The sequence below is a fragment of the Phocoena sinus genome, chromosome 3 (genome assembly GCF_008692025.1).
Source record: "Phocoena sinus isolate mPhoSin1 chromosome 3, mPhoSin1.pri, whole genome shotgun sequence".
In the NCBI taxonomy this organism is placed as follows: domain Eukaryota; kingdom Metazoa; phylum Chordata; class Mammalia; order Artiodactyla; family Phocoenidae; genus Phocoena; species Phocoena sinus.
Window position 1 is genome coordinate 110,474,131 of NC_045765.1, and position 72,089 is coordinate 110,546,219.

At 42.6% G+C, this 72,089-nt stretch overlaps 1 protein-coding gene across 2 annotated transcripts; it reads right to left on the reverse strand.

Moving 5' to 3' along the window:
- Positions 1 to 34,989: 34,989 nt before the first annotated feature.
- BHMT (betaine--homocysteine S-methyltransferase) lies at positions 34,990 to 56,270 on the reverse strand. Of its 2 annotated transcripts, XM_032625004.1 has the most exons (9): positions 56,167 to 56,255; positions 53,088 to 53,201; positions 52,445 to 52,577; positions 45,654 to 45,772; positions 44,134 to 44,325; positions 43,614 to 43,761; positions 39,906 to 40,088; positions 38,023 to 38,251; positions 34,990 to 36,328 (listed from the first exon to the last, which is right to left on the reverse strand). In XM_032625004.1, the coding sequence occupies exons 3-9, from the start codon at positions 52,542 to 52,544 to the stop codon at positions 36,145 to 36,147; spliced, it is 1,155 nt and encodes a 384-aa protein (XP_032480895.1). In that variant the 5' UTR covers positions 52,545 to 52,577; positions 53,088 to 53,201; positions 56,167 to 56,255; the 3' UTR covers positions 34,990 to 36,144. The 2 variants fall into 2 exon arrangements, with proteins under 2 accessions (XP_032480895.1, XP_032480894.1); XM_032625003.1 differs by lacking the exon at positions 53,088 to 53,201 and having other exon boundaries at positions 56,167 to 56,270.
- Positions 56,271 to 72,089: the final 15,819 nt, after the last annotated feature.

Here is a 72,089-nt window from a genome sequence, read left to right on the forward strand (position 1 = left end):
TACCGGGGAACTCCCAGGATTGTACCATAGAAATACATTTCTTTAGTCATAGACTCATGAGCTAGAGGTTCTCTCAAAGACATAAGCCTAACGCAGTTTAGGTCAGATCCAACACAGGATGCTTGCCCTAATTTTCCATAATTCTGGATATTCTATTCTACCGAAGCACAAAGTTTTACAAGGTTTTCCTTTTTCAATACATTCTTCCTTAGGCCAAACCAAAGTTCTTTACCCGCAGCTAGAAAATCACTCCCTTGTGTTCTTTTGTTTCAAAAACATCCAGAAGCATTTCTCTTGAAAGTTCTAAAACAGTAGGTTTTAAATGTTCTCACCATAACAACAACAAAATGGTAATTATGTAAGATGAAAGATGTGTTAACTAACCCTATCGTGGTAAACATTTTGCAATATATACATGTATCAAATTATCACATTGGGCTTCCCTGGTGGCGCAGTGGTTGAGAGTCCGCCTGCTGATGCAGGGGACACGGGTTCGTGCCCCGGTCCGGGAAGATCCCACATGCCGCAGAGCGGCTGGGCCCGTGAGCCATGGCCGCTGAGCCTGCGCGTCCGGAGCCTGTGCTCTGCAACGGGAGAGGCCACAACAGTGAGAGGCCCGCGTACCGCCAAAAAAAAAAATTATCACATTGTACACCTTAAACTGACACAATCTTATACGTCAATAACATCTCAATAAAGCTGGGGAAAATGTAAGTCCTTTATGTACATGAAGATAGGTTCCCTTTTCCCCTTGACTTTTGTGTCATTATTCTTAAATAAGGTTTTCTTTTTATTTCTGGCTTTTTCTCTTATTCTTTTTTTTTTTTTTTTTTTTTTTTTGTGGTACGCGGTCCTCTCACTGTTGTGGCCTCTTGCGTTGCGGAGCACAGGCTCCAGATGCGTAGGCTCAGCGGCCATGGCTCACGGGCCCAGCCGCTCCGCGGCATGTGGGATCTTCCCGGACCGGGGCACGAACCCGTGTCCCCTGCATCAGCAGGCGGACTCTCAACCACTGCTCCACCAGGGAAGCCCTCTTATTCTTTTTTAAAAATTATTTTCCATTATGGTATATTATAGGACACAGAATATAGTTCCCTGTGATATATATTAGGGCCTTGTTGTTTATCCATTCTCTATATAATAGTTTGCAACTGCTAATCCCAAACTCCCAGTCCATCCCTCCACCACCTTCCTCCCCCTTGGCAACCACAAGTCTGTTCTCTATGTCTGTGAGTCTGTTTCTGTTTTGTAGATAGGTTCATTTGTGTCATATTTTAGATTCCACATATAAGTGATATATGGTATTTGTCTTTCTCTTTCTGACTTACTTCACTTAGTATGATCATCTCTAGGTCCATCCATGTTGCTGCACATGTCATTATTTCATTCTTTTTTATGGCTCAGCAGTATTCTCTTATCCTTGAGCTTACATATTTGTTATCTTTCTAGACAATTCGATTAACACTTACAGAGCACCTACTATGTGCCAAGTATTGGGTTAAGGTCTAGGAATCCCTTTAAGGAAACATCAAGGACAGGAGCTGGCAAACTTTTTCTGTAAAGGATCAGACAGTAAGTATCTTAGGTTTGGGGGGCTATCCAGTCTCTGTCACACTACTCAACTCCAGTGATGTAGTGCCAAGGCAGCCACAGACAATAAGTCAAAGTATGCCAAGTACAATAAAAATGTGGCTGTGTGCCAATACAACTTTTTTACAAAAAGAGGGGGTGGATCCCTGATCAAGGAGATCACTGATACTGCTAAAATAAATTAGAATGCAATGTGAAGCGTTTTCTTCATCAGCCGTATAAACATGATAAGTGAACTCTATAAGCAGTATGAACAACTTGCTATTGAAATACAACACAGGGAACTGATTCATTTTATCTAGCATTGCTGAACAAGTTTTCATTTAGGAGGTGACTTTTAGGATTTAAAGGATTCCAGGAGGAAGAAAGGATTTCAAAAAGAGAATTCGAACTAGTGTAAACAAGGAATATGAGATGAAAGAACATGTCATGTTTGGGAAGTCTCAAAAGTTCTCCTTTTGTAGGTAAAACACAGTGTGTTTGTAGGAAGACGTGGGGGGAAGGTATGCTGGACTCAGACTGTCAAAGGCTCTGAGGCTGCCTTCTGGGAACTGGATTTCAGCTGTGGGTCAAGACTGGGACATCAGCTCTGTTTACAAATGAGATCTGTAGATCTATACCACATGGAGGGCATTTTGGAGTGGTTGAGAGTGGACACAGGGAAACACGTTATAAAGCCATTTCTGTTGTCCAAGTGAGAGGCGGTAAGGCCTTGAACTGGGTCAGTGGCTTTGGGATACAGAAGAGAGGCTTTGGGAGATGAATTGACAGGTCATAATGACTGAATGACATTTCCAGAATTCCAGGACTGTCAGCTCCCTGGCTGTAGGCCAGCCATGTAGTGCTCAGACTTGTTCCTAGACCACTTCCCTGCCCTTCCTTGTTTGGCATCACAGGGAGCTGACCCCCATCAAGCTACAATTCCTGGCTCCCTTGCCTCCTGGCTTCTGGTTGGACACAGTCAAATGCGAGGTGGGAGAAGGAGAGAAGCCAAGCCATTTATCCCCTCTCTCCCTGTCCCCATGGCATCGGCAACAGTGGCTGAGTCTCCTCTGTATATTTAGCTCCTGCCACGGTCCAAGGTTCCAACTCCCATTTGGTGGCCTTGGCTTTCGGGCTCCCTAATATCTCCTCTTCTGTATTGTTTGAGCCCTAGGGATGATGGAGGTTTCCTGCAGCTGTAATCTCTCTCAAGTTTGCCTCACTTTCCTCTGTTTTCTCTTTCAGCTTTTTTGACCTCTTTGTAACCAGTTCCCCTCAGTTGAACTACCTAGTATAAGTTCTATTTTTCTGGCCAGATCCTGACTGATAGAGATGTAATAATTAAACTAGTTGGGCAGTGCAGGAGATTAAGGTAGGAAAGGAAGACAAGTCAGTTTTCAATCTGTTTCATAGAAGGTGCCTACTGTACCTATAATGGCCTTCACTGCTGCTCCCTCTAGACCATTCATCGCAAAGCTAGTTGGAATAATTTTTTTAAAACCTGGCTTCCCTGGTGGCGCCGTGGTTGAGAGTCCGCCTGCCGATGCAGGGGACACGGGTTCGTGCCCCGGTCCGGGCAGATCCCACATGCCGCAGAGCAGCTGGGCCTGTGAGCCATGGCCCCTGAGCCTGAGCGTCCGGAGCCTCTGCTCCGCAACGGGAGAGGCCACAGCAGTGAGAGGCCCGCGTACCACAAAAAAAACAAAAAAACAAAAAAACACTTAAGTGTATCATATCCTTCCCTGCTTAAAACCTTCCAGTGACTTTTCGTTGTACCTAGAATAAAAGCTAAGCTCCTTATAGCTGATTCACTTTGTTATAAAGCAGAAACTAACAGACCATTTGTAAAGCAATTATACTCCAACAAAGATATTGAAAAAAAAAAACAACTAAGCTCCTTATATAAGCTTCTACCTGCACCTACTTATCTTTCCCTCCTCATTTACCCTGTCCAGACACACTGGCCCCCTTGCTGGTCCTCAAACTCACCAAGTTAATTTCTGCCTCAGGGCCTTTGCACTTCTGTTCCTACTGCTGGAAATGATCTTTCCTCAGCTCTCCATGTGTTGTCTTCATGCAGGTCTCTGCACTTACCTTCTTATTCTGATTTGTGTTCTTCATCACATGTATCACTCTATGAAATTCTACCCTTTATATCTTTTTACTTCTTTAAAGCTTGAAGGCAAAAAGTTTGCCTTGTTTACCTTTCTATTCTCAGTGCCTAGTATACAGTCTGGCATATATTAAGGCCAGCATAAATATTTGCTAATGAATAAATGAATAATGATTTTACCTTTTTAAAGTGTTATACAGCAGAGGTGCTTTATGTATCCTTTGATTACTTTACTTACTTTTTTTTTTCGCTGTGCCACAGGGCATGTGGGATCTTAGCTCCCCACCAGGGATCAAAGCCATGTCCCCTGCAGTGGAACTGCGGAGTCTTAACCGCTGGACTGCCGGGGAAGTCCTGATTGTTATACTTATTTTTATTATTTTACTTCCATTCTATCTCTTCCTGAAATGCCCTCTCCCATTCCATCATCACTATTCTTCTTTCAAAACAGTTGGAATCCTTTCCTCTACAAAACTTTCTCTCTCTACTCCGCACAGGGAACTGACTTCTCCCTTCTTTGGGGTCCATTGTACCCCAGCAAGACTGACATTTTATTGCAGTTACTTAATATTTATCTCTGTTTCCTAGGTAGTAACCTCTTAAAGGGAAGTAGAGATCATGAATTTTTACCTCTATAGTTTCAGTCTGTAGAATAGTGCCTGACACGTTGCATTTGGTAAATATTTGTTAAATGAATGAATGAAGTGGGAGATACAGGAGATTTTCCAGCTCCACATTTCTACTTGTTTTCATACACTATGGATCGCTGGGAAGGAAAAATGATTCCATATCTGTAATATGGGGATGATAGTACCAACCACACACTGTTGCTAGAGAAGATTGAGGTAATGGAATGAAAGCTCTTAGGGAATTATAAGAATAATAGGAGTAAAACCTGTCATTCATATATTATGGGAAAAGGGCCTCTTCCATTGACAAGGATGCATCCTGATATGAGTATCAGTTTTACCCAAGACTTGTCTATAAGAAACAAACTTTCTAGAATTTTCGTGATTATTTGGGAAGAAGGTACTGATGGAGGTATGGTTAAGGTAGATTTCACAGGAAAAGAAGGTGTGCTTAGGAGTATATGCTTGGCTTTTTCAAAGGTTTGGTTAGCCCTGGGAGGAAGGCCTTATAGTATTGTACATTTTCTGGGGACGAGTGTACAAAGCCCATAGGTAAGAGAAGTACACGCTCAGGGAGGCCTTGACCTCACAGCTAGACTTAGGTGCAGGTCCAAGATGGGCAGAGTCAGGTACAGCATCCACCTGCACCTGCCCTTTCCCCTGTGAACCAAGTGCCCAGCCCAGCACTGGGAAGGACTGATTGTCCCCGAGCACTGCATTGTTTTGTCCCGACAGGTGCCCCCTTGCTCTGGCACCTTTAACTCCTCAGCGCCTGCTCTCTGTAACTTAGAGAAGCCAAGGGTGGGGCGAAAATGTATTGAGCACTCTTTCTGCCAGCATCTTTATCCTCTGCTGCTCTGCTGTGCCATTTGGAAGCTGAGAGAGAGCCGGTTTTGTCCCCAGCCCTATTTTGTCCTGAGTATCACTAAGTACCTAATTTACTACTAAGTAAAGACCAGAAGGAAGAAACAGATTTTAAAACATTTACAAGTATTTAAGCACCAAAGTACTTTTTCTAAGGATAAAACTAATGACAGAATATTGGTTTTCATCCAAAAGTTCCTTGAAGACAAAAGCGATCCGTTAGAACACATCTTTATTGAACCTGGGTGGGCGCATGGTGGGTGGGGACATTGGGTTGAACTGGGGGCCTCTGTGTAAAATTGATTGTGGGCTTGGAATTTAAAATGAAGTCATAGTGTGCTGAGACACCTTTCTCCCCCTTTGTGTCACTCACACTACATTTCCATGAAAGGGATCTTAATCATAATCTCAGACATATTTTTAGTTTAAACACTAAAAAAAAAATCCCAAATCTACAGAAACAATTATGGATATTTTTGCTAATGCACAGGGTCGAGTTTTAAGAGAAATCCAAGGCATTAAAAAAATGAAAAAGAATTAATTACCTGCTCCTCACCCCCAACTCTCTGCCTTTTAAAACTTAAGTATTCACGGGCTTCCCTGGTGGCGCAGTGGTTGAGAGTCCGCCTGCCGATGCAGGGGACACGGGTTCATGCCCTGGTCCGGGAAGATCCCACATGCCGTGGAGCGGCTGGGCCCGTGAGCCATGGCCATGGAACCTGCGCGTCCGCAGCCTGTGCTCTGCAATGGGAGAGGCCACAACAGTGAGAGGCCCGTGTACCGCAAAAAAAAAAACAAAACAAAAAACTTAAGTATTCTAAGAAAATATATATGAGTGGTTGGCATATAAGCATTAGCTGCTCTTCTGTGTGATCCCATGTTTTTGCGTTCCTTCCTTCTTTTTAAAAATAGCATATTATATTTAATTGTATGTTTCCACATCCCTCATTAGACTTGGGCTCATCTGTGTCAGGACCAAGTCTCACCCATCTTAGATTTATCAGTGACTATGGTATGAGTGTGCCTAGTGCAGAATTGTTTTTCAACAACTATTTGTTGAATGAATGAAACATCATTTTTAGTTCTAAGCCTTGTTTGGCTCTCTGCCTAATAAGAAAATTTTTAATTCATCACAAGCACTAGCTCTTAATCAGATCAAAAGATGCCCAAGCTCACTCCTAATAAAAGAAGTACAAATTAAAACTCTACGGAGATACCACTTTTTCACCTGTCCTATCCTTGTATATGTTGTGCACGTAGGATCAACACTTTGTTAGTTGTGTATACTAATATTGCTTCTTGGGAAGGCATTTCGGTGATACCTATCAAAATTCCAAATGAACATACTCTTTGATCTAGGAATTCTACTTCTAGGAATTTATCTGACAGATATTCTCCCACAGGTGGCAATGATACAGGTAGGAACATTCACTGTGGTCTTGTTTGCAGTAGCAAAAGCCTTGAAAGGACCTAAATGTCCACCAGTAGGAAACTAGTTAAATAAATAAGGGTACATGCATGCAACAGATAATCTAGTCCAGAGGAAAAAAAGAATGAGGCAGCTCTGTATCTACTGATAGAGGATGATTGCTAAGATATATTGTTAAGTTAGAAAAACAAGATTCAAGGCAGTGTATGCAGTATGCAACCATAAATTATTTAAGTGATGATAATATAAACAGACATATTTGCATGTATATGCATAGCTATTCCTGAATGGACTTATAAAACCCTAGGAATATTGGCTGCCTCTGGTTCAGGGAACTGGGTGGATAGGTAACAGGGAACTATGGTTTCTGTCCGTCACAACACAAAAAGTCCCCTTTGACTCACTTTTTTAACCCTTCACCACTTTCCCATTGCTGTTAGGATTAAGTCCAAATCCTTCTCATGGCCTGCAAGGTGCTTCGTCACAAGACCCCGATCTCCTTCCCCTGCGTCATCTGCAGCCCCTCTCCCTCGTAGCTTGGTCTTCTTTCAGTTCCTCAAACAAAATTCTCCTTCCCATCTCATGGCCTTTGCAGATGCTCTGCCTGGAACACTCGTCCCCTCCACCTTTACCTCCCTAATTCCTGGTGGTTCTTGAGCCATCAACTTCAATGTCACTTCATCAAGGTGACCTTTGCTACCTCCCCAGCCTAATGTAGTACCCTGGTAGAAGTTCTCACGGCATCAGAAACTTCTCTTTCAGTAGTAACACTGCAATTGCAATTAATACGTTATTTGTTTGACGTCTGTTTTCCTTTCTAAGCCTCAAGTTAACGTCTGTCTTGGTTACCTCTGTACACATGCATAGTATGAAGCAGGTGCTCATACACACTTGTGGAAGGAAGAAAAGAAATATGGAAGGAATGAAGGTGGGGGAGGCAGTGGGGAAGGTAACATGTAGAGATGAAGGAAGGAAGAAAGGAAGTAACAATCAAGACATTACATGAAATTTCAAAAAATCTTATATGTTCTGGTATAATGTTATAAGTCATAATTCTAGTTATTACTTTAATACGTATATCTCAGAAATAACTAAATTTCCTTGTCAACTGCATTATTATGAACTTTCATCAAATCTTTAACCGTGGTCATTTTTAAGTCTTTTGTCATTTACAGACAGTTCTGGGTGCATTCTGATGCTTTCGCAAAAATGTTCCTATAGAAGGGTTTCATCTTCAAGGAATTCATGGAAAAGACTCTGACAAGTAGAGGTTTCTGGTAACTGACTATACTGCTGAACTGAATGAATAAGCATTTTCAGAACTCTAATGGAAAACTGATGAACTCATAAAAGTGCTAACAAAAGATCAAGATGAAAAAGAATTAATTACATGGGACTGAGTGAACGGACGAGGATGATTATAATTTTTGTGACTTTCTGTTTGAATAATAATAATTAAAAAAAGACACTAAAGCCCATCGTAAAGAGCTCTCCCTATGTGTGTTCCTCATTAGTAATTAGTTTGTCACTAATGTGACAAAGCCTTGTCACTTAGTATTCTCAGGTTTACTCGAAAATTACATGTTAACTCTGTGGCCTTAGAATTCGTATTTTATAAAAATTGGGTATTTTGGTTTATTGTTTAGTGAAAAAAAAATGTATCACCACCGATGAATTTTTGTTTCACTTTTAGACTAGAAATCGTGTTATTCTGAATATTTCTTCTTTTACCACTAAGGGGCAGTAGCTTTTCACACAGAAGGTAATGATTTCTATCTTTTATGGATGGGAAGATGTCTTAACATATATATTGGGTTGGCCAAAAAGTTCGTTCGTGTTTTTCTGTAAGATTTGGAAAACCCAAATGAACTCTTTGGCCAGCCCAATATGTTAGGGCTTTAGACTATTTTAAATAGTCTACATATTTTTACATTGATGCTGCTGGGTTTAAATATGAATCAGATGGTCATTTGGTTGCATTTAGGATGAATCAATCTTCTTCCTGAGCCTCCAAGGCCCTGAAGGAGCTGGTTGCCGCCCACCTTTCTGCTCAGCCGCTCTGGGCTTCTCAAGAAGGCAAGATCGTCTCCCTCCAAAGCCTTGTCACTTGTTATTTCTTCCTAGAATGCCATCCTCATTCAGGTTTCTGCTCCACTGCCAGCAACTCAAACAGGACTTTCCAGATCCTTCCATCTAAAGTAGCTCCACCCAGGGACCGGACAGGTTTTGTTAGCCCTGAATTTGAGAAAAAGAATACAAAATTATGAATATAAAAAATTCATACAAAATAAACACTTACTTAGAAAAACAATCACAACAAAGTACAAAACAATAAAAGCCGACACATACCTCAATCATCAGAAAAGCCTGAAAAAGAGTACATATTTTTACTAATTAAATGCCTGACATAATATGTTTTAACCCTGCCATTTTGTGTATATACTCTTTGGTCACCTCTTTATAAGACAGCGATGGTGTGATATTTTCTAGACAGTGGATAAAAAGATAATTCAGTCTTCGGTAGAGTACATGGATTGAAATGTGTTTTTATGATTGATAGTACAGAAAAGTTGTTCTTTGCTTTCACTACTCATTATTGGTAGTGCCATGTAAAGTTTTAGGATTGCTGTCAAAATCAAGAAATCTCTATTAGTTTGTTTTTTCATATATGGGCCCTAAGACTTTAGGGCATTTCAAGCGTTTTTGTTTCAGGGTGTGTGGTATGTGTGTGTGTGTGGTGTGTGTGTGCGTGTCTCTTCACACTAGCCTAGCATCACAGTCCCTCTGGGGGGCTTGAACTGGGCCTGAGCAGATGAAGGGCTCTGAAACTTAAGCTGCATTAGATCAGAGTCAATGCCCCTCACTCCACTCCTCAATTACTTGTTATCACTTCCCTTGGTTCTCATTTTCCTCAGCACTAGCCACAACCCGAACTTACCTTAGTTCTGCGTCTGCCTGTGTCCAGATGGCCTTCCCCCACTGCCAGGTGAGCTGGCACTACCCCCTGACTGTTTTGCTGAAGCTGTGCTCCCAGAGCCTCCCACAGGTTTGGCCTAGGAGAGGGGCTCAACAATTTGTTGAATGAATGAATGTTACATTTAATATCAATTTAAATGTAACACGGGGTTTAATATCAATCTCTCGAATTTGTTCTTGGAATTTATGAATGTTGATTTTTCATAAGACCCACTTTAATTAAGCGTGATGGCATAGGAAGTGTTAGGAACACTAATTTTGCTAATAGGATAATTTTCTGAAATGGTAGTTTTTACCTGCTATCACAATGTGTACATTTCTTTGACTAGAAGTTTCAAAATAGTAGAGCCATTTCTTTAGAGTTCTTTAGCGTTTGTGTGGGACTCAGATCCACGATACAGCAGCTTTCAAACTTTCTTGCTGTATTAGCTCCCCAAATAATTTAAAAACAAAACAAGAGAGTTGACATCCTCACACATTTTCAAGTTATTATTTTTTTAATCATAAGTTTAAATATTTGCAAATGATGTCATTACTGACTTAGTGTAAACTGAGATTTTAAAAAGCCAACTGTATTAATTGGAAGCCCAAATCAATTTGATTCCTGTTTTTATCCCTTTTAGAAGTACATTAATGAACCCTTCTTTAATAGTATAAAATAGTTTAATGTTCATTTTTCTTCCTTAAATCTGTATTCTCATTCTACTCCTTCTCCCCCTCTCAATGTCCTATATTTTCATGTGTGAAAGTCTTCTGTGGATAGACCCATTAAACTTTTATATAACAAAAACATATATACATTTAAATGTAAATTTGTAAAGTTTTTTTGTGATAACAAACTCAAAATATTTAACATTTCTTCCAGATTGAGTTATTATTATTATACATATGATCAAAAAATAAATATATGACAAATTTTGATTACAAAAAGTAATTATGAAAAGTAAAATGTTATTAGAAACACATTTCTTAATTAGATGAGTTGAACTGCTCTTTCAATTAGTTTATGTATGCATGTTTGAATATTATTTATTGCTAGGATGAGGCAGAGTTTTGCATCAATTCTATGCCTACTTACTTTTTTATAAATGTTTTGAGAAACCTTATTCAAATAAATAAGCAGATGGGAAAGAAGAATATTTTGTTATAGCACTATTAATCTCCTGGACTCCTTCCAAGTTTTACATCAGAAATTATATAATGATATATTACCAGGAACTATTATTAATGCCCAATTGGTTAACATGTCCTACTTCGTTTACATGGATGGCAAAGAATTAGGAACCAGCTGACTTGCAAAAAGAGTAATCAACCATTAGGACTTCCCTGGCGGTCCAGTGGTTAAGAATCCATGCTTCCACTTCAGGGGGCACGGGTTTGATTCCTGGTCGGGGAACTAAGATCCTGCATGCCACACGGTGTGGCCAAAAAAAAAAACCTCAACCGTTAAAGTCATTTGCTTTCCCAACACCAGTATTTAGGAATCTCCTTGTGTCTGAGGCTTCAGATGTTTTGACTTCTCAGGACAATTTCGGGTTTTACAATGCAATGAAGGAAGATTTGGGATGAGTGACAGGTGTGTTTTTTAAAAATTTTTTGATGTGGGCGGTGATTATTAGAGGAAAGGTAGGAGGAGAACCCATAAACACCTGGACAACAGGTGTGTTTTCAGGCAGAGTAATTGTATAAAACAGTCCTTTCAGGGCTTCCCTGGTGGCGCAGTGGTTGAGAGTCCGCCTGCCGATGCAGGGGACGTGGGTTCGTACCCCGGTCCGGGGGGATCCCACGTGCCGCAGAGCGGCTGGGCCCGTGAGCCATAGCTGCTGAGCCTGCGCGTCCGGATCCTGTGCTCCGCAACGGGAGAGGCCACAGCAGTGAGAGGCCCGCGTACCGCAAAAAACAAAAAAACGATGAAACAGTCCTTTCAAACGCAAGGTGAGGATCTGAAACTGATTTCCTTGAAACGACCTCTGTCTGTGTACAGAAGAGAAAAGTCTTGGAGTCACATCACAGTCAGAAGACCATTCATTCCGAACCTATTTCAGAATTAGGTTCCGAGGTATACTTTACAATGGTCATACCACTAGCCCATAGCACCCCTGGGATGAGACCCAGGTGTCCTTATACCACACCTTCTACCTAGTCCTTCTGTCTTACAGCAAGTAGTGTTTTTTGTTCTTTAAAAAATGCTCAGGTCGGCGGGAAGATGGCGGAAGACTAAGACGTGGAGATCGCCTTCCTCCTCACGGATACACCAGAAATACATCTACACGTGGAACAACTCCTACAGAACACCTACTGAAGGCTGGCAGAAGACCTCAGAGCTCCCAAAAGGCAAGAAACTCCCCACGTACCTGGGTAGGGCAAAAGAAAAAAGAAAAAACAGAGACAAAAGAATAAGGACGGCACCTGCATCAGTGGGAGGGAGCTGTGAAGGAGGAAAAGTTTCCACACACTAGGAAGCCCCTCCGCGGGCGGAGACTGCGGGAGGCGGAGGGGGGAGCTTCGGGACCGCGGAGTGGTGCACAGCGACGGGTGCGGAGGGCAAAGCGGGGAGATTCCTGCACAGACGATCGGTGCCGACCGGCACTCACCAACCCGAGAGGCTTGTCTGCTCACCCGCCGGGGCGGGCGGGGCTGCGAGCTGAGGCTCGGGTTTCGGTTTTGGACGGAGTGCCGGGAGAGGACTGGAGTTGGCGGCTTGAGCATAGCCTGAAGGGGTTGGTGCGCCACGACTGGCCGGGAGGGAGTTCGGGGAAAAGCCTGCACTGGCCGAAGAGGCAAGAGACTTTTTCTTCCCTCTTTGTTTCCTGGTGCGCGAGGAGAGGGGTTTAAGAGCGCTGCTTAAAGGAACTCCAGAGACGGGCGCGAGCCGCGGCTAAAAGCGCGAACCCCAGAGACGGGCGCGAGCCGCGGCTGAGGGCGCGAGCCCCCGAGACGGGCGCGAGCCGCGGCGGGAAGCGCGAGCCCCAGAGACGGGCGCGAGCCGCGGCTGAAACCGCGGAGCCCAGAGACGGGCGGGAGACGCTGGGGCTGCTGCTGCCGCCACCACGGGGGCTGTGTGCGAGCACAGGTCACTCTCCGCGCCCCTCTTCCGCGGAGCCTGTGCGGGCCGCCACTGCCAGGTTCCCGGGATCCAGGGACAACTTCCCCGGGAGTGCGCACGGCGGGTCTCGGGCCGGTACAGCGTCACGCCGGCCTCTGACGCAGCGTCACGCCGCCTCTGCCGCCGCAGGCCCGCCCCGCACGCAGTGCCCCGCCTTCCCCCATCCCCCAACCCCCGGCCTGAGTGAGCCGGAGCTCCCGAATCAGCGGCTCCTTTAACCCCGTCCTGTCTGAGCAAAAAAACAGACGCCCTCCAGCGATCTGCGCGCAGGGGCAAGGCCGGGTACAAAGCTGAGCTCCTGTGAGCTGTGAGAGCAGGGAGGAGAGGGGGAGGTCTCTCCCGGCAGCCGCCGAGGCGGCGGATTGAAGCTCCACAATCAACTTGATGTGCCCTGCAGTGTGGAATACCTGAATAGACAGGGAGTGATCCCAAATTGAAGAGGGGGAATTTAGGAGCGAGATCTGTGATTTTTTTCCCCTTTTCCTCTTTTTGTGAATGTGTGCATGTATGCTTCTGTGTGAGATCTTGTCTGTATACTCTTGCTTCCACCATTTGTCCTAGGGCTCTATCCGTCCATGGTTTTTTTTTTTAAAAAAAAAAAAAAAATTTTTTTTTAATAATTAATTTTAATTGTAATAACTTTATTGAACTTTACCTTCGTTCTTTCTTTCTTTCTTTCCTTCCCTCCTCCCCTCCTTTAGACAGCGAATCACCCCAGGTTGAGGGGGTGGTCTCTGGGAGCAGGATTTATGATTTTTCCCCCTTTGACTCTCTTTGTGAACGTGTATGTGTATGCTTCTGTGTAAGATTTTCTCTGTATAGCTTTGCTTCCAACAGTTGTCCTAGGGCTCTATCCGTCCATGGTTTTTTTTAAAAAAATTTTTTTTTCTTAATAATTAATTTTAATTGTAATAACTTTATTGTACTTTACCTTCGTTCTTTCTTTCTTTCTTTCCTTCCTTCCTTCCCTCCTTTAGACAACAAATCACCCCAAATTGAGGAGGTGGTCTCTGGGAGCAGGATTTATGATTTTTCCCCCTTTGCCTCTCTTTGTGAACGTGTATGTGTATGCTTCTGTGTAAGATTTTCTCTGTATAGCTTTGCTTCCAACATTTGTCCTAGGGCTCTATCCGTCCATGGTTTTTTTTTTTAAAAAAAAATTATTTTTTCTTAATAATTAATTTTAATTGTAATAACTTTATTGTACTTTACCTTCGTTCTTTCTTTCTTTCTTTCCTTCCTTCCTTCCCTCCTTTAGACAGCGAATCACCCCAGGTTGAGGAGGTGGTCTCTGGGAGCAGGATTTATGATTTTTCCCCCTTTGCCTCTCTTTGTGAACACGTATGTGTATGCTTCTGTGTAAGATTTTCTCTGTATAGCTTTGTTTCCAACATTTGTCCTAGGGTTCTATCTGTTCTTTTTTTTTTTTCTTTCTAAATATTTTTTAGTACAATAACTATATTATACTTTATTTTATTTTTACTGTATCTTCTTTCTTTCTGTCTTTTTTCCTTCTTTCCCTCCTTCCTTCCTCCCTTCCACCCTCCCTCCCTCCCTCCTTTCTTTCCTTCTTTGCTTCTTTCTTCCTTCCTTCCTTTCCTCCTTTCCTCCTTTCCTTCTTTCTTTCCTCAAACTTCTCCTAATTCTCTCTACATTTTCTCCTTCTTTCCCTCCTTCCTTCCTTCCTTCCCCCCTCCCTCCCTTTCTTTCCTTCTTTGCTTCTTTCTTCCTTCCTTCCTTTCCTCCTTTCCTTCTTTCTTTCCTCATACTTCTACTAATTCTCTCTACATTTTCTCCTTCTTTCCCTCCTACCTTCCTTCCTTCCTCCCTCCCTCCCTCCTTTCTTTCCTTCTTTGCTTCTTTCTTCCTTCCTTCCTTTCCTCCTTTCCTTCTCTCTTTCCTCAAACTTCTACTAATTCTCTCTACATTTTCTCCTTCTTTCCCTCCTTCTTTCCTTCCTCCCTCCCTCCCTCCCTCCCTCCCTCCTTTCTTTCCTTCTTTGCTTCTTTCTTCCTTCCTTCCTTTCCTCCTTTCCCTCTTTCTTTCCTCATACTTCTACTAATTCTCTCTACATTTTCTCCTTCTTTCCCTCCTTCCTTCCTTCCTCCCTCCCTCCCTCCTTTCTTTCCTTCTTTGCTTCTTTCTTCCTTCCTTCCTTTCCTCCTTTCCTTCTTTCTTTCCTCATACTTCTAATAATTCTCTCTACTTTTCCTCCCTTTTATTCTGAGCCGTGTGGATGAAAGGCTCTTGGTGCTCCAGCCCAGGAGGCAGGGCTCTGCCTCTGAGGTAGGAGAGCCAACTTCAGGACACTGATCAAAAAGAGACCTCCCAGCTCCACATAATATTAAACGGTGGAAATCTCCCAGAGACCTCCATCTTAACACCAGCACCCAGCTTCACTCAACGACCAGCAAGCCACAGTGCTGGACAACCTATGCCAAACAACTAGCAAAACAGGAACACAACCCCACCCATTAGCAGAGAGGCTGCCTAAAATCATAACAAGGCCACAGACACCCCAAAACACACCACCAGACGTGAACCTGCCCACTAGAGAGACAAGATCCAGCCTCATCCAGCACAACACAGGCACTAGTCCCCTCCACCAGGAAGCCTACACAACCCGCTGAAACAACCTTACCCACTGGAGACAGACATCAAAAACAACGGGAACTACAAACGTGCAGCCTGCAAAAAGGAGACCCCAAACACAGTAAGATAAGCAAAATGAGAAGACAGAAAAACACACAGCAGATGAAGGAGCAAGATAAAAACCCACCAGACCTAACAAATGAAGAGGAAATAGGCAATCTACCTGAAAAAGAATTCAGAATAATGATAGTAAGGATGATCCGAAATCTTGGAAGTAGAATGGACAAAATGCAAGAAACAGTTAACAAGGACCTACAAGAACTAAAGATGAAACAAGCAACGATGAACAACGCAATAAATGAAATTAAAAGTACTCTAGATAGGATCAATAGCAGAATAACTGAGGCAGAAGAACGGATAAGTGACCTGGAAGATAAAGTAGTGGAAATAACTACTGCAGAGCAGAATAAAGAAAAAAGAATGAAAAGAACTGAGGACAGTCTCAGAGAGCTCTGGGACAACATTAAACGCACCAACATTCGAATTATAGGGGTTCCAGAAGAAGAAGAAAAAAAGAAAGGGACTGAGAAAATATTTGAAGAGATTATAGTTGAAAACTTCCCTAATATGGGAAAGGAAATAGTTAATCAAGTCCAGGAAGCACAAAGAGTCCCATACAGGATAAATACAAGGAGAAATACGCCAAGACACATATTAATCAAACTATCAAAAATTAAATACAAAGAAAGCATATTAAAAGCAGCAAGGGAAAAACAACAAATAACACACAAGGGAATCCCCATAAGGTTAACAGCTGATCTCTCAGCAGAAACCCTACAAGCCAGAAGGGAGTGGCAGGACATACTGAAAGTGATGAAGGAGAAAAACCTGCAACCAAGATTACTCTACCCAGCAAGGATCTCATTCAGATTTGATGGAGAAATTAAAACCTTTACAGACAAGCAAAAGCTGAGAGAGTTCAGCACCACCAAACCAGCTTTACAACAAATGCTAAAGGAACTTCTCTAGATAAGAAATGCAAAAGAAGGAAACGACCTATAATAACGAACCCAAAACAATATAGAAAATGGGAATAGGAACATACATATCGATAATTACCTTAAATGTAAATGGACTAAATGCTCCCACCAAAAGACACAGATTGGCTGAATGGATACAAAAACAAGACCCTTATATATGCTGTCTACAAGAGACCCACCTCAGACCTAGAGACACATACAGACTGAAAGTAAGGGGATGGAAAAAGATATTCCATGCAAATGGAAACCAAAAGAAAGCTGGAGTAGCAATTCTCATATCAGACAAAATAGACTTTAAAATAAGGACTATTAAAAGGGATAAAGAAGGACACTACATAATGATCAAGGGATCAATCCAAGAAGAAGATATAACAATTGTAAATATTTATGCACCCAACATAGGAGCACCTCAATACGTAAGGCAAATACTAACAGCCATAAAAGGGGAAATTGACAGTAACACATTCATAGTAGGGGACTTTAACACCCCACTTTCACCCATGGACAGATCATCCAAAATGAAAATAAATAAGGAAACACAAGCTTTAAATGATACATTAAACAAGATGGACTTAATTGATATTTATAGGACACTCCATCCAAAAACAACAGAATACACATTTTTCTCAAGTGCTCATGGAACATTCTCCAGGATAGATCATATCTTGGGTCACAAATCAAGCCTTGGTAAATTTAAGAAAATTGAAATTGTATCAAGTATCTTTTCTGACCACAACGCCATGAGACTAGATATCAATTACAGGAAAAGATCTGTAAAATATACAAACACATGGAGGCTAAACAATACACTACTTAATAATGAAGTGATCACTGAAGAAATCAAAGAGGAAATAAAAAAATACCTAGAAACAAATGACAATGGAGACACAACGACCCAAAACCTATGGGATGCAGCAAAAGCAGTTCTAAGGGGGAAGTTTATAGCAATACAAGCCCACCTTAAGAAGCAGGAAACATCTCGAATAAACAACCTAACCTTGCACCTCAAGCAATTAGAGAAAGAAGAACAAAAAAGCCCCAAAGCTAGCAGAAGGAAAGAAATCATAAAAATCAGATCAGAAATAAATGAAAAAGAAATGAAGGAAACGATAGCAAAGATCAATAAAACTAAAAGCTGGTTCTTTGAGAAGATAAACAAAATAGATAAACCACTAGCCAGACTCATCAAGAAAAAAAGGGAGAAGACTCAAATCAATAGAATTAGAAATGAGAAAGGAGAAATAACAACTGACACTGCAGAAATAAAAAAAATCATGAGAGATTACTACAAGCAACTCTATGCCAATAAAATGGACAATCTGGAAGAAATGGACAAATTCTTAGAAATGCACAACCTGCCAAGACTGAATCAGGAAGAAATAGAAAATATGAACAGACCAATCACAAGCACTGAAATTGAAACTGTGATTAAAAATCTTCCAACAAACAAAAGCCCAGGACCAGATGGCTTCACAGGTGAATTCTATCAAACGTTTAGAGAAGAGCTAACACCTATCCTTCTCGAACTCTTCCAAAATATAGCAGAGGGAGGAACACTCCCAAATTCCTTCTACGAGGCCACCATCACCTTGATACCAAAACCAGACAAGGATGTCACAAAGAAAGAAAACTACAGGCCAATATCACTGATGAACATAGATGCAAAAATCCTCAACAAAATACTAGCAAACAGAATCCAACAGCACATTAAAAGGATCATACACCATGATCAAGTGGGGTTTATTCCAGGAATGCAAGGATTCTTCAATATACGCAAATCTATCAATGTGATAAACCATATTAACAAATTGAAGGAGAAAAACCATATGATCATCTCAATAGATGCAGAGAAAGCTTTCGACAAAATTCAACACCCATTTATGATAAAAACCCTCCAGAAAGTAGGCATAGAGGGAACTTTCCTCAACATAATAAAGGCCATATATGACAAGCCCACAGCAAACATCATCCTCAATGGTGAAAAACTGAAAGCATTTCCACTAAGATCAGGAACAAGACAAGGTTGCCCACTCTCACCACTCTTATTCAACACAGTTTTGGAAGTTTTAGCCACAGCAATCAGAGAAGAAAAGGAAATAAAAGGAATCCACATCGGAAAAGAAGAAGTAAAGCTGTCACTGTTTGCAGATGACATGATACTATACATAGAGAATCCTAAAGATGCTACCAGAAAACTACTAGAGCTAATCAATGAATTTGGTAAAGTAGCAGGATACAAAATTAATGCACAGAAATCTCTGGCATTCCTATATACTAATGATGAAAAATCTGAAAGTGAAATCAAGAAAACACTCCCATTTACCATTGCAACAAAAAGAATAAAATATCTAGGAATAAACCTACCTAAGGATACGAAAGACCTGTATGCAGAAAATTATAAGACACTGATGAAAGAAATTAAAGATGATACAAATAGATGGAGAGATATACCATGTTCGTGGATGGGAAGAATCAACATTGTGAAAATGACTCTACTACCCAAAGCAATCTACAGATTCAATGCAATCCCTATCAAACTACCACTGGCATTTTTCACAGAACTAGAACAAAAAATTTCGCAATTTGTATGGAAACACAAAAGACCCCGAATAGCCAAAGCAATCTTTAGAACGAAAAAAGGAGCTGGAGGAATCAGGCTCCCTGACTTCAGACTATACTACAAAGCAACAGTAATCAAGACAGTATGGTACTGGCACAAAAACAGAAAGATAGATCAGTGGAACAGGATAGAAAGCCCAGAGATAAACCCACGCACATATGGACACCTTATCTTTGATAAAGGAGGCAGGAATGTACAGTGGAGAAAGGACAGCCTCTTCAATAAATGGTGCTGGGAAAACTGGACAGGTACATGTAAAAGTATGAGATTAGATCACTCCCTAACACCATACACAAAAATAAGCTCAAAATGGATTAAAGACCTAAATGTAAGGCCAGAAACTATCAAACTCTTAGAGGAAAACATAGGAAGAACACTCTATGACATAAATCACAGCAAGATCCTTTCTGACCCACCTCCTAGAGTAATGGAAATAAAAGCAAAAATAAACAAATGGGACCTAATGAAACTTCAAAGCTTTTGCACAGCAAAGGAAACCATAATCAAGACCAAAAGACAACCCTCAGAATGGGAGAAAACATTTGCAAATGAAGCAACTGACAAAGGATTAATCTCCAAAATTTACAAGCAGCTCATGCAGCTCAATAACAAAAAAACAAACAACCCCATCCAAAAATGGGCAGAAGACCTAAACAGACATTTCTCCAAAGAAGATATGCAGACTGCCAACAAACACATGAAAGAATGCTCAACATCATTAATCATTAGAGAAATGCAAATCAAAACTACAATGAGATATCATCTCACACCAGTCAGAATGGCCATCATCAAAAAATCTAGAAACAATAAATGCTGGAGAGGGTGTGGAGAAAAGGGGACACTCTTGCACTGCTGGTGGGAATGTGAATTGGTTCAGCCACTATGGAGAACAGTATGGAGGTTCCTTAAAAAACTACAAATAGAATTACCATATGACCCAGCAATCCCACTACTGGGCATATACCCTGAGAAAACCAAAATTCAAAAAGAGTCATGTACCAAAATATTCATTGCAGCTCTATTTATAATAGCCCGGAGATGGAAAGAACCTAAGCGCCCATCATCGGACGAATGGATAAAGAAGATGTGGCACATATACACAATGGAATATTACTCAGCCTTAAAAAGAAATGAAATTGAGTTATTTGTAATGAGATGGATAGACCTAGAGTCTGTCATACAGAGTGAAGTAAGTCAGAAAGACAAAGACAAATACCGTATGCTAACACATATATATGGAATTTAAGGGGAAAAAATGTCATGAAGAACCTAGGGATAAGACAGGAATAGAGGCGCAGACCTACTGGAGAACGGACTTGAGGATATGGGGAGGGGGAAGGGTGAGTTTTGACAGGGCGAGAAAGAGTCATGGACATATACACACTAACAAACGTAGTAAGGTAGATAGCTAGGGGGAAGCAGCCGCAAGGCACAGGGATATTAGCTCGGGGCTTTGGGACAGCCTGGAGGGGTGGGAGGGGGAGAGTGGGAGGGAGGGAGACGCAAGAGGGAAGACACATGGGAGCACATGTATATGTATAGCTGATTCACTTTGTTATAAATCAGAAACTAACACACTATTGTAAAGCAATTATACCCCAATAAAGATGTTAAAAAAAATAAAAATAAAAAAATAAATTGTATACATATACTATATATATATTTATGTATAGTGTATATGTTTGTGTGTGTATAAAATAGAAAAATAGATATTTTTAGCCAATCTAAAAAAAAAATGCTCAATTTTTAAAAAGTTTATTATTTAAAAATTTATTTTATCGAAGTATAGTTGATTTACAGGGCTGTGTTACTTTCTGACATACAGCAAAGTGATTCAGTTATACATCTATATATATTCTTTTTCATATTCTTTTCCATTATGGTTTATCACAGGATATTGAATAGAGCTCCCTGTGCTATACAGTAGGGCCTTGTTTATCCGTTCTATATATACTAGTTTGCATCTGCTAACCTCAAACTCCCAATCCATCCCTCCCCCACTCCCCCTCCACTTTGGCAACCACAAGTCTGTTCTCTCTGTCTGTGTGTCTGTTTCTGTTTCGTAGATAATTTCATTTGTATCATTTATTTAGATTCTACATATACGTGATCTCATATGATATTTGTCTTTCTGTCTCTGACTTACTTCACTTAGTATGATCATCTCTAGGTCCATCCATGTTGCTACAAATGGCATTAAAAAAAAAATGCTCAATTTAAGTCAGCTTGTAAAGCTCCGGCAACTTCAGTCAAGACCAAAATATGAATAATCTGTAGAGGGACAGGAATATTAGTCTCTGGAATTACACCGTATAAACTTCTAAAATATGCAATTTATTCTCAGAATCTATTTGTCCAGGAGCCTCACAATCGACAACTGTAGTAAGAGTCTTAAGGGCGGCCAACACAATATTTACAAGCAATTGGTGAGATTATGATTATTTATAATCACATCTTCCAAACACAGTGAGTAGGTAACACACTTATAAAAACAAACTGAAAGTAAAACACAAATGTGGTGATTCACTTACAATTTATTTAGAAAGTATTTATTAAGAATCTACCGTGTGCCAAGAATGTACTGGCTGCTAGAGATTTTGAAATTAATTTTAAACTAATTCGCTTGCTGCAGGAAGGCGTGCACATGGTGATTAAGAGCAGCAGACGCCAGGGCCAACTCTGGCTTAACTATTGCTCCATCTTTTTGGTTTAGGTGGCTTTAGGCAAGCTTCAGTGTCCTCTTCTGGAAAATGTAAATAACAATATGTAATTCCTAGTGTTATTGTGGGGCTCGAGGAGATAGTCGTATAATAAACACTCAGGAAATGAGAGTTATTTTTACCACTCTTTTTTTTTTTTTTTTTTTTTTGCGGTACGTGGGCCTCTCACTGTTGTGGCCTCTCCCGCTGCGGAGCACAGGCTCCGGAAGCGCAGGCTCAGCGGCCATGGCTCACGGGCCCAGCCGCTCCGCGGCATGTGGGATTCCCCCGGACCGGGGCACGAACCCGTGTCCCCTGCATCGGCAGGCGGACTCTCAACCACTGCACCACCAGGGAAGCCCTACCACTCTTTTTATTTACCCCTCCACTCCAGCACCTGGCGTGTGTCTGCACTTAAGGGTAGACAATAAGTGCTGCTCAGTCAACAAATGAATGCACAAATAACAAATATTTTAATACACCACTCTATCTGTAAAAAAAAAAAAAAGAATTACATTGTGAGCAGAACAGGTTATTCTCAAAGGTACAATTTTAGTTACAATATTTAGTACATTCTAATGCTAAATACCTTTAAAAATATTTCTTTCTCCATTCTACTATTCAGTGAAGTCATAGATCTCACTTTTAGAGAGCTTCCTGAGTATTTGAACATTTTCCCATCAATTTTTTTTTTCAGCAGAGTCTTCAGGGTGAGAATTACGGTAGGCTCCTTTTAAATTATACAAAATAGTTCCAGGAAATCCACAAATTCCTTAGAAATATGTGGATCTAGTGGGAAAAGTATTTCACATTTTTGAGAATTCCCAGGTGGGAATGGGCAACCAATGACATTGTATCTTGTTGAGATGAGAGTTTAAAGGACCATGGAGGATATATTATTGTTAGAGAATTTTTCTTGTGCCAATTTGGGGGCTGGTATGGCGGTACGAAGGGGGAAATTCTTCCCCTTTCCAAGGTGAATAGTCCAAGTTCCAGATCCAATTCTCTCCTAGGATCCCTTTCTGTTTGCTCCTCTCTCTCTGCCTCTACTTTCACTGATTCTCTCCAGGGACAACATCTACAGTGTGTTGGTGGGACTGTTGGAAGTGAGAAGTGACGTCTGGGAATGTGCGCCTTATTGCAAAACAGCATTGCTGGGATCCCACATCCTTTATTGCTTAAGCTTTGGTTATTTTAACATACTCATTACATTGACCTGGATCCTATTCCTTGCTCTTAATCATTCAAAAGGATATTGGGTTATAAAATTTGGAAACGTAAATAAAATCTAGGTACTGGAGAGCAGACTTTTTAGTTAATCACTCTACCTGGTTCCATTAATCCAGTCCTGAGTGTGCTTAAGGAAATATACTTTAAAGTTTCCTTTAAAATAAATGTCATCTGTTCTAATTATACTTCCCTTCACATGCGAAATTCTTTTAAACCATTCTTTAGGTTGAGTTAGTACTTTGGGTGATGTTGGTACTTCCCATCTCTTGTCCTGTTGTAAAACTTAAGCCCAGCTACTGAATTGTACAAGAGAAGAATTAGGCATTTGTTTTGTTCTCTTTCCTAGCTGTTTTTCGCTCTCAGCACACCTACTCTTACCCACAAATCCAAGGCCACAGTCTTTCTCTCTAAAACATATTTCTGCCCACGAAGTACCCAGTGGTTAATTTCCACAGCTCTGATTCATCTTGACAGTCACCTGCTTCCAACAGGTGGGCAGTCACCTGGAGACACTTTTCTTTAATAATACATGTTTCATGATGGTGCTATGTATCACCCTCATTTTCCAGGTATACGACGCGACAGACAGAATTCCAGTTTTTCGTCCTATCCCCTTACGGTATTTATACCTTTTGTCCCCCATGTTTCTTATCATGTGTCTTAGCAATCATTTTTTAGTTTTTCTAACCTTCTCAATGTTCTTCCAGACATTTGATTGCCTCTGTGGGGTTTTTTCTCTCTTCTATTTGTAATATAGTAATATGTTGTTCTGGTAATATATTAGTCAAAGATGATTTCTGTGGGGGTATATCAGTAAAGTAAATAATGGACCATGAAACCCGCAGTGAAAAATGTGGAAGTTACGGGAAGAAAACTAATCAAGCAGAAGTAAGCTGGCTCAAGGCTGGGTTTAGGGCTGGCTGGGTTTAGACAGGGGAGTGTCTTTGAGTTCCCTTTCTCTTTTGCATCTTTATTTGTTCCTCGCTACCTGCAGCATCCTTCAGCCTCTCAGAAGCTCAGTATTTTCATGTCTCCCAGTTTCCAGTCGGGAAGAAAAGCAACCGTGGAGAACAACCTTTGAGGTGTCAGCCACGCTTACCGTCTCTGCCTGTCTTAGATCTGACCCCCTCTTCCACAGGGTGGCTACCCGGGAGCCATTATTAGCTTAGATGACCCACCTTTAGCCATGGTTGATTGGATCAGGAGAGACCATCGAATCCAAACTGCCAGTCAGATTCCTTCTCCACAGATCCTGATTCATTTGAAAGCTTCAAGCTTGATCCAAAACTCTCCCCCTCCTCTCAGCACACAGGAGGCTCACGGCCTGGTGACTTGTGTGTGGATTTGAGTGTTTGTGCATGTGAGTGATGGAGGGGCATGCACTGTTCTCTAACAGAAGCCCACCTTCATCCCTGGTGGACCCTTCCAGTGCATGGAGCGGGAGGAGAGAAAGGGAAACATTTCCCGAGGTGAAGGCGTCATCTGCACTCCAGGTGGAGCTTGTTGCCTCTGAGAGACATAGGTGGAGGCTCTTAAGGAATTCAAGCCCAAACCCAGGAAGAAGGCTTTGAGAGATCTAGTGACTCCGGGTCTGAAGCCTCCCCCCGCACCACCACATTCCTCTGCACCCAGAGCCCCTCTGCTTCGTGCCTTGGTGGTCCTTGACAAGCCTGCCACCTCCAATCTTACACCTTCCATGGTCCCAACTCTGGGGTCTTAGGAGAAGGTGACTGGGCTCACGCTCTACCCGTGAGGAACTGGAAACTTGGGGGGTTGTCCATTGGCCCCTCTCCTTCTGATCATGCCATCACACTGTGGACCTCAATGCTCATTCCCCGCTGGTGCTTGAGATAGATCAGCAAGACCAGTGCTCACCAGTTATGCAACCAGGACCCGAGATGGCAGGCTTCTCTTTCTCCCAGACACACACGAACTTGGAGTGGTTCTGTTGAGTTCTCTTCCCTCAGCTTTGTAGAGGAGACCAATCCTGAGACCAAAATCTCTTATCAAACTTTGTCTTTTCCTCCAAAAGGAGAAGTCCTCCTCTTTGATCTCATGATAGGACCTGACAAACCAGCCTAGTCTCTCCAGCCCCTGCAAGTACAGTTGTACCAGGAATACAACTGGCCCCTCTTTATTTCAGCTCCAAGCATTTCATGATTTTTCTTAATACAGCACTGACTCTGCTGTGCTCCCCAAATTATTCTGCTAACATGAGTGCCAGGACGATCTCTCCATCTGAAACTCACACCCTCCTGCTACTATAACTCAAGGAGGTTTCCGTTACTCGCAAGCAGAGTCTTATTCATATATTTGTAACTTTTCCCAACGACATACATTTGGTAAGATTATTGGCTAAAGAAGTCAATGTGGGTCCCAAAGGAATGACTTTTCCTGGGATGCTTCAAATCCCACCAGGTTAGTGAGACTTGTCCTCCAGAGAAAGTGGATAGTTTTGTGATTTCCCTCCAGCAGAGCTTAGCGGCTTGCATGTAAGAATAGGCAAGGTGTGCAGTGGGGTTGCTCCCAGGCTGAGCTTTTTAGGGAGCGCATGGCAGAGAAGAAGAGAATGAGGAAAGGAAAGTGCTGGTGGGAAAGTGGTTAAAGCGATGAGCCATGAGGCCCAGGTTGTGGAGCACGGAGCGGTCCTACACCTTGGCTGCTCATTGGAATCAGTTGGGGAAACTTTCAAAATAATAGTGTCTGAGTCCCTCCCCCAGAGCATCTGATGTCATTGGTTAAGGCAGAATAGTCATCCTGAGCTGCACAAACTGCCCAGCTGATTCTAATATTTAGCCGAGGTTGCAAAACACAGCTGTATGTAAGGAAAAGAAGTGAAGTTAGATGGACGCTGTGGAGATCCTGGATGTAGTCGGCTCGACTGAGACCTGGATTCAAGAGGGAGGCTGCTCAGAGATCGGGAAGTCAGGACGGAAGGTAACGCCGGGTGCCAGGCGCGGCTGAGGGTGGTTCTGCTGAAGTGACCTGTGAGGGTGGCGAAGTGGCTGGTCAGATGGGGCTGCTGGCTGGGTCACGTTCGTGCAAGGCTGTCATTTCCTGGGATACTGATTGGAGGCTGAGGTTGCAGAGAAAGAGCCCATAAGGTGGTGCTGAAGCCCTTGCTGACTATGGTGGAGGGACCTGGGGTCGGAGATTGAAGGAACAAGGATGGGAAGAGGGTGGGGGGTTGGAGGACATGAACCTCAGAAGAGAAGAGGCTTTTCAGGGGGTGGGGGAGTGACAGTTGGAAGTTGCAGTGGATCATTTAGAGGAGCTGTAAGTACCCCCTCCCCCTGCAGGGAGTCTGGGAGAAGGTAGGTGTATAGGAAAACTCAGTTTCGCACCTGTGAGTCTGTCTTCCCTCCGTGTCTCCTTTACTCCTCACACAAAACCCTTCACTTCTGGTTGCCAAATGTGTGGAGGCTTTTCTCCACACCATCCAATTCTCTGTGCACCGGGTGGGGATGGGGTGAGTCCTACAATTTAACTCAGTCCTGACACTGCCTACCTAGAGAGAGTGTCAGATCCCACAGGGTATGGGTTCTGTCCTACAAGACTGTCCCCATCCCCGCCTTCAGACACCAATCGCAAGTCCAGGTTGTCACCTGTGCTTTTGATGGCTCGGCTATAAATCAGAGTTGCCGTGACTCCCCCTCCTTGGGTTTGATTAATTTGCAAGTGTGGCTCACAAAACTCAGGGAAACATGTTTACCGGTATATTAAAGGATATGATAAAGGATACAGATGAACAGCCAGATGAAGAGATACGTAGGGTGAGGTCTGGAGGGGTCCTGAGTGCGGGAGCTTCTGTCCCTGAGGAGTTGGGACATGTCACCCTCCTGGCGTGGATGTGTTTACCAACCTGGAAACTCTCCGAGCCCCCTTCTATTGGGATTTTATGGAGGCTTCGTCATGTAGGCATGGTTAGTTATTATTTTTCTTTAATAAATTTATTTATTTATTTTTGGCTGCGTTGGGTCTTCGTTGCTGTGCGCGGGCTTTCTCTAGTTGCGGCGAGCGGAGGCTACTCTTCGTTGCGGTGCTGCAGGCTTCTCACTTGGTGGCTTCTCTTGCTGCGGAGCACGGGCTCCAGGCGCGCGGACTTCAGTAGTTGTGGCACGTGGGCTCAGTAGTTGTGCTCGCGGGCTCTAGAGCGCAGGCTCAGTAGTTGTGGCGCACAGGCTTAGTTGCTCCACGGCATGTGGGATCTTCCCGGACCAGGGCTTGAACCCGTGTCCCCTGCATTGGCAGGCAGATTCTTAACCACTGGGCCACCAGGGAAGCCCGGCATGGTTAGTTATTAACTCCATTTCCAGCCCCTCCCCCGTCCCTGGAGAATGGGGAATGGGGCTGAAAATTCCAAGCTTCTAATCATGGCTCCGTCTTTCTGGTGACCATCCCCCATCCAGAGTTGTCTCAATAGAATAAAAGATGCTCCCAGTACTCTTTTCACTTAGAAAATGACAGGGTTTCAGGAGCTCTGTTCCAGGAACCGGGGTCAGAGACCAATACATATTTTCTATTATCTCCCCATAGGGAAATGAGCAGTGTGCCCTAGACAGAGCTGTAGCACAAGCGAGGTCTTGGAAAAGAGCCTGATTCTTCAATATTACTGAGGTTTGGTCTCCAGATGGTTGGGCATTTCTTGTAAAATTTTTCAGTATTGAATGAATAGATTGTTTAGGATCCATGACTTAGCTTGTGCTGTTCAGGGGTCACAAATTGGTGAATTCCAGCTCATTTTGTTCAGAACACACCAGAGTTTGGGGGAAAAATGGAACCTGAATGTCTTTGTGTGGAGCCTGCTGTCTTCAGTTTACCCCAGGTCCCACCTTTGGCCCCCAGATGGAGCTGCTTCCTACATTTACACTACCTGCTCGGCCCCAAGACTTTTGTTTCCTTAATTTCTTTTATTATGAAAAATTCCAGAATATAAAAGTAAAGAGAATGGTATAATGAATCCCCATATACTATCACCCAGACCTGAAGATTTTTGATGTTGGGACCCCTGGGGAGATAAGAAGAGCAGGACAGTCCACTTCTTTGCAAAAGCTTTCCCTCTGGTGCTGTGTCACTTTCGCCCCATCCTGACTTACTAGTTGTTATTTGTATTTCTACTGAAGCCTTTCCACATAATTATTCATACGTACTTGTTGAGCCACTTATGTGTGCCAGGCCCCTTTGTAGGCACTGGAGCTAGAGCAGAGAGCAAAACAAACAATGTCCCTGTCCTCAGAGGACTTACAGCACAGGGTGGAGGGGAAAGACAGTACAGTCAGCCAATCAATCAACGGGTCATGTGAAGTGCTATGAAGGACAAAACCAAGGCCATTTGACAGAGCATCTAGTCAAGGTGTAGGGGATGGCAGGACTGGGGTGGGTGGAACACTTAAGGTATTCAGGAGAGCATCCCTGAAAGGGTGGCATTTGATCCAAGACATGAATGACAAGAAGGTACCGACATGTGAGAATCTGAAAGGTACCACACTCCAGGCAAAGGGGACAGCCAGTGCAAAGGTCCTGAGGCAGGAACGAGCTTAAGGGCTGTTCGAAGGACAGAAAGAGGTGAGCAGGATGCAGATGTTTCTCAGGGCTTCCTTGGGGCACCTTAGCCCTCCCTAATGCTGGGTTAAGTGGCTTTTCTCTGTGCCTCTACAGTGCCCTCTGTGACATCTATTATAGCACTTAATTCCTTTAGTGAGGATTTGTCTGTCTCCCTCACTGGTCCAGGGGCTGACCGAAGGCAGGGTGGTATCATTTTCATCTTCATATTTCCCAGAGCTTAGCTGTGTCTGGCTCACAGACGGTGCTCAATACATATTTGAAGCAGCATAAATGTGTACTTTTTGGAGGAAAGAAGAAGATGGGAATCTGGGCCCCTGAGTTCAAGACTCAAATTTGGAAGTAACAAGCAGATGACAAAAATTTTCAGCTCCTAAAATTCTCCCTGCATGTCCGAAAGAGTACAATGAAGTAGTTTTGCAACTATTCAAGTTTCCTTCTTTCTATCAGGGGTCTCCCAAATGTGTATTTGTTTTCTCATTCATCAGACATTTATTGAGCTCTTACTACATCCAAGGCATTATTCTAGGCACGTGGGTATGAAAGTGAATAAAGCCAAGTCTCTGCCCTTGTGGAGCTTGTATTCTAGTTTGTGGGGAGGGAGTGAAAAACAAATATTTTTTGACCAAAACATGTATGGCAAGTGGTGACAATTGCTATCGAGAAAAATAAACAGAGTAAGGGGGTTAGAGAGAGTAGAGGAGGGTGCACTGATACACAGGGTGGTAAGGGAAAATGAGTCCGTTTTGGGTCCTCTGGGAATCAGATGCCAATAAGGACATAGAATTGCAAGACTGGAGGGTGGGATGGGGTGGAAATGCTCATGAAAGTTAAAGGGGAGAGGGACCAGGAGTGACAGGTAGAGCCTTCAGGCTGCAATGCAGGTCTGGCACCTGTGAAAGGGGAGGAGGAGATAGGACTGGGTAGGGGTTGAAACTGAGTTGTGATGAAGATCCAGAAATGCCTTGGTCCACCCGGTGGTGAGTTCTGGAGAGAATATTGTCCTCTGTGGTCCTTCATGCACAGTTGTCCTGTGTCAGGTCAACATGTCAGGCTTGCATTGCACGGGCACCAGGTACAGGCTGGCCTAGGGAAGGTGTGACCTTGAACAAAGAGGTCCTCTGCAGCTTTGACCTTGAAGGAGCTGGGCGCTGGGGTCATATAACCCACAGCTGGACAGCCTGTCCTTCCATGAAAGGGCATCTGAGAAGCGAAACTCAGTGTCTGTGACAGGAAGCAATTGGAAGTTTTTGAATCGAGGAGTGACATGATCTACTTAGTTTTTCAAAGAGTCATCCTTGATAGTCTGTGGAGATTAGATCGCAGGGAGCCTAAGGAGGAAGCAGAGAGACTGCTTAAGAAACTTATTGTGTGATAATCTAGGTGAGAGATGATGGTGGCTTGGTCCAGGGAGGTGATGGTAGGACGGTTGTGAAAAGCCGATATATTTTGAAGGTAGGTCTGACAGGCTTTGTGGATGGACTGAAAGTGGGCGTGAGAGGAAGAGAGGAGTCAAGGATTTGGGCTTGAGCAAAATCTTAGAATCTGGAGCCGCCATGTTCTAAGATGGAAAATGCTGTGGGAGGAGCATGTTTAGGGGGACAAGAGAAGCTCAGGACCTAGTCTTCAGACAATGGCTGCTCCTAGGACATGGAGGGCTCTGGGGAATGTTTTTATGGGATATCTGTCTATATAAGCAATTTTATTTTAAAAAGGTATTCAATCTAAAATGTATTTAAAAATTCATGGGCTCATGTGAGGTGTGGTGATCTGCCATGTGGTTTAGAAGAGTGCGTTGGAAAGTGGTACTTCTGTGAAGATGCTCATCTCTCCCGACTGAGGAATAGGAAGCATCTCTTCTTATTCTTTCTTGGCAAATGAACTACTTTCATATCTTCCACTGAGAGAAAAAGATAGTGATGCTGTCTATTCTTACTCTCAATGCCATGGGTTTTTGGAAACTGTTTGTATTGAAACGATAAGATCTTGTTTCTGTAGCTCCTGGTACCATATCATCCACAGTGTGGCCTGTGAACACTGGCTTCTGCGACTCTCAGAGGTGACTGCTGTGCTTCGTGGACAGTGACCACAGTGCCCGTCTTATGTGGGAACATTGAATGACTGTTCATTTTGTGGCAAATTTACTGTTGGGAACCTTACAGTGTGAATGTAGAGGAGTGCATCTTCCAACACAGTGCCTTCCTAGGACATGATGTCTCAGTGTTGACTCTGCAGCCACTTCCCACACAACTCCACAGGAGGCAGTGCTGGAAGAGAGGGGTCATTCACTCAGGGATGTCCATCCCTCGTCTGGCACTACTTCATACCAACCCGGGAGGCCAGGACGAGGCCATATCCATCAGAGGCCAGGGGACATGGACAGGCATAGCCTGCTGGCCTTGTGGAGCAGTGTCTGGAAATTCCTCAGGGTCTGAGGCATGGCTACCCCTGGAGGAGCCTGTGGAGGGGTGGGGTGACCACTGGGTGGCAGTGGTGGTGGGGGAGGGAGTAGCCATGTTTGAGGAAGGATGCTCAGGGTAAAGAGCACCTGTCGCTACCCCTGCTGTCCCCCTGGGCTGTGTCCCCTCATCACCCCCACCACCACCCACCCCACCCCCCCCCCCCCGCCCTGTGCTGAGGCCGGAACCCGCATAGGTGAGAACTAACTCGGGCCTCCATAGGCTGCTCAAAGCAAGGGCCGACGGTGGACCTTTGGCGGCCCAGAGCCCGGAACTTGTCCTGTGTCTGAGAAGAGTCACACACAGTCTGCACTGTTCTGGGCAGCCCAACCTCACCCGACTCCAGGACAGAGATACTGTACCCAGCAGCAGGAGCTCTCCCGTCACCATTTGCCCCTCCTGGAACCAGGGCCAGCAAGAGGCCCAGGGCTCCTTGGGGCCCTTGGTCAATGCCAGACTGGGGTGAAAGTGGGAGACATGGGAAAGAGGTGTACATTGTCACTGAGCACCTAGAAGGGAAGAAACCGGGACTGGGTCCCATGCTGACCTGCCCAGGCTGGGGGCTCCCCTCCCGGATGGCATAGCTGGCCCTGAGCAGTCCTAGCCACTACAGAAGGACTTAGGCAATTTTGAGGAAGGTGTCTCTGGTGATCAGAACACACGCAGACCGGGTCCTGATTTGGGGAACCCTGCCTGGACAACCACGGGAAGGCACACAGGGCCTGAAACCCAGGGTCCAGGGCAGTGACTTGCTTGGGTCTAAAGGTCAGGCTGATGTCAAGTGCATGTTCCTGGGGATGGTCCAGGCTGGAGATACAAATCTGGGGATCATCAACCTTCTGGGAATGGCCTTATGGAAGGAGAAAGTTCTGAGGCCTCTTACTCCCAAACTCCATCATCTTTACCATAAAATGTAAGAAGACACTTCTCTCCTTCCTAGGGAGATGAACTCTAAACAAGAATTACCCACATGGTGGTTTCTAGAACTTCCATAGCTTACGCTTATGCAAACCTACAAAGACCTCTGAGTCCTGAAGACAGAAACAGTTCATAATATGAAAAGCCCCAGGCCCGAACCTCCCTAGGAAGCAGTACCTGTGGGGAAGAATGACAATTTCATTCCCAGTGCCAGCCTGAGTGCAGGCTAATAAAACGTTCCCTGCTCTCTGAACGGTGTTATTTGTTTTAGTCTGCCGTCTGTCTAGTCAGGGGAATAATTAATTAACAACGAAGCCTGCTGTAAACACACCACAAGTGGCACTCAGTAAATATTTGTTGACAGTGATGAGGATGTTGCTTACGTATACCATCAAATTAGAAACATAAAATTGTGGAGCTCTTTAAGCACGGTATTAGAGATTTGTCACCTTACAGATGAGAACATTGAATCTCAGAGAAGCAGGGTAATATATCCAATGTTGCATAGTGAGGTAGAGGCAAAGCTAGGACTGGCACCCCGAATACCTGATTCTAAATTTATTCATTGCTTTTTCTACTACATCACATGAGTGTTTTGCAATGTAGTGTTCTGCACAATTCATGTGTTGAGACATTAACCTTTCCAGAGAACAGTAAAATCTCATTAAGTCAAAATAATTGGAAGGATGGCCAGGCTGAATTGGGGGAAAAGTTTGAACTATTTTCAAAGATAGTCAGCCTTTTCCTTTCAAGGCCATGTAGTAAACTAGAACAAATAACCACAAAATGGGGCCAAATAGAGGTCTCACTGAACCTGCTTGAAGGAACAAACAGGAATCATTTTCAAATGGTACATGAGCAGCTTGCAAATAAGTGATGACTGCTAAAAATATGTTAGGCATTTGGGGAAATAAATTTTTGTTAAAAGTACTCTAAATATTTCCCTTGAAAATGTACTTCATGTAAAAATTTACATAGGGAATGTTCACAAATCTGTCGCTCAAACCATGTGATAAAATGATTGTGCGTTTGGGCTTCCCTGGTGGCGCAGTGGTTGAGAATCTGCCTGCCGATACAGGGGATACGGGTTCGTGCCCCGGTCCGGGAGGATCCCACATGCCGCGGAGCGGCTGGGCCCACGAGACATGGCCGCTGAGCCTGTGCGTCCGGAGCCTGTGCTCCGCAACGGGAGAGGCCACAACAGTGAGAGGCCCGCATACCACAAAAAAAAAACCAAACAAAAACAAAAAACAAACAAAAAAAATGATTGTGCATTTGATATAGTGGCATATAAATTAACCTCTTCTGTTTGGCTGTACTGGAATGGTTTGGCATTATTTCTGTAGCTCACAGCAGCACAAATTATGGCATCTGTCCCTCTCACTTTCCATCTCCTTAATTTTTCATCTATCCAAGGCCAACAGAGCCTCCAGCTGCTTGAAAACTGGAAGCATTTTCTGGCTCTTTCTTTCCGTCTCCACACTCCCACCAATTTTGGCCGAATGACCCTGCTCTTTCTGTCACCATCTGTGAGAAGTCTTTGTATTTGGCTGCCTTTCTGTCGTTTTCTGTTCAAACACTAAACATTCATTTGTTCCTGAAGATGTTTAGAAACACTGGGCCTGGTTATCCCAAACTCTGCGGTTTAACACACTCTCAGACTATTCCTGAAGCACTTCCCAGGGCTCCTCTATTTTTCTCTCTTCAAATTGACTCCTTCCTCCTCGACTGTGTAAGAATCACAATTGTCTACCTGGCACGTAACAACCGGAAGGTTCCAGACTGGCTGAGTGGATGTTACTGACTAACAGGGAGGCTGTTTGGGAAAACAGTCTGTATAATGTTCTCAGACAGCCATTGTGCTCAAAACTGGGGAAAATGATCTCTGGAGGAAGAAAAAAAGAGGATCCGGTTGGAGAGAGATAAGGCTTTCCTTGCTGGGTGGGTTGTCCAGGATGTGATTCAAAGATCCATGTATCTTAGGGAAAAACTGATCAAAACAAATAAAGACAGCTACAGCTGTTTCTGCCGTTCAATGTTACAGTTTGTTCTGACGAAATAGCTTGAGTTCAAAGAAAAATAGAACTCCTCCTGCATTCCCAGCTGGTGCTTTGCTGCCCCCCTCTGGAGAAATTGGGAACTGAAGTTTTTGATCCCTTCCTGTCCAGTTCTGTCTCCGTTAATAGGTCTGCATTGGCTTGGCTCCCTTACTCAAAGGCGCTTTGCTACAATGTGAATAAGTATCAGGTCATAAACTGCAAGCAGTTTACTCAGTGAGTTTACATCGGCTCTGAGGAATGCAGGGATCTCTATTTCCTGGCAGGAGGATGAACTCCATAGTTTTGTGAACCATCTGTCCTGGTTCCATTCTCCTTCTACCAAGAATCCAAGCTAAAGCCATCTTTCCTGGTAGCTTTGGACTAATAAGAAATTCTTCCTGACTTGACATCCTGCCTTTGGAATCTTACCCTTAAAAGGGAGAGTTTAGACTCTGGATCTCTAAGGTCTTTCTGGCTCTGATTCCATAAAAATATCTTTACCAGTGAGAAATGTCTGTTTAACACAAGGAAGCTTATAGGTATTGAATGAAATTTCCCTTTTAATGAACAAGATTTCTGGAAATAAAATGAATGCACTTGGTGGAGGGATGAATTTCAAAAAAATTTTTTCAAAATATGAAATATGCCACTAGGAGTCACTGTTGACATACAGTTTCATTCCAGTGTACCTTCAGTATGTATATTTCCTCTTGAGGGAAACATTTTTTAAATCAAAAGATATAAGAAAAATTAGGGGTTACAGTGTTTTGTATGGCAATACAAGTTCTGAAAAGAATATTAAAGAGGCATCCATCTTACACAGTAGTAGGTTGAATAAAGGTATCTATTACCTATGAATGAAAGTATTAAATATTGAACCTGATTTGAGAATGAAAAATGGTAGATAGCAATTGGTTAAAAAAAAAGTGACTTTCACTCTTTTCTTATTTCACCTCAGCCATATGCAACCTCTGAGAGTCGTGCTGCTTTGAAAAGAAATTCTGGAAGTTTCTTTTCCCTTTAAATACTGCTGCCTTGTCCTTTAAAACTCTAGCATGCTTGTGTCTTTTTAAATAGAAACTGAGGTTATACAAGACTTAGCAAATTATAGAACAGAAATAAGATTCAAATACATCCAAGATAAGTCTCATTGCTCCTTTTATTTTAATAGCTGAAGAGATTAGAATTTCCAAACAGCTATACCAATCCATGAATGTTTAGAAAGAAGCATGAACTCTTTCCTAATACATCGAGTAGCCATGTTTATTCTAATGCTCTTACATCTTCAGGCTTGAGCTTTCAGAGTAGATACTACCAGGTAAAAATATAGTTCTCAATCTAGGAACCCCAGATAGAGTTTGGAGAATCTCTTTTTCTTTATTATATATTTTTTAAAGCTACAAAAGTAACACAAGACCATTGCTCCCCAGCCTTACTGAAGGGAGGTATTTAGGTGGATCCAGCCTAGAAAAAGATGGAGAGAGCCTGGGTACCCATCCCTTCTCAGCCTCCGCATTGGTCTGAATGCTTCTTAGTGGTAGAAATGGGTCAGAAAAGTGAGGGAACAACTCTGGAACTCTGAGCTTTGAATATTTACTGATCAGGTCCCATAGGACTGATTTTCTAAGAAAAAACTTAAAGGAATAGCAAAGTCCCCATAGCTGGTGTCCCATAGCAGTGTTTTTCAATCTGTGGGTCAAAACTCATTAATGGGTCATAAAATCAATTTGAGGGGTCTTAACCAGCATAGTATTTTATTAATGAAATAGGACAGAAAGGAGTGGCATAAAAAATACCAGAATGGATCACATTTTATTTCAATGGGTGTACATGTACTTTACTGGGTCATTATATCAATATAAATTGTGTTTCTTATGAAGGGTCATCTTCAGAAGAGCTTGGAAGTCACTTTCTTATAGCACTTTGTCCCTGTCTGATTGCTGAGCCATTTATGACAGCTCACATCTCATCCTCCTTACTAGCCTGCAAACTTCTTGAAGTGGGACTAATGTCCAAATTACTTTTCCTTGGCCACAGTGATTTCCTTAATACCGTGTACATGGTGGGTGCTTAGTAAACCTGTTTAATATTTGCTTCTTATTTATTTTGCTTTCAAGTTATAAATATATACTTTTCAAAATTGTCAAGTACTATTTGTAATTGTTTTGTTACATGTAGGCTGGGGTTCATATAAGCATTGCCTTTTAACCATCTTTTCCTTATTTTTGGAACTGAGGCCCAAACATAGACTTCCAAGCATAGAGGAGGTCACTGAAAATGGGTTCCGCTAAGGCTATTATGCAGATCTGAACTTCTGTTTTTCAAAGAGCTCTCTCAGCTGCTGCTCGGTCGTGGCTTCTTTCTGCTGCATAAGCTCGGCTGTTCCTTTGGTCACTCCCCATGCATCCGGCTTTGACATAGAAGGGTTGTACGGCCTGCCTGAGGCTATCCGAAGATTCTCCCAGTATTCCTTCCTGGCCCTGGGGGAACAAAACACACAGCAGGAGACTTCTCCCTGAGCTTCCCTCTCTAGGTCGCAGAGCTAAGACACCCTGTAGAGCTGTCTTTGGGCTCCTGAGAGTGTGTGCATTGAAACACATTTATCTTTTTCTTTCAGAATCTGTAGGTCTAAAGTTACTTTGAATTTCTTCTTTTTACATACACATAGGTTCAAAAGCTAAGAGTTTAGAATAGGGACATTTTCTATCCAAATTACCCTACCTCTCCATCCTCACTTTCTGGCACTCTACTTCCTGAGCCAGCTGAGCCCACATTTGCTGCTGTCCCCAAAGCCAGTGTTGCTTCTGCACCTCTCACCCTGAGGATCCCGCCCCAGCCTCCTTTCTATTTCCCTTGTCTCCTAGTTCAGGCCTCGCCATGTTTGGTATCTTCCAGCAGAGATTTCCTCACAGGTTTCCCTGTCTCGAGGCTACTAAAACTTGCAAATCTAACTTTGTCTCGGACCACTTGAGACCCTCCAGGCTCCTCATTGCCTTGGGGTGAGGTCATCTCAACCTCGTGAGCATGAACAAAGGCCACCTCCTGTTCCTGACCTGTGTCTTTACCAAATTCTGAATCCAATATTCTCAAACTTCTAGTTTCTCAGCACCTTGTTCTCTTGCCACCTCTCAGTGCTTCCCTCTAGGCTGTTCTCCAGTCTGGCAACCTAATTCGTCCTTCGAAATTCAGCTCTGGTGAATTAGCTCTGTAAGAAATTCTTCACCAACCTTCCCACCTTTCCCCCTGTGGGCCATTAGTACAGACTCCACAGAACCTGTGCACATCTTCATCCTTAACTTACCATACCAGTTTGAACTTAGCTGTTTATTTCTCTGCCTACTAGACTGTTACCTCCTTGGGGACAGGCCTGTGCCTTGTCCAACGTGCTCCCTCAGCAGCCACAACGGTGTCTGACATAGTTGTGCCCAACTAATGTTCACTGAACAGAGGGAAACTGCTCCCTCTGCTTGGGGTGCATCCTCCACCCCCTTCTTTATCCCGTGGAAGCCTACTCAGCTCTTCAAAATCCAGCCCCAACGTCCCTTCTTCTAAATTATCTATTAGGTGGAGATAGTTATTCTCTTCTCTTCATTGTTACTTTTTTATCCATGCCTCTACTCAAGCAGTTAACTACATCAGCTTTCTTCTTCATTTTCCCCAGTAGACCGCGAGATTCTCTTAGCCAGGGACCACAGCCTTTCATTTCTATATTCCTAGTGCCCTGCACATAGCCTGATGTGAAACTGTTTGTTTATTGTTCCTCTTCCCCACTGGAATGTAAACTCTGTGGGTAAAGACATGTTTTATCTCATTCACCACTGTCTTCCCAGCTCCAAGTTTCGTGCTTGGCACAGAACGGGCAATTAATATTTGCTGTACTTAAATCCTAACAACTGATTCACTGTTAGTGTCCACCACATGGACGGTGCTTTCCTAGAGTGTGAAATCACACTTTGTTGCAACTTACATGATTTATATTCTATATTCTTAAAGCTTTCCCCAAAAGTCACTCCATAAAGCTACGTTATAAACATCTCTATGAGAGAATTTAAAGAGGATAACTGATTCTTTACCATTACACAGCAAAGAGGCCGCAGTTTTTGTAATGACCTCATTTGGACATATTCATAATCTAAATGAGTTTGGTTTGGCAAATACAGTTTAAGGTTCTTACCTTGCTCTAATCCAGGGTTTGGTGTGCATGTCCAAACCACTTCCCCAGCTGCCATGTTTTTCTGAAGCTGGTGGCAAAAATCCCCTTTCCGGGGCCAGCTCCTCTGCAATCGCCCTGATGTGGTAGGGCTCAAATCCACAGCACCCACCTATGTACCTGACCCCAAGGTTGTAGGCCTCTCTGGCGTATTTTTGAATATCCCATCTGGTTGCAACTCTGGGCTCCAGTCCTGTAATAAATGACACTCTGCTTAAATTAAAAAAATATATTCAAGGGGCTTCCCTGGTGGCGCAGTGGTTGAGAGCCTGCCTACCGATGCAGGGGACACGTGTTCGTGCCCTGGTCCGGGAGGATCCCACATGCCGCGGAGCGGCTGGGCCCGTGAGCCATGGCCGTTGGGCCTGCGCGTCTGGAGCCTGTGCTCCGCAGCGGGAGGGGCCACAACAGTGAGAGGCCCGCGTACCGCAAAAAATATATATATATATATTCAAAACAAACAGCTATAATAAATGTGTAATTTTCAATAAATGAGTTAGATAAGTTGTCAACATTTAGTTCCTAACTCTTAAAAACTATTAGCTATTTTGCATTGACATATCCAATTTTAAATACTGTGACAGCCGGACTTCAAGATGATTCCCTGTTCTCTGCCCTCTGATGTTCTCACCCTTGTGTGGACCCTCCTGTATTATGTCAGGTTGGTCTGTGAGACCAATAGAATATGGCAGAAGGGATGGTTTGTGACTTCTGAGGCTAGGTCATAAGAGACATTATGTTTTCTGCCTTGTTCTCTCCTGGAACGTTCAGCCCAGCTGCCGTGTTGTGAGAACACTCAGATACCACAGTGGAAAGCCCATGAGCTAAGGAGCTGAGGCCTCCAGTCAACAGACAGAAAAAAACTGACCCTGACTCCCAACAGCCAACTGAGAGAGCCTGCAAGTAGATCCCCCAGCTCCCATCAGGCCTTCAGATGACTATAACCCTTGCAAGAGTCTGGACTGCAACGTATTAAGAGACTCTGAGCTAAGCTGCTCCCAAATTCATGACCCACAGCAACTTGAGATATAATAAATATTTGTCGTTTAAAGCCACTAAATTTTGCAATAATTTGTTCTACAGCAATAAATACCACAAATGCCTTGCCGTTCTTCTATGGTTCTTCTAGACTGATTATTTTCCAGGGTCCCTCTAGAATATGGGGTAAGGACCTTAGAATGAAATAGGAGGCTGGCCGGGGTCTGGCCCTGCTCACCCGTGGCTTGATTCTCCAGGTAGACACACCCCCACTTCCCACACATGCTTTATCCCTCTTCCCAGACTGCAAGTATTCCCCCCCTTCATCTGCTTGGTCTCTTCATTCAAATCTGTTACACACTAACCCAATGATGGTAACTTCCCTCTGCCCCACAAACTCAGATATTGCTAGAATATCTGAGCAACATTCAGAATAGGAGAAAAGTATCTTGGCGATAACTTGGTCTAAACGACTTATTTTTTCTGATGAGAAAATTAAGATCTGGGAGAACTAAGAAATTTTGCTAAGGTTCTGCAACTTAGAGCTGGAACCAGAAACAGAATCTTTGCTGATCCTACCCAGGAGGGCGTCCTTTCTGCCAACTTCAGGTATGACGAATTGGTTGTCTACCTAGGTGTTGACTCACCTTTGATTTTACATTTAAGTTCAGAGGTCTTTTCTGCTTGCCGGTCCTGTCTTTTCCCAATGTCTAATTTAAAAGTTTGGGGTTGCAAGGAGAGAAGCTGGGGGCAAGATATGAGGAGATATGCAGCCATTACTTTACATGATAAAGCTCTATGGCTAGAGATTTCTTTGGAATTTGTCAAACATAAAGACCCTGAGATGATTTATAAAACGTCTGTCTTACCGAAGGGGAATTCTGGCAGGTCGATAAATCCCTGTTTGCCGCAGTCGGGAGTGTGGTAGGCCAAGGGCTGACTCATCAGGTGGGCTTTCAGTCCCGCGGCCTCCAGGCCTTCTTTCATGAGCTTCACTGTTTGTAAGCTAGTTGTGAGGTCAAAATGGCAGTTCACGCCAACGATGGAAGCTCCTGCAAGTGGGAAGAACATGTGAGCTTTAGGGATTCACCAGGTTCCCGTGGGCCCGACTCTCCTCTCACTCAGAGAGCTTTTATTTGGAACGGTGAATTGGAAGTATGGCACTGGGTCCCTGCAAACTTATCTTACCCTTGGGCAAGAATGATTTCTGCGAACAGTGCTTTGAAGAGTCAGCTATAATTGAAGTGTCGTTTATGCACACTTGGCTGTCCATCATTTTTTGAAAAATATAATCATTATTAGAGGTTTTTATAACTACAAATTTTAGTAGTCATTTAAAAAAATCATGATTGGACTGTCCTTTAACTTCAAATTTTAGTAGCCATTTTTTCAATCTTTGACATTATATTTGCAAAGCATGATAATTTTTCACGACTCCCAGCTGCCCCATGGCACCTGTGGTTACGACTCATCTGAGGAATAAATCAATGTTTCCTTTTATCAGGCCAATTTAATAATATTATTAAGTTTCTTGGGCATAACAGCAGAGTGTAATTTAGGAAACGGTTTTTCCGAAACTTTCGTACAAGTGAAATCATATAATATGTGTCCTTTCCTGAATGGCTTATTTCACTTAGTACAATGTTTTCAAGGCTCATCCCTGTTGAAGCATGTGTCAGAATTTCATTCCTTTTTATGGCTGAATGATATTCCATTGCATGTACATACCACATTTTGCTTATCCATTCATTAGTTGGACACTTGGGTTGACCGACAAACAGGACTTTTTTGATGAACCCGTGGCCTAGGATTTTGTAGCTGGGCTATAGAGGTGCCAAGAACAAGGAAAGGAAAGATTCATTCTGGCCACAATGAGGGCGGCACCAACATCCTGATTCCAGGAGCAGCAGAGCTGACGTTACACGCTGTGACCTCCAGTGTTCAGTGGCAGGCGTCTTAGCGGTCCTCACTGGCCTGGGCCTGCAGTTCGCTCTTCATTTTTGTTCCAATCCGGCCTCACTGCCCGTCATTCCTCTGCATCAGTTTTTGTTAAAGGCACCGATGACCTCAATCTTGCCAAATCTAGTAGTCACTTCTCTCTTCTCATCTTACTCAATGTCTCGGCAGCATTCAACCTCATGGCACTCTCTCCTTCATCGATACTTCCCTTCTCTTGGCTTCTGAGAACTTCCCCCACTCTCTGAGTGTTGCCCCTACCTCCCTGGCTGCTTTTTTTTGAGTGTTATGTGCTGACCCCTCCTCAAGGCTAAACCTTTCAGTCCTGTAGTGTCCCAGGATCCCACTGAGCCATCTTCTCTTCTGCATCTACACTTCTTTTTCAGCCCCAGGCTCTCAATACCATCTATATTCAGACCTCTCCCAAGCTTCTCTCTCTAACCCTGACCTTTCTACTGGGTTCCAGACTGGTATATTCAACAGCTCACTGAACAGAGTCACTTGGGTCTTGACTACCTTTTTCTTCTTTTCTCTTTCTTTCTTTCTTTCCCTTTCTTTTCCTCCCTTCCTCCCTCTCTCCCTCCCTCCCTTCCTCCCTCCCTTCCTCCCTCCCTCCCTCCCTCCCTCCGTCTCTTCCTCCCTCCCTTCCTTCCTTCCTTCCTTCCTTCCGTCCATCCGTCCATCTATCCGTCCATCCTTCCTGGTGTCCTGCAGCCACAGTTTCTCTTTCCTTGCTAGATATCATTACATTAATGAAGTAATCACATCTTGGCTATTTATTGATGTCTATTAGGTATAAAGGTCCTTGTAAGGGGTTTTAGAGAAATATAAATAAAGGACACCAAAGATTTTATAATTTAGCACAGGGCTTCCCAAGGTTTGCTCTATGAAAACAAGGTTCTATGATCCATTAAATTGGGCAGTAGTTATTTACTGTAGTCCCTTCTTGGAGACTGCCAGTATACACGAACACGTCAAAGCCTCTGAGAAGTTCTGCAGCCAAGAGGCTGCTTAACTTGGCTTAACACAGCATTTTCTATCTGTGTGTAACTGCAGAACCCTATTAACGGTCTCACAGATTAGAAAATGTCATCTGAGGATAATCTAATTGTGCGACACAGCTGCTGAGAGGAGGAAGTGATTATTTGGGGTAGGGATGACTATGTAAGGGCTCACGGAAGTTGAACTAACATTGGAAGATGGACTAGATTTGTGAGATGGATATTGACTAAGGACCTATCATGTGATGGGTGCTGTGCTGGGCACACGGTACTCAGTGCTGAGTCAAGCAGACATAGTCTCTGCCCTCTGGGATTTTACAATCAAGTGAGAGAGCCAGACATTCAAGACATAAACTAATGAGATAACTGGGGAGTTCTGCGAAGGATATAAACAGGGTACGGTGAGGTCAAGCACTGTGGCCACTCACGCTGAACAGACCGGCAGGGGAAGGAGTAGATGCAGGCGAAGAATCCCTGCCAATTAACAGTTGGGATGATGAGGGCCTCCTTTGATCTTTTTGAAACATACTAATTTGGTTTCTCCCCCCATTTCTAATATGTATAACAAAAAATTAGGATTCTACAATGTCATTCCTAAACCTAAATAATTATTATTACTGACAAGTATGAAGTGACTTTCATGAAATATTAGGAGTTGGATAAAGATGAGAAATTAAACAATTAGCCAATCAAAATCTCTGTTCCACAGAGTGAGTCAGACTCTTCCACGGACACTGTGTTATTCCTCAGGTTGAAAATGAGGCAGCTTTGAAAACAGTCTGTGAATTTTCCCTAATTGAAATGAGACCCAATATTAGGAATAGAAATTATATAAAAAGATAAATTAGGTGCTCCATGTCTCACATCAAAGGATTTGAAAATTTATTATACCAATTACAAAAAGTAAAACATACCAGTAATTTATAAGAATGGAAAAACTTTGGCAAAGAGGGCAACTGACTTAAAAGTTATTAATGTCTAAAGACCTCAACTTTAGATAATTTAAAATAAAACATAATTTTTCCTAATGTTCCTTTTGATTTACTAAACTTCTTCTCATTTCCAGGTGTTAAACCTTCAGCGTAGGTCTAATTGCCCATTTCAAAAGGCTGGTATGTCTGTGTATGTATTTTTTTTTAACATTTTTTTCTCTTTGGGACTCAATAATGATATTATAGATATTCCTAAGAAAGTAAATTAATGGCTTTCCTGTAACAAAAATAGTATATAGTGATTCATAGATGGACCTGCATTTGTATGTCATTTAAAAGACACACTAGGGGCTTCCCTGGTGGCACAGTGGTTGAGGATCTGCCTGCCAATGCAGGGGACACGGGTTCGAGCCCTGGTCTGGGAGGATCCCACATGCCGCAGAGCAACTAGGCCCGTGGGCCGCAACTACTGAGCCTGCGTGTCTGGAGCCTGTGCTCCGCCACAAGATAGGCCGCGATAGTGAGAGGCCCGCGCACCGCGATGAAGAGTGGCCCCTGCTCGCCGCAACTAGAGAAAGCCCTCACACAGAAATGAAGACCCAACACAGCCAAAAATAAATATAAAAATAAATAAATAAAATTTAAAAATAGACACACTAATTGCAAACTGGTCAGAACGCATCATCACCTGCTTTCACCAGGCGCACTGCACATTCGCCAGGGGCCACACCGTGTAAATCTCCCTCCGGGCCGATGCACATGGTCGCTGCCACTGGTTTTCCAGATGCTTTCAAGGCTTCAACTGCCCATACAGCCTCTTCAACGTGTTCAAAATACTGAAATAAGTTAAAGTCAAGATACTTTTAATCTTGTTTCTTCCCAAATAATTTGAAAACTTATCCTACTGTGTATTAACTTAATTATCCTCAGATGGGTGTTTTTCAAACTCTGAGTTGTGACCCATTAACATTTTTAAAACAGAATAGGATGGTGATTTCAGCGACTTACAGCCCACAGGTTTGAAGAACACTATGTTACATTAACTGAATCACATTTAGTTGAAGCCCTAAATTGGAAAAACATTTCAAAACTAAATATTACAGCTACTAGTCATGACTGGTGCCTAACCCCACATGGTCCTCATGAGAGTAAAAGGCAGAGAAAATGTCCTAAGTGTACTCGTCTCGTCTTAGATCGTGTATGTTTACCTCTGCGATCAAAAAGTCCACGTTCTTCTTCATGAAGACCTCTAACTGTTGCTGGAAGACTTTTTTGACTTCAGTTTCCCTCTTGCAGCTAAGGTACGAAGGTGTCTGGCTTACGCCTCCTGCCACCAAGGCGTCTCCCTCATCAGCCACTTGCCGGGCAATATCACAAGCAGCTTCATTGACTTTCTGCCCCTAAAATGGATGAATTTATGATACATCTACATTTTCATGTGAAATTGAAGCAAAATTGTTATTCAAATGTCCAAATCTCAGTTGTATGTTACAATAGTGATTTTATTCCAGAAAACGACAGTGATGGAATAGTTCAATGCTTTATGGAGTTGAGCAATTTGCAGTAACAACACTGCCAATAACAGTGATTAAACAATAAAATCTAATGATGGTATTTAGGATATTACATTATACCAAAGATCTGTGAGCGGGTAAAAGTCTTTACATAAAAGGATCTGGTATCTTCCAATGCCTAAGCTGCACTTAGAAGAATACCCAGCAAATAGTGGTGATGATGATAATGATTTGCTTTTAGGATTAACAAGAATAAAATTCAATTTAAATTACTACAGAATTCATGACTTTTTGTCACTATATATTTTCTCAACAGATACATGTATCACAAGTAAGGTCTTTTCTAATTATTTAGGCAATATAAATTGATGCTTGTCCTCAAAAAACCCCAGTACTATAGATCACACAGACTCATGTAATTTTAGAATTCATTTTAGAGATGAAGAAATTGCTGATTTGATGGAATAAGTAAATGCTTTGCCCAACGTCACACAGTTGATTGTAGCTGAGCCTGGAAGATTCTAGGTTCACTGACTCCTGGCACATATGACCTTTCTCCTATACTGTGTCACATTAACAAATTGTAAAGATGTAAGAGTTTCGGACTTCCCTGGTGGCTCAATGGTTAAGAATCCGCTTGCCAATGCAGGGGACACGGGTTCGAGCGCTGAGCCGGGAAGATCCCACATGCCGCGGAGCAACTAAGCCCACGACCCACAACTACTGAGCTTGCGTGTCACAACTACTGAAGTCCGCGCGCCTAGAGCCCATGCTCCTCAACAAAGAGACGCCACCGCAATGAGAAGCCCGCGCACTGCAACAAAGAGTAGCCCATGCTCGCCGCCACTAGGGAAAGCCTGCGGGCAGCAACGAAGACCTGATGCAGCCAAAAATAAAATCAATCAATCAATAAAATTAATTTTTAAAAAAGATGTAAGAGTTTGTAAGGATACTCCTTCAGCAACTTAGTCAAGGGACTGAAAGAATCATTAATAGTTAAATACTTCTTTGATCTGCTTCATTAAATGCCTTTCTGTTAATTTGAGGGACGCTAGCTAAAACCTAAGAATATTATTTACACATATCTCGTTTCTGTATTGTTTAAAACAAAACAGAGCTCTAAAGAGGCTCAACACTTTTCTCTATGAGAGGTTTGGTAATGACACGCATGTCTACCGTGTCCTTCTAAGAGCGCCACGTGTGGTGTTACTCACGGATATTTTCTCTGCAACATAGTTTCCCCTGTTCTCCAGCTTGTCTTCACTGGCGTAAAAGGTGAAGGTCTGCATGACATTCGATCCAGCTCTGAGGAATTCTCGATGAAGCTGGCGAACTGGGAGATTGAATGAGGGAAAGATATTCATTGTTAAAAATTTATTAGTCTGTGATGCTTTCAAAAGGCTCTCAGATAAACAACTATGAAAATATCTGCTTAAATTCCTGGTTGCCTGGCATTTGCTCATCCTGGGGGCAAATGAGAGGTGGATCTGGAGTCTCTTACCAGGAGGAAGAGATTATCTCTGCCATGGATGTGGGGTGAAGGGAAGAGGGAGGTCCCACAGAGGAGGAATCATCTCAGTGCTTTTGCCAGGCAGAGAAGATGGGGAAGGTCATTCCCTAGAGAGGGAACAGCCCGAGCAAAGACAAGGAGGCAAGAAAAGTCTTGGCATTTGGGGGAGTGACAAGCAGTCCGAGTGGCCGGAGTTGAGGATGTGCTGGAGAAGTGGTGGGAGATGCACTTGGAAAGGTGGGCTGTCAGAGTGTAAAACAGCCTAGCACATCATCCCAAGGAGTCTAGGTGCCAGACCACAGGTATCAGTGTTTTTGTTTTTGTTTTTAATTTATTTTATTTATGTATTTTTGGCTGCATTGGGTCTTTGTTGCTGCGCGCGGGCTTTCTCTACTTGCGGCGAACAGGGGCTACTCTTCGCTGTGGTGCACGGGCTTCTCACTGCAGTGGCTTCTCTTGTTGCAGAGCACGGGCTCTAGGCACGCAGGCTTCAGTAGTTGTGGCATGTGGGCTCAGTAGTTATGGCTCACAGGCTCTAGAGCCCAGGCTCAGTAGTTGTGGTGCACGGGCTTAGTTGCTCCACGGCATGTGGGATCCTCCCGGATCAGGGATCAAACCCGTGTCCCCTGCATTGGCAGGCGGATTCTCAACCACTGCACCACCAGGGAAGCCCAACTCAGTGTTTCTGAAAGATAATTCTGGTAGTAGAGTGGAATAAGTGTCGGAGAAATGTTCGCCATCTAGGTTCATGGGTGAATACCATGTGGCGGAGCTTTCATTGGCTGGAGGAAATATGGTGGGAGGTTTCTTTTTTTTTTTTCCCATATAATCAAATGTGTGCAATTAAAAAAAAGAGTTATCCTTTGCTCTAAAATAGTGGTCCTAAACCTTGGTTGCCCATTCGATATCCTGCAAGCTTTTCAAATATTATGAATGTTAGTGTCAAATCCACATATATTCTAATTTAATTGGCTTGGGGTAAGGCACAAGCAATTTTTTTAAAAGTTTTCCCAGCTGATTCTTATTTTCAGTTTTGTTGAGAATCACCATTCTAAGAGAGCTGGAGAATGTTTCTTCTATAAAATGATATTGAGACTTAGATGGCGTTTTGTTTTTGTCAGGAGAAGTGACTGGACAGAGTAAGAAACCAACAGTCGTATATCGAGCCCTAAAATTTATTTTGAAATTTCAGAGACCCATAAAGTCTGCCGGTCTGGGAACAACTACGTTAGACACTAGGAAATGATTAGGACACTGGTGTTCTTGGCCCTTCAGAGGCTAAGACTGGAGATTAGCTTGGCATCTTTGCAACCCAGATGCCCAGTAGAGTGCCAAGAACATAGGAAGCTCAGTTTTTGTTTATAAATGGACAAAAAGGTGAGGCCAGAAAAAGCTTTTGAATTTCAGAGAATGGATTTCTAAGCTTGAAGCCAAATCTCTGCTTTTAAAATCATGGAACCTTTCGTTCTCAGTGGGAACTTAAAAGCATGCTTAAATTAGGGGGTTTCGAAGTTGTTTTAATTAACAGCAGAATCAACTGAAAAACCTTATATACAGTCAATCAGATAAACACAGAGTGCTGAGGTTGGAGCAAGGGAGAAGGGACTACGGACTTGGTATCTGGGACAGAATGGTTTATGAATAAGAAGTCCACCCAGCTGGCCCTTTGATGAATTTCCAGAGGCTGTAAAAAAAAAAAAAAAAAACAAGCAAAAACCCTGGAATGGCGTGCAAATTGTTTACATGTATGTACATTGTATAGTGCTCAGAGGGTCTATAATCTTTTATCAGATTTTTTCAGAGGGCAGTGAGTCAGAAAGGTGAAGACAACCTTTTCACTCTTAATAGATTTGATTTGATTTGATTATTCCATCATGCTTCTTAAAAATGCCATGCTTTTCAAAGTGTGACCCTACTAGACTCACTTGGGGACAATTAAAAATTCAGATTCCTAAAAAAAAAAAAAAAAAAAAAAAATTCAGATTCCTCAAACCCCTCCAGACCCAGGGAAACTGATTCAAAGCTGATTCCACTGAGTGCAAGAACCACAACTTTTGGCATAAATTTTAGTAGGAGAGTTAGTCTGGTAATTTCTGAATATCATTTCTATTTTCTGTTTCCTCTTATCATAAAACTATGAGTTTTCATCCTCTAACCAGCAATAGGGTATGACTAGTTCCCATGACGATGATACAACTTATGCTAATTAATTATATTCATTTTATGGCTTTACACTCTTCATTATACTAGTTTTATTTTAGCATCACAGAAGCTAAATATTACCAACTTGTGTGTGTGTGTGTATGTATAAAACATATGACCCAGACATATATGTACAGAATATAGATATTACCTTGTATACTTACTTGAGAAATGCAAGTCTTTGAAATTCCACAGTAAACTCTAAAAGGTCAAATAAGACTTTGCAGTATTTCTTCAGTGGGATAATAAATTTGCAGTAAAATCATTTGGCAGCAAAATGTCACCTGAACTAATGTGAGGATATTTATAATTGTATCCTATTTAGTGTGGGTAGTCATATATTTTGATGCAAAAAGAATATTAATGTGTTTGATGGGGCGTAGGGGAGCACTTCAGACCCTAATAAGAGCGTCATGCAATATGTAGCATATGTAATGTATTAACTTTCTAAAATTCCCACAAATTCTGGATTCTAAGATGCATTTGGCCCCAAAAGGGCTTGGATAAGGAATAGCAGACTTGTAGCATAACCTTCCCTTTCTCACTGCTTCCAGCACTAAAAAGTCAAGTCCAGGCACCACTCCTACAAAAGTGTTTTGGGTGCCGACCAGTCTACAGGGAAACTTTTCAGGGTCTATATGAATTCTAGTTATTACCCAGACAAAATTAGAAAAGCACCTGCAAAAACAAATTCATTTGCATAAAGTAGCATGACAATGACCACCGCTCTCATTTAGAGCATGAATGTTTTAAACACATTTCACCACCCCCCACCCCAGAAAAGGTTAAATACATCCAAGGTCATATGAAATGGTTCTTTGAAGATAAGTTACAAGCAGATTTGTCTTTTCTGATGCGTCCTGTAGTCCACTGTGTTTGACAGAGTTTGAACTAGGCACTGGCAGAGTTGAATACAGGGAATTTCAGTCTGTAGCAGAAAGGATTAAATCTGATGACTCAGTATCATGGAGTTTTCATTAATTCTTGGAAAGCAAGGAGCTCACAGAAGAAAAAGTAGAGCAAATGCTCAATACATGTAAATAAGCTCAAAATATTCAAGACACAAATGGCCAAGAGAGCAAATGTGCTGTTTCTGCATTAATAAAATCAAAGAAAATCAGTATCAGAGCAGTTTCTCTTGAGCTCCTCTAATGTGTGACTTTAAAAAAGTAAACGCGACTAACAAAATTGAAATTTGCAGTTTAAACAACAGTCTTATTTTGTTTCCATGGCAAAGTTTGGGCAAAGCTAGTTTATCGTTAATGTCAGTTTGGCCCAAGAAATATTTCATTCTGAGTTTAACCCAGCAAGCAGACCTTAAGAAACAAACCATAGATATATTAGAAATTCTCACTCTCAGGTCTTAATTATGCCATTGTGTTCCTTACATCCCTTCGACACAATGCTTCTGAAAGTGGGGTTTACCTTGCCATCATTTGGAGACAAGTATTATAAATATGCAGGTTCCTGGACCCGTCACAAACCTAATGAAACCAAATCTATAAGTGGGGTCTGGGAATTTATTATTTTTAACAAACTCCGCTGGTGAAACTAAAATTTGAGAACTCTTGTTGGTTTAGCTTCCAAAGCTTACTAATTGCATTTTTTTTTAAGGGTAGAATACAGTATTATTTCTACATTGATTTGGAAATATAAAAGTTGTGTACATTTGCTAGGTTTCATAGTGTGACTATGGCTCTTCTACTCTGGATACTTTTTAGGGACAGTGTGATTTGAACACATTTCTGTACTTCTCTAGCAGTAATAGATTAATACAACCAAGAATATTACCAAGAGAGGAAGCAACTCACTCAAGTTAATAACAAGAGCGAATAGTTGTAGTGTTTAACATGAGCCAGGCACTCTCTTGAACACTGCACATATAATTTATTTAATCCTCATAACAACTTTATGAGGTAGATGTCAATATTATCTCAGTTTTCTTAGCTAAGTAATTTCCCCAAGGCCACACAGCCTAGTGGCTGTGTCAGGATCTGATCCAGTTTGTCTGGATCCAGAGTCTGTACTGGATCTCAAAACTACTGTCTCTCAGTTTATGTTCTTGGTTAATTTCCATCCTTCATCACTGAGTTTATTGGAATACGCTCTTCTTTAACGTAAAAAACATCTGTTTATTATCTTATACAATATTCACGAGAACTCTGGTTTCCTCTGAAAGATTTAAATTCTTTCAAAGTGTTGGTTGCTGACGGCTCCTGGCTGAGACCCTTCCTAGGAAGTGCCCTAGGCCAAAGGGCACTCCTTTGCCCAGGATTAAGCCCTCTCCTGGAGGAGGGGAGCGCTGACAGCTTGTGTGCAGGGCTTGGTCTGTTAGTAGGGGGAAAACACAAAGACCTAGCCGCCTTGCCTCAATCTGGGACAACTCTGAGGGGCCTGTGCAATTCCAGAGCTCCCTGAGGGATTTGGCTGGGGTCTCTGTTACAACTCTTCACAGCTTAGTTCCAGGTCCTCCCTTTGCCCAGTCCTGCTTCCCTCACTCCCTTAGTTCACTCCCAAGAGTAGAACTCCTGAGCACAACTCTCTACTTCATAATGTGTTTTCTGAGTGGACTGACCTGCAAGAGTTGACGCCAGAACTAGTCATGGGAAATAACTCTGAAGGCATCATTTTGGAGTCAGATCTTCTTCTGACTAACTAGTAATGAGCACCCACACATCCCAGGTGATGGAGTTCCCAGCATGCTCTAGGGGTACAACTATTAAAACTTCAACCTGTAGTGAATTAGGATGAGATACCCTTGCAAGGGAATGCACTAGCCGGTACACTATGTCAGATGTTTGAGAGGTCCAGGGGAAGTAGTAAGTATAAGGACTCCAGAGCTAGATGGCTATTGTTCGGTACCACCAAATGCTGGAGAAAGACAATGAAAGGCTACAGGTGAGTCATCACCGATTTCAGGCAATGTGTGAAAGTCTGAGGATCTTCTGGGTGGTATGTAAAGAGACTCAGTTCCTGTTGCTAGAGAACAGAAAAACTGAGGCTTTGGCCCAGGACTAAATTACATAGGGAGCAGAGTTCTCAACTGGGAAAGCATTTTATTGCTAAAAGTCAGGGTCTGATTAGGAAGAAATGGGACCCTCAGATCTGGAATAAAGACATATAGGTGGATTAACCCATTAGCCTTGAAAACCTACATCCCTCAGAAGTCCATGGACCTGCAAAAGTGACCCATTCCTCCCTTTTAAAGATTAAATCTTCGCTATTCCTTAAGGCTGACACGGAGGCTCTAAGAGACAGCATTTATCCCCTTCAGATTGCATCCTACCTCCCCTCTTGTCCATAAAAGATTTGTGGTCAAAAAAGTAAAGTGAGAATAAGGTTTGTGGGTGCAGGTGCAGGTTAGGTAGGTAGTTGAACAGGGTGGCGCTAGTATACAATGAATTTGACTAGTTGGCAGATATATAATGGAAGAGGGCTTATCTGCAAGATGATGATTGCTGCTGTATCATGCAACTTACAGTGGGTTAAGGAGGGAAGGTGGATTTGTGGGGGAGAATGGCTAAAACACACTAAAATGGTAGAGCCAGAGTCGTGATGAGATTGAAGAATAGGAGCACTAGAGAAAGTGAGCAGGAAAGATAGGAGGGGGTGGTCAGAGAATGTGGTATTTGTCCTTGAGATTTCAGAGGTGGACAGCTATTGGCGATGGTGAGGTCTAGGAGAGGGTTGCTAAGGTGGGAATGGAGGAAAAGTTTGCTGGAGATGAGGAGGAGATCAAGGCACTAACAGGAAGAGTGCTGGACGGATCACATGTATGGATGTTGAAGTCAACTAGAGTGTTGAAGAAGGGAGGGGCAAAGAAAGGCAGTGAGCCAGGTTCTGGACTCATCTAGAGTGAGGATCAACGAACAAGAGGTAGATATAGGGCTTCCCTGGTGGTGCAGTGGTTGAGAGTCCGCCTGCTGATGCAGGGGACACAGGTTCGTGCCCCGGTCTGGGAAGATCCTACATGCCGTGGAGCGGCTGGGCCCGTGAGCCATGGCCGCTGAGCCTGCGCGTCCGGAGCCTGTGCTCCGCAACGGGAGAGGCCACAGCAGTGAGAGGCCCGCATACCGCAAAAAAAAAAAAAAAGGTACATATAGATGACAGCAACGGGCCACTGGTACTTACCCAACAGGCAAACCTGTACTTATGTACCTAGCATAGTGCCCAGCAGGCAATAATAAATATTTGGATACCACGGCATGAATGTATCTGTTTGATGGCATGCTTCTAGACTTGGGTCAACATAGTGGTCTTTTATGAGAGCTTAGAATATAGCTGTGCACCAACCTGCTTCTGGGTGTTCCACAGCAGCTTCTGGGGTCCAGGGCCCTGCCTTCACATAGCCCCTCTTCTCCAGTGCAAAGACAAAACCTCCATCTCCAATCATGACCTCTCCAGAGTTTAACCGTTCTAGGATGCCCTAAAATTACAGAAGAGGAGGAGGAAAAGTTGTTACTTGAATTTTTAAGACAATTTTCTACCTTTAGAACTTTTGCTATCATATTCTTGAGAAGTATGATTTCTTTAGAATTCTCAGAAAATATCTATTTTATACAGAAATTTGTGACTATATTGAGAATCACCAGAATGCTAATATATTGAAAGTTTGTGTATCCATGTGTATGTGACAGGGATGGGGTCTTTCCGAACACATTAAAGAGTATTTGAAGAATATTGTGGGAGGACGTTATGTTTGAATAAATATCTTCAGAGGGATTAAATGAAAAGGTTTTGTTGTAAGGCCTCAAATAAATACTTAAGCACACCTTCTTGAAATGGTGATTGTTAGTCTTTCTTCTTAGTCTATCAATAAACTAAAGAGAGGATTATATTTTATAAAGAAGTTGAAGTGGCATACAATGTTATTAAGGCATTTTGAGACTGAAAAGTCAAAAGATATTTGGTGAAGACAGAAGGAAGGAGATACTACCACAAAGAGGGCCAAGTCAATTAAAGACTTCTGTCTCTGGCGTTAAAATTCAGTTTCCATAATAGCAGCTGCATTATGCTGTCCAGGAAGTTATGAGTATGCACAGCCCGCTCTCTACAAGTGAGAGAACAGGAAAGAGACAGGTAAATAAAATATTTGTAAACTAATTTCTAATCCAACCTCCATACCTATTCCATTTACAGTACTATGCAATAATTACCCTGGTGTTAATAGAGAAATTTTGAACTTAATATTTTTAAAGGGCTTTGTGACTTAGAAAGTAATTTTCTAGTGTAACCATTTTTTTTTAATTTCAAAAACTCATAGCCTTTAAAAATAAAAGGTACCCTAATTCAATTTAGGTCACTCTGATTTTACAAATGAAGAATTAAGGTCCAGAGTCTCTGAGTGATTTATACACGGTCTTCCAGGTGCAGTGTATATGGCCTCCTGATTCTTTTATCCTTAAATGGTATCTAGATTTGATTTTAAATGGGGGTGGAGAGAGTGGGATAGCCCTGAAAAAGCCATGTAAAGTAATAACTTGGAATATACTTACCTGTTGTGTTCCATTTATTACTAATAATGGTTGACAAAACAAATGCTGATATAACAAGGGTTACAAATTCTGTGAGAGACATTCGTAGGCTTTTCTGTCTTAGGTCCTCACCAACTTCTGCCTCTCTCCCACACCATTTTGAAACTGGTGCTCAGAGAAAAGAAACATCTGACATTTCTACCTTAAAGCAGTGAAATAGGACTATGCTATATATTCTTGAATAGCCCTTCCACATAGAAAAGATGTCAAGTCCATGAGATAACAGATACAAAAATATAGAATTGATCACATGTAATTTTGAAATCCAAATACCTGTCATGATTACAATGTGTCTAAATGTCGCATTTTTAGATTGACACATATACACCAATATGTATAAAACAGATAACGAATAAGAACCTGCTGTATAAAAAAATAAAATTCCAAAAAAAAGTCACATTTTAAAACTACAACTTTGATCATTATGACCCAATTAACAAGAAAAATAGATATATTGCTAGTCGGTGCAGTTGTATAAAAACAACATGAACAACAGTCAAATAAATGAGATATGACTGGCTGCTAATTTTCATTTGGGTGACGTAATTCATGATATTTTATTCAATCACCTAGCATAGCTAAGAATCTGATATTTGGTGGCAGAGTGGCCAGTGGTGATTCAGTTACCATGCTGTACATTAGTTTATTGAACAATTACATCAGGAAGAAAACTCTCTTAGATTCTACTGCATTTTTAAATTACCTGAACTTCAGACTTTCTTGTTCCTAAGCTAAGTGGCTTTTTTTTTTTAATGGAATGTGCTATGAGAAAATGCTCAAGATATTGTTCGTGAAAAAGTGTTGCAAAGCAATATGTGTAATATCAGACTTTTTGTTTAAAAAGTACATATTTGCGTAGACAATAAACTAGCAGAATATACATCAAAATGTAGTAGACACTGTTCTTAGTGGTTTTCCTAGTTGTTTACAATGAACATGTGTTAGTTTTGTAACATATGTTTTAATTTTAATCAGAAGTATAGAAGTATTATTGTCCATATTTTGACAGTGACATAGGCATGGAAACGAGGTTACCAAAGAAACTTTTTTTTTCTTCCCATCTTATGTCCATCTGTTGCTAAAATAATCCTTTAAAATGTTTCATTTTGTGAGTGTGAGTCTGGGGTAGTGGATTAGGATTTATGGCAACGTAAATCGGGCCAAACCAAGAAAAAAATTTAAATCTCCATGGGAATCGTCCTTTCCAGCCTACATCAGCTATTCCTTTAGTAGATATATGGATTGGCAAAATTCTCCACCTAACTGAACAGGTGACAGCCTATAATCGGTTGCTATCTCAGCATCTTAAATCCTGGGACTGCATGGCATTTAAAAAAATTAATTGAATTAATGTTTTTCCTTGTGTGGGGGTCTTTTTAATTTGAGGTGGGGTCATCCCTTTAGAAACTAGGTACAGCCCGTTTCTAAAGGGATGGCTGGCAATGAATTTGGGAGGTGGACCTGCCCCCACAGTCCTTACAGCTGCAGGAGTACAGTTGGCCTGGCCCTGTCTCCTCCGCTGCCATTCCCTGGGCCTCTGCCAGACATGGAGTTGGGTGCTTTGACACCCAAGGGGCAAGCATATTCCCTACTCCCTCCGTCCTTCTCTTCCCACTCCTAACCATAGTCCTACTCTCAGTGCATCCATCCATCTCCGCCCCCCGCACCCCCCCCCCCCCCCCCCCCCCCGCCAGTAACTAGACGAAGGCCCACAATCTGGACTGAAACACTCGTCCCCAGGGAAGGGCGGGCTTGTTACTGGGTTTTTATTTTTAAAACTTATTAACAGTCCTTCCTCAATATCTTACGGCCATTGTGCTTAATTTTTCTGAAACCGTCTTTTCGAGGCCCGCCTGGTGCCCTGTTCTGTGATCGCTGAAACCAAACTGCGGGATGAAAATTTACATCATCCAAACAACGCCAGAGCCTTAGGGCTGCGGCGGGGCGGGCTGGTGGGTGCAGCGAGAACCCTGCAAGGTAGGGGCCCTGAGACCCTAGGCGCCTGTGAGGGCGCGGGCGGGACACGGTGGGAGCCCGGGCGCGCGCCTCCCTGCCCTGCAAGCGCGGGGCGTCAAGGGTCGAGCGCGGTGGCACGGGCGCAGACCCCAAGAGGAGCCCGGGGCACGCAGCAGGGCGACCCCGAGTCCCACCGCCGTGGGGGAGGGAAGTGGTACCTGTGGGTCTAGGAGCCGCATCTTGGGGGAGTGCTCAAGACGTTGGGAGTCTCAGCGCTTTGGGGGCGCTCTGGAGTTGGGGGTCACATAGTTCTAGAGGGCGCTCTGGTCAGGGGGCAGGAGTGGGGACTCAGAGGCGCCTTGGGGTCCTGCAGCAGAAGTCCGGGGGGGCCTTCTGGTCACAGTCAGGCTCTAAGGGCTCCTCTGCGCTCCCCGCGGCTGAGATGCGATGCGGGGCTGGTTTGTGGATCGAAACTCAGAGCTTTGGCCGGGATGGACAGCGCCCTTGGGTCCCCTGCAGACTCACCTTTTTGGCCTTTTTGCCCCCAACTGGTGCCATCTTCGTGGTGTCCCGGACGGACGGTACTTAACACGGACGAGGACCGGCGAGGCGAGCGTTTCCCCCTGCGAAGCCCGAAGCTGCACGGCGGCAGCAGCCGGGCTCTTTATACCCGCTGCTCCCGCGGGGTGGGTTTCCCCACCCCCGGTGCAGTCCAACGCGGGCCTCGGGCGGGGAACACGCCCACCAGCCTTTGATCCCGGCCTGTCGCTGCTTGGGAACCTGCGTGCGGAGGAGGTGATCGAGATTGTTCTGCCCAAATGGGTGAAACCATCCAGAAGTAAAATAATAATAATAATAATGCTGCCACTCGCTCAGGTTTCAGACCTACCTGTGCCCGGCCCTTCTTTTCCCCTCGCGGGTCCCCGACCCTGATTTCTCCCTTGCCTGGGATCGTGTATCATTACTTCCTTAAGTCGCTAGGCCAAACCCCTAAGAATTCCATCCAATGCCCAAAAATTTGTCAAAGGCCGAGGTTACAAGATTATTGAACGAGGAGGCTTGCAGTTCTTGGAAGAACTTCAGCCTGAAGTGTGACCTCCTGTGTGATATACACGCAGTGGGTATGTATCCAAACAAAATATGACATTTACAGAAGGGTCCGATACTGACCCTGCATTAGTGTGTGTGTGTGTGTGTGTGTGTGTGTGTGTGTGTGTGTGTGTGTTCAAAGTGAACTTTGCCCTTATATCCAAACACGCCTTACAGTTTCTAATAATATCTTTGCAATATTTAACAAGGACAAACACTTAACGTTTATATATGACAGTGGAAATGTACTTTACAGACTTCAAAATTCAGCGTGAAAACTGTGTATAAAAACGAATAGGCATTAGAGAAACTGGAGGAAAATAGAAATGTTAATAGTAGTTATCTGTTGATGGTAGAGTTCGGTCTTGCTTTTATTTTATTCATTATGTTTTACTGTATTTTCCAAACTTTCTTTACAGTGAGAACACACTGACTTTAAAAAAATTTTTAATTTAATATATTTATTTTTTATACAGCAGGTTCTTATTAGTTATCCATTTTATACGTATTAGTGTATATATGTCAATCCCAGTCTCCCAATTCATCCCACCACCACCCCCAGAACACATTGACTTTAAAATAATGAAAACATTACTTTAGAAAAATGTACAATGTAAGAGTAAATAGCCTAGAGAACAACTAAAAAGTCTGAAGTAGAGTTCAGAAACTTTTACCCAAATACATAAAAGCGCACAAGGAAATTTTGTATGTAGAACAGTAACCTCTATTTCAACAAGTGCAAAGAAGGAAATTACTGTAGCAAGTGATGAATTAATACAAATTTAGTTGCTAAAATTAGGTGCACTTGAGATAAAACTGAGAAATTAGAAAAGTCCTTTTGCTTCAGGTAATTGTCAAGTTTAAAATGGAAAAAAGGGAAGGATGATGGATGCATATTGTAATTAATGCAAATGATCTATTATTTCACCTGTCCGGCAAGAATGAGGCATTAGGTAATGTAGGCATCCTTCACAGTGCCTAGATTTTCGACCATGAAAGCATTGGAGTGTATGAGTAGGTAACAGTTCAGTTATTTAATGCATCAACTACGTATATTATTGATATTAACCAGGTATGGGTGAGACAGGCAGGTTTAGGCTGAGTCTAGTGAGGGCTGCAGAGAGCCGTTGCGGCGGTGGGTACTAGTCGCTAGGGGGCAGTATCAGGGCTCGACAGTAAAAACTGAAAGCAGCTGTTCTCAATTTCACAGTTCGTCCACTTTCAGCAAAACTCAGGAGAGATTTTAAACTAGCAACATTTAATTTAAAAATGAATTGCGAACTTTTAGTAGATAATATAGACACATGGCAAAAATGTTAAAGTCTTTCCCCAGCTGCTATTCCCAGGTCAAGTCCTCCCTGGAGATAACCACTGTTACCTGTTAACTATTCTTCCGGAACTCTGTGCCTATGTAAGTGTATACATGTATAGATAAGGATTTGTATTTAAATGCAGGGAATTTAATTTATTTAGTCACTTATCCACCTCCACCTTTTCTGAAATGATTAATAGGCAGCTGTTGAAATAATTTTGTTTTTCTTCAGCTTCTCAGTTTGTTCTACCTCCACTCCCCACGCCAATGGGGTCCATTAAAAAATTTCATGCACCTACTATTTCCGTAATAGCTAATAACATCCACAGCTCACTGAGTGCTTACTATGTGCCAGGCGCTACGTTAAGCCTTTTACATATGCAATATTATTTACTCCTCACAATCCTGTGAGGTAGACACCCCCTCTTTGTCCTCAAACCATGAACTCAGCGGGATATAGAAGAGTTATCAGAGTGACCTCTGAAGGCCCTGTGCCCCATTTCCAAAGTACAAAGTACTAAGGTGGCTTGGATGCCACCTGGGGAGTAAGTTCCGTAGTAACTGTTCTTGGAAGGCTGTCTATGTTCTCTGTTCTCTGCTAGAGCAATGAGATGAGGAAGATCATATAGCACGGAAGTCTTTGACCTCCTACGTAGACATTTGGGGTCAAAAATATATCCTGAAGGGAAAGAGGAGGGTTAGAGCTGGAGGTCAACTCCCTCAGTTTTATAACCTCAAAAAGAGAGGTTATGGTTCCATCTCCAGCTAGTGCTTTGCTCCACTTATTACCCTATTTATTAATTCAACAGACATTTAAGGCCTATGCATACAATGATTCAAGCACCATGCTTGTTGCCGGAGATAAAGGATATTTCCTCCGTTTTCCCAAAAGGGGGAAATAGATTCCATCTCATGTAAGAGTTAAAATGTCCCCTTTATCAATATGCATATGAAAAAAATGTCAGGACTTTTCATTTTCCATTCAACTGGGATCATCTTTAAAATGAAAGTGGCTTTTCATAGATCTTTTTAGACTAAAAATGTTTTATATAGCCTCTAACTGTTGAACATGTTTTATGTTTTAACATCATGTAGAACAGTGTTTGCAAACTGGTAGCATGGAAATGGGGCCAACTTCTGTGTTTACTTTGGCAAGGCCAGTGTTTTGAAAAAATTGAATGTGAATTCCTTTATGTGGTGCCTTCCCATTTGCCAGTCTGCCCAACACCCAGTTGTTCCACTCTTGATTGGTTCACGTATTTACCTTACCTTGAAGGCATGTGAGTTTTCAACCTCTGCTGTAAGTAGAAGGAATATTGGGGGTTATCAAATATATGTGAGATGTCCTTTGGTCCGAGTTCTCCCAAATAGCCCCCAAACTGAGGATTTCACTTCCCTTATATTTTTCTATTGCCACTAATCTCAGTTATTTTTTGTTGCCACTATTTGGGATCATTGTAAAGGGATGGTGGGGGTGGGCTTTTCACCTAAAACCCTCTTTCCTGGGTACACAGCCTTTTCTCACTTTATCTTTTCTGGTAGTACAGCTGGTCCCAGAACAACTCAGGGGTTAGGGGAGCCAACCCTCTGCACAGTCAAAAATCTGCCTGTAATTTCTTGTCTGCCCGCCTTGTCAGCGGTTCCTCTGTATCCATGATTCAGCACCCTTAGATTCAACTGTCTGCAAATCATGTATTACTGTAGTATTTACTATTGGAAAAAAATCTTTGTATGAGTTGACCTGCACTTTTCAAACCCTTGTTGTTCAAGGCTCAGCTGAACTTCATTCCCTCTGTCCATTGCAACGGCTGCACTCAGCACGATCCCAACACACCAGGCACGTTAAACCACATCACACAATTACTCCTCTTTTAAGGGTCTTGGTTATTTATGTAAAATTCAAGCTGAAGCTAGGTGACTTCTCAGATTCCTTTTTTGCAATTGGCTTAGCGTATGCTTAGAGCAAAAAACAACATTTTCCCATGTTTTTTCTTTGCCTTCCTCTTGTGGTCAGCAAGCACTTCCTTCGACTGGCTGAGAGGATACCTCTGGCTCCTGTTCCTGCCTCCAGCTTCTGCCCATTCCTAGTTCCTGGAGAAATAGTGGGTTTTATTTTTGCTGAACTATTCAGGACTTCTTTCCACCACAGGCAAAAATGCTTCGCTCAGAGCTCACAGATCTGCCATCTTGTACAGTCTCCTGGATTCTGCAGAAGAGTTCTCTAGCCAATGTTCCTGTGAATTCTGGATACCCCCCGTTTCCCAGACTATCCTCTCAGCAAGGTAATTGCTTCCCAGGTTCTCTTTCCAGCTCTGAAATTTTCTCTCCTCTCCTCCCTTTCCTGTAATGCTTTCTAACAGGATAATTAGCCTGTCTTCTTTGGTCATGTGTTCTTTTGCTTCTTTTTCTCGAAACAAAACAAAACCAGAAACTATAACTTTATGGGCACTTACTATGTGGAGTTAGCCATGCTAAGTGCTTCATAGGCATTATGTAATCTTCACAGTAAACCCAGGAGGTAGGTGCTTTGCCATCCCCATTTTACTGATGGCAATACTGAGGCACACAGTTTAAATGGGAACCTTCCCAAGGTCGTGCCAACAGCAAGCACAGAGCTGAGAGGAGGATTTCAGCCCAGGATGAATGTTGTCAGAGATCATACTCTTTAGAGCGACTCTATTCTTCCTTTTCAGTAAACTGTTTTTCTAAAAAAAAAATTTCCAAACTCTTTATAACCTCATCCAACTCACGGCCCCTGCCACTCACCTGGCCCAACACAAAGGTCCCTTCTCCTGGTCAGGAGAAGTCCAGATTCACTAGAAATACAATTAGTTACCAACAAGTTACTGACAGAAAACAGTCTGCCCTGTCCAGTCTCCACGTGATGACTCTTGGATTGCGTGTAACCCCTGGCTTGTCCAGTCATACTGAAACTTTGTTGTTTTAAATGGGTCCTGGAAAAGAAAAGCCATAATTTCCCGGGATAGGCAAGCAAACCTTGGTTTCCTACACCTTTTTTTTTTTTTTCTCGCGGTACGCGGGTCTCTCACTGTTGTGGCCTCTCCCCGTTGCGGAGCACAGGCTCCGGACGCGCAGGCTCAGCGGCCATGGCTCACGGGCCCAGCCGCTCCGCGTCATGTGGGATCTTCCCAGACCGGAGTACGAACCCATGTCCCCTGCATCGGCAGGCGGACTCTCAACCACTGCGCCACCAGGGAAGCCCGTACATCTTTGAAAGATGAATAAGATGTCGTTTGCGTCTTTGAATGGGAGAAGGTGGAGTAGGCGCTAAAGATCCCCTTTTCCCGTGGGTCTGGCACATGATGTCTGTGTGGTCCATCAGCTCCCACACGCAGCTCCCGATTTGAGGAGTCATACCCCAGGGACAACCACATGTCCTGGTCCAGAACCTGCAGGGGAAGTACACACCAGGTTGGTGAGTGTGCGGTGTGAGAAGGAAGAGCTGGAGAAATAAAGAAATTATCACCGGTGGCTCAGAGAAAATCTGGTCATGGTGGGGTGAGATGTGGTGTCCAGCCCAGGAAGTGTCAGACACGAGGACCCTGCTGAGGAGCTTACGTTTGATGGGAAACTCTCTGCTGGGCTGGAACCAAAGATTCCCCCCACCGTTTTTTTCTCACAAAAAACATGTTGTTTCCTATTGGTCTGCACATCACCGTTTCACTAGTTAGCTGCATCCAAAGAGGGTGTGGTGAGGGCTTTTAGCTTGGTGATGATAGTAGAAATCTTCGTCCATGTAAAGAAAGCATTTCTTTGGGGTGGGCTGGTACATGATTTTTGTCTCCTTTTAAAATTAATTAATTAATTAAATATTTTTATTTTATTTATTTATTTATTTTGGTTGTACCGGGTCTTAGTTGTGGCATGCGAACTCTTAGTTGTGGCACGCATGTGGAATCTAGTTCCCTGACCAGGAATCGAACGCGCATCCCCTTCATTAAAAGGCGGATTCTTTTTTTTTTTTTTTTTCTCGCAGTACGCGGGCCTCTCACTGTTGTGGCCTCTCCAGTTGCAGAGCACAGTCATCCAGACGTGCAGACTTAGCGGCCATGTCTCATGGGCCCAGCCGCTCCGCAGCACGTGGGATCCTCCCAGACCGGGGCACGAACCCGCATCCCCTGCATCGGCAGGCGGACTCCCAACCACTGCGCCACCAGGGAAGCCCAAAAGGCGGATTCTTAACCACTGCGCCACCAGTGAAGACCCATGATTTTAGTCTACTTTAAGATCATTACCAGTGCACAGCCCTCAGTTAACTTAGAAAAGTGACAACACAAGTAATAACTGAGTATCATCACCCACCAGCTTCTGAACCTCAGGAATATAGGAACATATATGTTTTTCAAGTTAATATGTGCATATAATAGGAACCCCAAAGAGTAAAATGAGGGGTACCAAAAAAATGAGGTTCTCTCTAACTTCCACTTCCCGAGTTTTGGCGTTTTTGGTATTTATAACCTACCCAGGTTATAAATAATTTAGAAAGAATTTCTAAAAGAAGTTGGTACTTTCAGAAACCAGCTTCCAGTGATACCACTACAAATCAGCCAGAATAACTAAAATGAAAAATACAAAATGTTGGGAAAGATGGGGAGCAACTGGAACTCTCGTTGCTGCTGGTCAGAGTATAAACTGGTACAACTCTTTAGGAAAAAAATGTTTGGTGGTATCTTTTAGAGCTGCACATATCTGTATCAAGCAGTTTCACTCCTGGGTGGAAACGTGTATAACTGTTCCTCAAAAGAAATGTACAAGAATGTTCATAGCAGCCTATTCGTAAATGGCCCAAACTGGAAACTGCCCATCGACAACAGAATGGGAAAATGAATTGTGACACACACTATATGGAATTCTATATGTAATGTGAATGATTCACTTATAATTACATGTAACAATATGAATGAATCCTACACTGTTGAGTAAAAGAAACCAGACACAAAAGGGAAATACCTTAAGTTTACATTTATATAATGTACGGAAACAGGCAAAACTAAGTTATGCTCTTAGGAGTCACAATATTGATTACCCTAGGGGAAGGGGTGGTGACAAGAAAGGCATGGAGTGCTTTTGGGTTGCTGGTAATGTTCTAGCTCTTTGATCTTAGTGCTGTGTACATGGAGTATGTTTGGTTTATGAATACTCACCAAGCTGTGCATTTACAGCAAATATGTTTTTTTTTTATAGATCTTATACTCTAATGAAAAAATTAAAAACGAGAATTAAAATGACAAAAAACATTTTCTTGGCCTTTTGTGCAACCCACAAAATGCTCAATAAACTAAATAAACTAAAAAAATGAAAATAAGCCTGTCTAGATTTTGAATACAGTTATTTCATTGCTGGTAGGAAATGATTTAGGCAGACAGTATTAACTCTAATAGTTTCCTTGCTATAAAAGTAATCCATTTTGGGCTTCCCTGGTGGCTCAGTGCTTAAGAATCTGCCTGCCAATGCAGGGGACATGGATTCGAGCCCTGGTCTGGGAAGATCCCACATGCCGCAGAGCAACTAAGCCAGTGAGCCACAACTACTGAACCCACGTGCCACAACTACTGAAGCCCATGCACCTAGAGCCGTGCTCCACAGCAAGTGAAGCCACTGCAATGAGAAGCCTGTGCACTGCGGGGAAGAGTAGCCCCCGCTTGCCACAACTAGAGAAAGCCTGCGTGCAGCAATGACCCAAAGCAGCCAAAAATTAATCAATTTTTTTTAAAAAAAGTAATCCATTTTGAAAAATAAATTCAGTCCTTAATATATACATAAGGTACCCTAAATTCAAAAGGTCACTAATTGTTAATGAGATTAACTATACACTCATGATCTAGAATAAACTATAAAAAGGAAAAATTAAAACACTATTTCAGGGTCAGTTTCGTTTTAGTTTTAAATGACTGTTAGATCAACATTGTATAATATATAGAAGAAAGTTAATTTAAATTAATCAGTTAAGACATTCACTTAGTTCAAAATTCAAATAAAAAGGGGTATCCTGTCCCTCAGGCACTCAGTTTCCCCAGTCAACCAATGTTTCAGTCCTTTTGTGTCCATTCAGAAATATTTTATGCATATACAACAAATATGTATAAACATTCTTTGCCCCCCATTTAACTAAGCAGTAGTGCCCCATAGACACTATCTCCGCCTTGCTTTTTTTTTTTTTTTTTTTTTGCGGTACGCAAGCATGTGGGATCTTCCTGGACCGGGGCACGAACCCGTGTCCCCTGCATCGGCAGGCGGACGCTCAGTCACTGCGCCACCAGGGAAGCCCCCGCCTTGCTTTTTTTACTTAACGATATATATTCACAATCATTTCATATTAAGATGAGGAAGTTCCTCTTTTTTTAGTGGCTGAATAATATTTTATTGTATAATATACCAGAATTTATTTAGCATGTCTGCACTTACGGACAGTAATATTATTTCCATGCTTTGCCACTTCACATAAAGCTGAAATGAATAGCATCCCACGTCCATTATTTTATACATTTGAATAAATGCAGGCATACCTTGTTTTATTGTGCTTCACTTTATTGCAATTCACAGATACTGCATTTTTTACAAATTGAAGGTTTGTGGCAACCCTGCGTCAAACAAGTCTATCAGCACCATTTTCCCAATAGCATTTGTTCACTTCATGTCTCTGTGTCACATTTTGGTAATTTTTGCAATATTTCAAAATTTTCGGACTTCCCTGGTGGCACAGTGGTTGAGAGTCCGCCTGCCGATGCAGCGGATACGGGTTCGTGCCCCTGTCCGGGAAGATCCCACATGCCGCGGAGCGGCTGGGCCCGTGAGCCATGGCCGCTGAGCCTGCGCGTCCGGAGCCTGTGCTCTGCAATGGGAGAGGCCACAACAGTGAGAGGCCCGCGTACTGCAAAAAGAAAAAATAAAAAAAAAACAAAAAAAACCCACAACATTTTCTTTGTTTGTTGTGGTGATCTGTGATTAGTGATCTTTGATGTTATTGTAATTGTTTTGGGGCACCATGAACTTCGCCCACATAAGATGACAAACTTGATAACTGTTGTGTGTTCTGACTGGCCATTCCCCCATCTCTCCCCCTCTTCTTGGGCCTCCCTATTCCCCAAGAATTGAAATTGAAGTTAGGCCAGTTAATCCTACAACGGCCTCTAAGTGTTCAAGTGAAAGGAAGAGTCACACGTCTCTCGGTTTAAATGAGGTATCAGTTTAAGCAGAGAGAGGCTGAAAACTAGACCTCTTGCGTTAAACAGTTAGCCAAGTTGTGAATGCAAAGGAAAAGTTCTTGAAGGAAATTAAAATTGCTACTCCAGTGAACACATTATAAGAAAGCAAAACAGCCTTATTTATGATATGGAGAAAGTTTTGGTGGTCTGGTTAGAAGATCAAACCAGTCACAACATTTCCTTACGCCAAGGTCTGATCCAGAGCAAGGCCTTAACTCTTTTGAATTCTAGGAAGGCTGAGAGAGGTGAAGTAGCTGCAGAAGAAAAGTCTGCAATAACAGGGAAATTTCTTTCATGAAATTGAAAGAAATAAACTGTCTCCATAACATCAAAATGCAAGATGAAGCAGCAAGCACAGATGTAGAAGCTGCGGCAAGTTGTCCAGAAGATCTAGCTAAGGTTATTAATGAAGGTGGCTACACTAAACAACAAATTTTCAATGTAGGCAAAACAGCCTTCTAATGGAAGAAGATGTCATCTAGGACTTTCACAGCTAGAGAGGAAGAAGCCAATGCCTGGCTTCAAAGCTTCAAAGGACAGGCTGCCTCTTTTGTTAGGGACTAATGCAGCTGGTGACTTTAAGTTGAAGCCAATGCTTATTTACCATTCTGAAAATCCTAGGGTGCTTAAGAATTATGCTAAACCTGTTCTGCCTGTGCTCTATAAACAAAGTCTGGATGACAGCACATTTGATGACAACAGGTTTATTGAATGTTTTAAGCCCACTGCTGAGATCTAGTGCTCAGAAAAAAAGATTCTTTTCAAAATATGACTGCTCATTGATAATGCACCTGGTCCCCGAAGAGCTCTGATGGAGATGTACAATGAGATTCGTGGGTTTTTTTTTTTTTTTTTCCTGACTACTAATACAGCATCCATTCTGCAGCCCATGGATCAAGGAATCACTTTGACTTTCAAGTATTGTTATTTAAGAAATACATTTTGTAAGGCTATAGCTGTCATAGATAGTGATTCCTCTGATGGATCTGGGCAAAGTCAATTGAAAACCTTCTTCAAAGGACTCACCATTCTATTTTTTTTTTTTTTTTTTTTTTTTTTTTGGCAGTACATGGGCCTCTCACTGTTGTGGCCTCTCCCATTGCGGAGCACAGGCTCCGGACGTGCAGGCTCAGTGGTCATGGCTCATGGGCCCAGCCGCTCCGCGACATGTGGGATCTTCCCGGACCGGGGCACGAACCCGTGTCTCCTGCATTGGCAGGCGGACTCTCAACCACTGTGCCACCAGGGAAGCCCAGCACTCACCATTCTAGATGCCATTAAGAATATTTGTGATTCATAGGAAGAGGTCAAAATGTCAACATAACAGGAGTTTGGAAGAAGTTGATTCCAGCCCTCAGGGATGACTTTGAGGGGTTCAAGACTTCAGCGAAGAAAGTCGCTGCAGATGTGGTGGGAATAGCAAGAGACTGGAATTAGATGTGGAGCCTGAAGATGTGACTGAATTGCTGCAATCTCAAGAATCTACTGGTGAAGATGATGTGGAGATTGTTGAAATGGATTTAGGGTTTAGGATTTAGGATTTACCAACTTCGTTGATAAAGCAACCCCAGGGTTTGAGAGGATCGACTCCAATTCTGAAAGAAGTTCTACTGTGGTTAAAATGCTATCAAACAACGTTGCGTGCTTCAGAGAAATCATTTGTAGACAGAAGAGTCAATCAATGTGGCAAACTTCACTGTTGTCTTATCTTAAGAAATGGCCACTGCCACCCCACCTTCAGCAGCCACCAGCCTGATCAGTCGGCAGCCATCAACACTGAGGCAAGACCCTCCACCAGCAAAAAGATCGAAGGCTCAGATGATGGTTAGCATTTTTCAGTACTAAAATATTTTTTAATTAAAGTACGCTCATTGTTTTTTTAGACATAATACTATTACACACTTAATAGGCTACAGTGTAGTGTGAACATAACTTTCATATGCCCTGAGAAACCAGAAAGTTCATGTGACTTGCTTTATTGTGATATTTGCTTATTGTAGTGGTCTGGAACCAAATCCACAGTATCTCCAAGGTATCCATGTTTGTGGCAAGTCTGGAAGATAGTTAACTTTGTATTATCAGACATTTACTTGCTTTCTCCACTTGGTCATTTTAGTTTTGAAACTAGAACTATTGAAGGTGAGTTTTAGAGTTACAGTCGTAAGGGTTTTCAGGTAGAATGGATTCACTGGTCCATGCTTTCATTTATTCCTTCAATAAGTATTGAGCCCTATTTTATTTATTTTATTATTTATTTATTTATTATTTATTTTATTCTCCCCAGTGAACAAAAGAGACAAAATTTCCTGATGTCTTGGTGTTTACATTCTGGTGTGTTGTGGGTAAGGTGGGGAGAGAAGACAGACAATATGCAAATAAGTAAGTAAATGATATATATGTTAGGAAACGTTAAATGCTCTGCAGTAAAATAAAACAGGGATGGGGGATAGGTCATTCCAGGAAGGGTGTTGCAACTTTAAACAGGGGTGGCAGGCCCTGTAAGGACTTGGCATCAGTAAGAGCTAGGGACCCTTGGAGGGTTTTCCCTCCACTATGTTTCTTTCCTTCTTTATAAGTCACATTTTTATTTTAAACTAGTTTTAGGTTTAAAAAAAGTTGCAAAGATAGCACAGGTAGTTCAGGTTCTTACCCCAATATAGGCTCCAGTATCAGCCCGCCCACGGCTTTTTATAACCCAGTTCTGAGGATTTCTACAAGTAGGCTGGCTCACCCACTTTGTTCCCTTGATGTTATCATCTTACACGACTGTGGTATATTTCTCAAAACTAAGAAACCAACATTGGTTTCCTCCTAGTACATTAACTCCAGACTTTAAAAAGTTTTTACCAGTTTTTCCATTAATGTCCTTTTTCTGTTCCAGAATCCAGTCGGGGCTACTACACGGCATTTAGTTGTCATGTCTCCTGGTCTCCTCTAGTCTGGACAATTTCTCATGATTTCCTTGTTTTTCATGACCTTGACAGTCTTGAGGATTACTGATCAGGTATTTTGTAGAATATCTATCAGTCCAGATTTGTGTGATGTTTTCCTTATGATTAGAAAGGAGTGATGGATTTTTGGAAATAATACTATAGGAGTGATGTTCCCTTTTCATTCCATCATATCTGGGCCACGTGATATCTACCCGATAAGGTGATATTAACCTGATCACTTGTTTCAAGTGGGTCTGCCAGTGTTCTCCACTATAAAGTTAATATTTTCCCCTTTCCAGTTTCTATGCTTTGGAAGCCAGTCACTAAGGCCAGCCCACATTCAACTGACTTACATTTTAGAAACCCTGTTCTGGCTGCTAGGGTGAGACTAGTTGTAGAAGGACAAGGGCAAAAGCTGTATCCCAGGTAGAGTTGATGGAGGCTGAAACTACTGTAGCCACATAGCTGGCGAAAAGAAATGCCTGGCTTCCATTTCAAAACTTCAGAACTGGGGAGCCCAGAGCCAATTCTGTGAGGGTAAATATGAATGTAGCCATAGACCACCCTGAAATCACTTCATTCTTGCCCCTCAGGGCTGGGCTTGGGGTTTTAGTTCCTTCTCTTTGTAAGTTACCTGAGGACAGTTAGCTGTAGGTGGAAGAAGTTTGGTTTACTCACCAAATTAGATATTCTGTATAAAGTGTAGGGATATTTAAAAAAAAAAAAAAGTGTAGGGATATAGAAGTTCTAAATACATGTTACTTTTTGTACTTATGATTTTTCATTGCTGTTCAACAAATTAAGAGTCTATTATCTAATAATAGATAAGAGACTATTATCTATTATTAAGTAAATAATAATTGTTAGATGAAGACATAGCACAGTGCCTGGCTCTCATAAATACTTATTGAATTAGCCAGAAGAAATTAGATAGCAAGTGGTTGACAAAGGAATGGGTCCCACCCAGTGACCGCAGCCAGGTCACAAGAGCTCCTCTTCGATCTCTCTCATGACCATCGCTTGGAATTTCCCCTCTTCCTTCTCTTTCTCCTTCAGATAGTTGCTTTCCAGGACCATCCCTTCCCTTTACCTTCATCTCACACCGGGTCAGCTTGCTCTGGAGTTAGTCTGTCAGACCAGGGAAAGCAAAAGGTCCTAGAGAAGTTCCATCTCCGATAGCTTCACCCATCCAGTCTTATTTTCTTCTGAAATAAAATGAATACTACCTCTCTTGCTTTTCTGCTTTGAGTGTCCAACAATCTGCCTTTAGCACCCCTGGGGGTGACAGAAGAATTAGTCTTTTGATCCCAGCCAGCCTGCTTTTAGAAATCCCTGTAAAGTCATAAGGAACCATGTGCCTATACAGTTGGGTGAGAAGCTGAGACCATATTCTCTTCTCCAGTTCTTCCATGTACAGTGCTTGTCCTTGTGTTCTTGGTTATTCTGTAAGATTCAGGTCAAAGTTTTGCCTGGAAAATCCTTCCCTGACCTCCCCTTCCTATTTAACTTTAGAGTAGGAACTTCGCGCTGGCTTGGGAACCCAATCACCTTCCAAAGTAAGAAGACGTGTTTCAAGTCTCAAAACATTTATAAATTTGTTAACATACTCTAGAACAAAGAACTGCTAAAAAAGTTAAGCAATAAAATGTTAAAGAAATTAATATAAAATTAAGGATCATAAAAAAATATTAAGGATCATAGGTTTTTTGGCTTTGTTTTTTTTTTTTTTTTTGCGGTACGCGGGCCTCTCACTGTTGTGGCCTCTCCCGTTGCGGAGCACAGGCTCCCGACGCGCAGGCTCAGCGGCCATGGCTCACGGGCGCAGCCGCTACGCGGCATGTGGGATCTTCCCGAACCGGGGCACGAACCCGTATCGGCTGCATCGGCAGGCGGACTCCCAACCACTGCGCCACCAGGGAAGCCCTCATACGGCTTTTAACTGGGTTTCCTGAGATCTGGATTTGGCTTCAGGTAGTGTATCTGGGATGTGACTCTGGGAAGTCAGAGTGAAGAGGAGGAGAGTAAGACAGGGATGGGGTAAAGCCCAGGTGTGGTGCCCTAAGGAGGTTGCTGGCTATAGGCCAGGGTTGCATTGCCTCTGCTGTGGAACCTCCTGAGAATTAACCAGAATGTCTATGTGCATTGTCTACTTGGAGGGACAGGATGCTGGAGCATTAACCCACTGGATTTTTTTCCCCTTGATTGAGGGCTGCCCTGAGGCTGTTAACACCCTCACCCTTTTGGTTGTTTGCCTGTGGGAAGAGAGGTCTGCAGCCTGCATGGGAGAGGGTTTTGGGCCAGCAAGCAGGATGAGTCGAGCAGTGCTAAAGGAGGACGCTGTCCTGGCCAGGTGAGCCTAAGCCACAGGTAACCGGCCTCGGCAGCCACAGGTGAATTTCAGTCAGAGGTGTGGAGCATCAGAGCCGTCTGCTAGAGTTACGTGATGGATTGAGGATACCAAACGGTAGACACTGCAGCGGCTTGAAATTCTGGTCTGGAGCTCTCCACAGTGTCAAATTAGGGGAACTAGTTCTGGGTGCTTATTGCTTATTTGTCCAAGGCCCCAGATTTGATTGCATTAACACTCTGCGAGTTACTCCAGGCAGATATTAGTCTCTTGACTCTTTTTTTAAAAAATTGTGGTAAGACATAGATACCACAAAATTTGTCATTTTAATTATTGCCATGTGTACAGTTCAGTGGCATTAAACACATTCCCAGTGTTGTGTAACCACCATCTCCATCCATTTCTCGAACTTTAAAAGAATCTTCCCAAACTGAAACTCGGTACCCATTAAACAATGACTCCCCATTTTGACCTTCCCTCATTCCCTGGCAACCACCATTCTATTTTCTGCCTCTATGAATCTGGCTACTCTGGGAACCCCATATAAGTGGGATCATATAACATTTTTCCTTTTATTACTGGCTTATTTCACTTAGCATAATGTCTTCAAGGTTCATTCATGTTGTAGCATATGTCTGATTTTGTTTCCTTTTTAAGGCTAAATAATATGCCATTGTATGTATATACTACATTTTGTTCATCCATCCATCTGTTGATTTACACCTGGGTTACTTCTACTTTTTGGCTATTGTGTATAATGCTGCTATGAACATAAGTATACAAAAATCTGTTTGGGTTCTGCTTTCAATTTTGGGGCATACACCCAGAAGTGGAATCATATGATAATTCTGTTAACAAAAAAATTAACAGTCAATCTAAAGGCGAATTAGAGAATTTTATTGAAACCAGTCTGAGGATTGTAACCCAGGAGACAGTCTTCAGAAAACTCTGAGGACTGTTCCTTTTGTTAGAAGTTGGAGGTACAGTCTTACACATTTTGGAGAAAAAGGATTATACATCAAAATGACACACTGACATTTTTACATAAAGTTTACCAAAGATGCATAATCCAGTTTGTACTAAGTAAGCAACAGGTCACCATGACCCCTTACAGGATTAGGAAAGGAAAAATTAATCTTCTAAGGAGTTACATTGCTGTCATCAGAAGAAGAAAACAAAAAGCCATTGATCTTTATGGTCAACAGGCATTCCTGCCTTTGAGGAGGTCTGGTTAATGTATAATGCAGATGTACATCGCACATAAGGGAGGACCCAGTACAGGCAGGGAGTACGTTATGCTAAATTTTCTTGTCCTGCCTTAAAACATAAACTTTATTCCATCAATTCTATTTTTAATTTTGTAAGGAGCCACCATACTCTTTTCCATAGTGGCTATACCACTTTACGTTCCTGCCAAGAGTGCACAAGTGTTCCAATTTCACCACATCCTCACTGACACTTGCTATTTCTAATGAGTTGATACCTCATTGTAGCTTTGATTTGCTTTTCCTTAAAGGTTAGTGATGTTGAGCATCTTTTCA

What these genes read in the sequence shown, in the direction of transcription:
- BHMT (XM_032625003.1), bottom strand. Translation starts at nt 56,199, where the DNA reads ATGGCACCAGTTGGGGGCAAAAAGGCCAAAAAG. An exon ending in TGTGGAACACCCAGAAGCAG is followed by an intron (nt 45,773 to 52,444) that starts GTTGGTGCACAG and finishes TCAATCTCCCAG; the next exon opens with TTCGCCAGCTTCATCGAGAA. An exon ending in AAACCCTGGATTAGAGCAAG is followed by an intron (nt 36,329 to 38,022) that starts GTAAGAACCTTA and finishes TTGTTCCCCCAG; the next exon opens with GGCCAGGAAGGAATACTGGG.